This window comes from Rhyacophila brunnea, unplaced genomic scaffold, assembly GCF_057557595.1.
Source record: "Rhyacophila brunnea isolate RB1 unplaced genomic scaffold, BYU_Rbru_1.0 scaffold_5, whole genome shotgun sequence".
In the NCBI taxonomy this organism is placed as follows: Eukaryota; Metazoa; Arthropoda; class Insecta; order Trichoptera; family Rhyacophilidae; genus Rhyacophila; species Rhyacophila brunnea.
The window spans coordinates 12738554-12810642 of NW_028233170.1; the positions used below are offsets into that span (position 1 = coordinate 12738554).

The 72089-nt window shown below is 30.7% G+C and overlaps 1 protein-coding gene across 1 annotated transcript; it reads left to right on the forward strand.

Moving 5' to 3' along the window:
• The first annotated feature begins 4230 nt into the window (after nt 1-4230).
• LOC147066058 (neuroligin-4, X-linked-like) lies at nt 4231-59614 on the forward strand. The gene is made up of 11 exons (XM_085955282.1): nt 4231-4367; nt 9597-9715; nt 17293-17445; nt 20931-21128; nt 22922-23583; nt 24499-24778; nt 35057-35203; nt 35410-35611; nt 50526-50677; nt 51562-51665; nt 59508-59614. Exons 2-11 carry the CDS (start codon nt 9616-9618, stop codon nt 59580-59582), a joined length of 2073 nt encoding a protein of 690 aa, XP_085811408.1. The 5' UTR covers nt 4231-4367; nt 9597-9615; the 3' UTR covers nt 59583-59614.
• Nucleotides 59615-72089: the final 12475 nt, after the last annotated feature.

Sequence of the window (72089 nt, forward strand, 5' to 3'; positions counted from 1 at the left end):
TCTGTAGCTTCAAAAAAGTGAAAAAAGGGATGTTTAATGAATTCTGACGCTGATCAATGTTTTATTGCAGTGGTTGTGGTCGCCTGTCGTGTAATTTAACATTTTTTTGAAATTTGCAACGAAAATAAAAAAAGATGTAAAATTAAATCCTTTTGACATAATGGATTCATTTTATGGTAGCACTTAGACGTATTTTTTTGATAACTCAAAGCTTTTAAGTTACTAACTATAGAATCATTTAAAAAAAATCCATCCTAAGTACGTTTTTATTAAAACCGTTCAAGAATATAATTATTACTTCATAATGTTTTAGAACGCAGTCATTTAAATTTTACGCCCACAATCGTCGAACGGCTTACGCGTCGGGTTATAATGTCGTTGATCCCAAGTTCAAACCATGAGTCTGGAAAATACTCATATTGCTTTTCAATCTGTGTCAGAGTATCCACCTAATAGGTTGAGCAAGACAAGTGGCTAACATCCATTTCTCGTAAAAACAAAAATCTGTTAATACCAACTTCCACTCTGTAGAGACCCTCATGTTCGTTTTAGGATCAGACATGGCTTAAAAAAATTGAAATGTTTTTTCATCTGATAAAATATAATATTGTAAAACAACTTTTAATCGCGTTTAACTATATTAATTAATAATAATTCAAATAGTATGTACCTACTTATTTAGTAAAATATTTTTTTTTTTTGAAAAATAAATATAAGTAGGTAATATATTAAAAATATATAGGAAGCAACCTATTATGCAACCATAATATAATATTATAAATTTACCGATTAATTAATTTCACTGTTAATTCTTGATGGATCAACATGACATGATATTGTATATTAATTTGTGAAATAAGTACAAATAAAGTTTATAAATTGGGTAGGGTTAAGTTAAGCCTACATATCAACATAATTATGTAGATGCAATTGTCATGAGAATTAATCACTCTTTCAAAGACGATAAAGTCTAATGAAAAATATTCCTGTCTTGGAAATGCTGAAAAATGTACCCATATTGCCCATAACCATTTTTATTATGGAACAAGTCTCGTGTACGCCGATTGACACAAGGGTTTTTTGGGGCGGTCTAGTTTTATGTTTCAAGTTTATCTACTTTTTTCTAGCTTGTTCCAGAATTATTCCACAGTAAGAATTTCTACACCAAATTAAATATGATTAAACAGTGAGGTATACAAAATAAAATGTAAGCAATATAACCTTATATTTTATGCTACGATTATGTCTGATCTCTAAGTAATAACTTAATTTGAATACTTTTGCCCAATACTAATTAATGTTGATGACTGATTCTGCTGAATTTTAGCGCATTAAAGTATTAAGCGAAAGATATGAGTAGATTATTAGTGCCTCGTTGACTGTTAATAGTTTTAAGGATTATAAATAATTACTAATTAATACTCAAAACGTTTACTGCAGAAAATAATATTTCAAATGATTCACAAAATGACAGATGTTAGAAAGTATGAAAGTTATGTGTTGATAATATGTTATTAGTATTACACTTTACAAATCTTTAGCTAAAAATTCATACATTTTAATGGTTTTAAATTTTGTAATATTCCATTTTAGTCGTTTTTTGATATCTTTGAACAAAATTGTAGCATGTTAGAATATTAAATTTGTCTAAGATAACTCTTTAAAGACTGATAGGTATTATTGATATATCTTATTAGTTAACTCCATTAAATTCCATGAGTATTTAATTAATTAATATAACTTTTTAAAGACCGATAGGTATTATTGATATATCTCATTAGTTAACTTCATTAAATTAGTAGTATTGACGATTTTAGACCTCTTGAATGTAGTATTATTATTGAATATTATTAAATGATCTATTATTAGGGTTTTATGATTTATACGCCTATTGATTGTATTATTAGTGATAGGGGTTTTTCCCAAACACTTTAACTGTTCATAATTTGTTGACTTAATATATGAGTGATAAAGTTTTTACCCACTTTATTGTATTAATTTATTCTATAAGTTATAATCAACTGTATTCATTTTCAGTGTATATTTATCTTTTGATGAGTGCACATAGTGCCTGAAAATGTCAAAAGGCGAAACCTGGGTCGCAAAAAATGACACAAATGGAATAAAATTCTACTGAATTTAAGTACCTTCGGTCGATAAGATTAATATTAAAAATGCTTACGTTTATTTGCAACGCGAATCGGCGAAAATGTGAATCAATTTTCTAACCAACAGCAAAAACGTCAAAAATGTACGGCAAGCTGAGATCTAAACTCGATTTTGAAAATATATTACGTCTTCAAATTGAATTGATTCGATCGGTGACTTGTGCGTCGTATGTGCCTAATATATCACAAGTTTTTACTATTGGGCCACACGTGGCTGTCGGTGTGAATTTTCGTCACAAACTCACGCGTTTTCTTGAAAAATCTCGATTTTTATAGGAAAGGTCTTCAGATGAGACTTTGATTTATCAAATTTTCCTCATCGCCTTTACGCATATGTTCGCAAAATGCCGTAAATTTTTCGAGGAAAGCATATGAAAACTACCACTTACAGTTTTTTTTTTACAAAATACAATCTAAAAAATCAAGATTTAAAAAGAATTTAAAGGGAAATTTATACAATGTTTGCGTTTCTTATACATAGCGCGTGTAGTTTTGAATTCTGTATTTTCTTTTTATTTTTTCTATTTTCGGTTATACTTATAAACATAAGTTTAAATAATATCAATGAAAAAATATGTAGCGATATAACGCGTCGGCTTATAATTTCATGGGCCTTGAATTCGATTCCTGGGTCTGGTAAATTTAGCCAACACCCATTTCTTGTAAAAATAAAAACCTACATTGGACGCTAAAGACGCACTCAGCGCGTAACGATTAGGTGACAATTCGATATAATTAGCATGCTATTTAAATGCGGTAATTAAAATGTAATTATCTAGTCAGCATGTCGGACATGATCAAACAAAAAAAAATATTTACTATACTATTTTGTCACGTTCACATGTTCTTCAACTTCAATTTTATGTAATCATCATTATTATTAATATAAATACTTTTTTATAAAACATTTCTTTCATTCACAAGATTTGAGAATGTAAAATTCTGTATATTAAATATACATTATTTGAAAACCCGTCAGATATATACAAACTAGAAGAAATCTTTTTTGAAAAAGATACAACACCCGTCGGGACTTGAACTTATAATCACTGGATTTGTTCCAATGTTCTTTAACCAACTAAGCTACAGGTTTCATACATAAATACGACAAATTGAACTGGTATTTCATGACATGAAATGCAAAATATGTACATTTAATATACATTTATTATGTTATACTATAATTATATAATACCTAATAATCTGTACAATTTTTGAAATTTTCACTGGTTACAATTCGTTTGTTTTTGTCTATTTTTTATGTAAAATATATTTAATGTTAATATATTTCTCCAATAAAAAATACATCAAAATAAAATGATTACATTTACAGGCAAAATATTCATAACAAACCATATTAAAAAAAAATTAGCGACCTTTTGCTACCGACTTTACTAATTGGGTGCATTTTATACCTTTATAATATTGAACAAAATCTCTTTGTATGTTATATATATGAAATATGTTTCGTAGGTATTTTGTTGTGTTGTATTTGTATTAGTGTTTCAAAAGTCATCAGTTCATTCAATAATATTATCGAATGAGTAAATAATTCATTGTTATTATGATCTGTATGATATTAATTTGATCACAAGATTTAAAAATGTAACATTCTTCGTATTGAACATAGTTACATAATTATTTTCAAAACACTTTTTAAAAAATATATGGTAACAAATAATAGACACCGAAGTCAGTGTCGTGTTTTTGGCTTCAGAGAGTATTGTTAGAGCCATTAGTTAAAGTTTGTCGCAATTAATTAGATAGAATACCTATAGAATTGTGGTCAATGTGCAAGGGCGCGAAATCCCAGAGGCGCAGGTTCGATTACTGCTGGGTGTCGTATTTTTTTTTAAAAAGATTTTTTCTATTCTCAGAAGTGTTTTCAAAATTATGTATATTTTTACTTTCCCATTATAGTTTACATTGTTTTTAGGCAATAATTCAACTATAGCTAATAATTTAACTCTTATGTATTTAACTATGATTAACAATGATATCTCTTACAGGTGCGATTCGAGGCATAATCCTGGAGCCCCACTCTCGCCATCTGGAGCCGGTGGAGGCGTTCCTCGGGGTGCCTTACGGGGTGGCGGAGCGCCTCCAACCTCCTAGGGCGCCCCCTCCTTGGCGAGGAACAAGGCTGGCCGATTCATTTGGGCCTGTCTGCCCGCAACGGTATCCAGATCTATCGAACAGGTTAGATTCAATGCATGTTGGAAGATTTTTGAAAATTCATTATAATAACATTAAATTTATTAAGTCAATTAAACTGTAGAAAGATCAATAAACCAAATAAAAAAATTAGTTGGCCTAAACATCGTTGTATAATTTACATTGTCGAAGTAGTATTAATTTTACAGCTTGTGTATTTTTTTACATAATAATAATGCACATGATATTTACTTATATGTATGACTGTCACACTATGTGTATGATATAAGCTATCTCTATCTAATACACGTACATTTTCTTGAGTTTGCGTCTTTGTTGCATGATCGCATAAAGAGAACACCCACGTTGCATTCCTTTCATGCGCGCTGCATTTAGTCGCTTAGTCACTTATATCCATTTCACTCACATGCTGACTCACGTAAAATACACATGCTTTATCGAAATAGATACCTGCAAATCCAATATTGGTATTCAAATCGATACACAAGTTTTTTATCTACCCATAAATATTGTTACCCTACACTGATTTGGTTATGATATTATTATTGTTAGCTAAATAGTATAATTATTCAAGATGTTGAAGGATGGCACTGCCACCTCGATTTTTTTCAAGTCTATTGTAGAATTTTGATAATTTAATTTATTGACAATCATACTTGTCTTAACAAATAATGTCATGCAATACTATTTAAAACAATTGACTATAGGAAATTCAGTAATACCATGATCTACCGGGAATCATATTTTTTTAATTCACTTAAATTTTAAAATTATTTAAAAATATTGTTCTCTTATAATATATTCAACTCCCCGCCCATTAAAATATAATATGCGTTCAAAAGTCATATTCTATAAAATTACACAACAAAGATTATGATGAAAAAACTTTTTTCGTGCTTTGAATTGGTCTCAGGTGTAAATAAAAAGTAAATTATGATCGACAATACCTCGTGTCAAAATTCAACAATGGAATTGTATCCTAATAAAGGCGCATTTTAAATAATAAAAGAGAAATAATAATATGCGGATAGAATGGCAATTTATTAGGATGTTTTTTTTTTTAAATATTTCAATAATGTTACGTGTCAAATCTCGTTTGAAAGGAATTATAAAATTGCAACAGACCACGAGTGTACCAATAACCGTAATGAAATAATTACAAAACCACCCAGGCTTGAGGAAATCACATACTTGTAATATAATGTATTGTGACGCCACTGCGAATTGAACATGGAACCCTGGAGTGAGAAGCCAGCACCTTACGTATTTGACTACTCACTACGAGGAAATAATATAATTCCTATTAGGTACAATAAAACGAGGTGAATAGGAACGTTACATATTTAAATCTTAAATGTTTGCAATTTAGCAGTATGGTTTTGTGAATAGGCATGCTCATTATTTTCTCACTATCGATTTTTACCTAAAAGTATGGCTTGTTCTTATTTACCAGATATACGGGGTGAATAGGAACACCAAATAAATATACAGGAAAAACTGCAAATTTTAATAAATAAACATTTATTTTTATATACTACTATACATATTGGAATGGCAATTATTGTACCACTCTGAATCTTTTATTTCGAGAACCGTTCCTATTCTCTACGTTATTCATATTCCCGTCGTTTTACGGTACCCAATTAAAATATAAGACAATATATTATAATTGTTGTCTTGTTCGCATAGTTTAATAAAGATTAAAACCGGGTGCCTTTTCAATGAGTCATTGTTAATTAATCAGTTGAAAGTTTCCATATGAAAGCGTCCTAATCTTTATTAAATTACTTGCATGAAACACCTATGACTGTCTACTATACACTTTGATGTAATTGGTAGGGTATGGAGCTTAGACTATAGATACATCTAGACGCCACCCGTTGCATTGCTAAATGAAGCCGCGTGCCTTGCGTCTGGCTTGTGAGCGAGCGAACGCATTCGTCTACAAATGTTCGAGACCGTAGACCATTTTGCTAGTGCTCACCCAAAATGCTCGCACTAGACGCTCAGAATTAAAATATAATTTTCTATTTTTTTACGTTATATAGTATTTTTAAGCGGTCAAAATGCAACCATTAGATAAAGATATCCATGATTTAAGTTATTTTAAAGAAACACTAGGTCACTGATATTAAAATATATAATAAAATACAAATAAATTATCACGAACATGTATCAACTTACTTATGAAACGTAATACCATCTTCTTGCTTATCAGTACGGCTACCACATTTTAAGACAACACACAGAACCATCTTTTCTACTTAATTAACCAAACATATTTACCACTGACTTTATGTTTAACACAAAAAATATCAATTTTAGCAACACGAGCTTGCAAGTTATCGACGCTATGTGAAGCGTTTCGCCCCGATTTGATGGCGATACTTTTGGAAACTGGCTTGTAGCTAGTAGACCTTTTATCTTACTCTAGCGCGTGTCGCAGAGATTGTAAGGGTGCCGAATACTTACTCACTCGCACTCATGCATCGTTTTTGTTCAGGCCTTGGTATGGAGTATGTTTCGCCGGTCTAATACAGAATTTCGCAAAAATCTTTGTTTTTCAATGTATGTTTGATCTGGATAAAGGATTCGATAGGTTTGGCAAATGGCCAACAACAATTATTATTGTTCTTACCATGTAAAAATTCCATCTTTGTCTTGAAAATAATATGATTATGATAATTTGAAAAACATATAGGTAGTTACCAGGTATGTTGAGTTTTAAACGGTTGGTTTAAATATGATCTACTTATTATGAAGATACATGTTTTATTAATAATTAATTGAAAATGGGACATCCTAAAACATATTAAATATACTATAAAATGTAAATAATAATCTTCACAAAATCATTCATTTAAACAGTTAAATCACTTCGTTAAGAACATTTCAACAAGGATTGTAACTAATCAACCGCCAATTAAATAAGGTTTAATAAAATACTTTGATAATTTTAATATATAGATAGCAAATATATTGTGTAGGTATACATATTTTTCACCTCCTGGTTTTCGTTTAATGAGATTTACACTCCCACCCCCTTCTGCTACCCTCTTACGGGTCTTACCATCCTTGCACAGTGGCTATCCTATTTTGATTTTAAGCAATATACGTACATATTTATAGAAGAATTAAAATATTTCTAGTCTATTTTTAGTGTAAAGTTTTGCTTATGAAGTCATGGGTTTCTTGTAAATTTACATGTTATTTTTTATTGTGAGCTTTGATACAGATCATACATTTATAACATTATATTCAGCAAATAGTTAACATTCATTTCTTGTTAAAAAGTAACTAGACAACTACTGAGATCCAGATCGGAGTGTAAATGCAATGATAAATAATTAATTCTATCAAACAACATACATAATTTAAAAATACTCAGATAAATTATATAACCACAAAAAAAAATCTTTTTGAAAAAAAAAATACGACACTCGGCGCCCATGTTGTCGGCGTCCGATTAAGTTATGTGCATTTTGACAAATTTAATTGCGGCGAGAATAACTAGTAATTTTTACAATACCTACTCTGATGTGCTTTCTAAATTGCGTTAATTTTTAAGTACGAGTAATAAGTACGAGTATTAAGTAAAAAATTGAATAATACTTATCGTCTGTGGGTATTTTACTGAAATTGAATTTACATGTACTGTAATAATTGATAACAGTATTATGTTATTTTATCAGAATTAGTATTATAGGCCTTGATATCGTCTTTCGGATTAATCCAAAACTAGTTTAAATTAGAATTTCTTAATTTAATTATTGAACTATATCACCGTATAATATGTGAGGAAGTAAATAAAGTTAGTCCCACACAAGATGTCATTAGAAGTTCAAGAGTACCTGAATACATCAGTGACTAGATAGTCGTTCACAGTTGTGCGGCGTTTCTATATTTCATTTTAACAAAATATAATACAACCATACATTAATGGAACTTGAATAATAAAACAGTTTTCAAAAGAAATATCAGATATCATGATGTGGAAATAAATAGACATGGGTTAAAATGTTTTTGCCAAAAATAAATTCTTGGTATCTTGATTAATAATTTTATAAGAAACTCATTATTTAAACTGAGGAATGTTATTATAAGGCCTCATAATTAATATTGTAAGGAAATTTGTTGTTTAGTAAAAGATACGTTTACAAAAACTTTCTAGACAAAATCCTAAGAAAATTTTCAAGTGGGACTCATCATTCAGTTTCTGGATGAGTGGTCTTATCTTTAAACTATCGATTCTTTAATGATTTATGCAAAATATTTCTTATATCTACATTATAACTTATGTGTTTTAAATTCCGTCAATCAAGAGACAATCTGCTTTATGATAAATCAAGGTACTATTAACTAGCAAGTAGGAAAGGAAATTATTAATTGAATTCAGGGCTCGAAATGGACCAGAGCATACCGGAGCATCGTTCCGGTTTGTAAAATAGGAAAAACTATTGCTCTGTCTCGTGGAAAAAATAATTTGATGGTCTCAACTAGATAGTCCATATAACTAAAAATCCGACACTCTTTTTTTATAAAATACATATAAAATTAAATAACCATCATAATATTTTTGTAAAATTATCTAGCGCTCCGGTTCGTATAATTTTCCATTTCGAGCGCTGATTGATATATAACACACGTCCGGCGTGAACCAATTTTTTTTATTGTCGGCGTTGAATAATATTTTCTTTTGTTCTTGAAAACAAAAGTATCAAACATTTTTAAATCATGTATGAATTCAGTATTGAATAAAAAAAATATTGTTCAGTTTTGATTTCGCGCATACACGGCCTAGTCAAAAAACTGATTATCTACGAGTTGCGGGCTCAATCCTTTGGGTAGAAAAGAAAATATGTAGGTACCTATATTATTATTTGATCCAGTGCAAGGACCCAATTATATAGACGACTGATTAACAACTGGTCCTTGTAAAAAAATATGTTAATTTCTACTCTGTGGAAAGCATATATAATTATGCTCCACATAATTTATTATTATCTATACTTTTTCCGTTTTAGCAACTAAAATTATTTTTTATGCACACACTGTGTCACATATTAGTTATTTATTAATCATATATTGTTACTAAAATTGAAAGTAACATGATTGTCATTAAATGTAATGTTTATATATTTTTTTAAATATTACCAGGTAGTTATTATTTACAATAAATCCAATGACTATTACACAATTAATCCGTCGATTTGTAGCTTTCTATTAACACGTATGTATTATGTATGTGTACAGGACAGCCGCCCTCACCAGAATGCCAAAGGGTCGCTTCCAGCAGTTGAAGAGGATGCTGCCTCTTCTCACAAACCAAAGCGAGGACTGCCTCAACCTCAACATCTACGTTCCGGGAAGCGGTGAGTCGACAACTACACAATACCATTTAAATTCACAATTAAACAAAGCTTCCGTATTGTCCTCGCGACCATTTTGTACCTGCGAATGGGTTCCAATTTATTTCTGGACTATTTCGAGAATGTTTTTGGAATACGACTAGAGATATTATTTGATAATACATACATTAATTTCGACATAATAGTGTACGAGTTAGAAGCTCACATAATATAAAACAATAAAAATACACTTCGTCGAGTTCTTCTTTGTTGCCTATATCAACACATAATTTCAGAAGGTACAACAAACCATTGATTGGAAAAAAATATCTAGACTAGACGCTGATTTCTCGAAATACGTTTTTTTACATCAATCGATTCTCTATGAAATTTTCGACATTTCTGAATAAATCTAAATGCATAGGATTATATTGAATATAAAAAACAATTATTTTCGTGCCACTTCTTAAGATACTGAGTGACATTTTTTTTCTAATGTATTAAATTTTTCATAACATTGAAATTGGAAAAAATCCCCAAAATTAAATGTAGGTACTTAATTTGAAACACGAAAAATGTTTTTTTTTAATATTTCGATATTACAAAACTAAAATTGAATAAGTATTGTTTGGTAATTTATAAATTTCACTTTCCTGCAACTTTTCTGGTTTGGCGTTTAGGATAGCTTAGAATACTGGAATTAACGTAGTATTCAATATATATTAATCATTCAAATTTACATGATAGAAATTATTTAAAATAAAAATTTTATTGATGTCGATATAGATTTTTAGATATTTTAAAATTCGTCTAATTATAGTATACACACATATGTTCTATTATAGTATACGTTAAAGATGGGAAATAATATTTTATAACTAGGGTTACTCTCATAAAATAATATAAATCATTTTTTAATAAAAAAGTTTCTGAAATTATTTATTCTATTTTATAAAATTTAAAGATTCATATACTCAATTATTATGAAAATTTGCTTAATTAAATAATATAAATTATGTGTATAAATAATTATTGACAGTATTTTCAACAAATAAAATTAGTTTTGATAATAAATTAACGGTATACGTAAACATAGTATATTACATTTAATCAATGACAAGAGTATATAATAATTTATCATATTTCGTCACTTGTACATACATGCAGAAATATGTCCTTTTTTCAAAGAGGAAAAATAAAACAAAGTAGCGGAAGCGATAGTCAGCATTTCCTCAATCATAACCTAGATCAATAGTGTATATTATGATTTGTTTAATTGCGAAAATGTCTTTTGTGAACTACATTTATATAAATAGCAAAGACTATCCATAACTCGAGGCCGTCACTCGACACAGTCAACCGTTATTCACTGGAGTCCAGTCTCGTGGTTCTATTAATCTCTCGATAACATCAGCCTCATCAATTCATCCGTACCCGCGATTATAACATAACTCTATCATCTGTATCATAGTATTTATTTATTTATTTATTCTTGTATCGATAAATAAACTCTCTCTTTGAAACTTTAAAGCGACTACGACTATTCTGTCTCCACACATCATTTTTAGATAAATAAAGATTGATTATGTAATTCAATTAATACTTTTAAAGATATATAATTATAAATATATTGGGTATATTATATTTATGTACCTACATGTTTTGCTATTCTGGCGATATATTATTTTATCCCTAGTAGTACTACACTCGCCCTTAGTGTCTTTGAATAAGACCTACGTCAATGGTCTATCAGTTTCAACAAGTTCTCTGTTTATTATTTTAGTCTTGTTGGCTTACCTACTTATATTTTGACGGACCTAATTGGGTTCTATATTGTAATCAAAAACACTTCCCCTGTTTAATTATTAAACATAGTTACTTTTCCTGTTAAGGTTGTTTGTCTTATCCCATTATAAAACAAACATTATAATTTTCGTAAATGTATCACCTGGATATCTTCAATCTACATATCTCCTAAGCATTGTTTACGTTTAATCTCACATTAATTAGCATATCCTCTTTGCACCTTCCTCGTTCTATGACAGGTGCGACATAATAGTTGCTCTGCTAATATTGTTAGTTATAATATCAAGGTGTTCTTCAATCAAATTGAATTAAGCAGTTTCGGTGTTCAGTTAGTAACCCTACAGCAGTTGCTAAGGAATCCCATTATCCGAAACATTATTATTCAATACACCATTGTCCAAAAATCGAACAAATATTAATATTTACGTACTATGCTAATAATAAAATAAATACATTTTAACTTTTTTATAAAACTGTTTTTTTTTGCTAAAAATAACAATAAAAGTATGTTAATAATAGGTACGTACGTTAAAGTTCCCACCACCACCCGTCATATGTGCACAGCCGTGGATATGCATGGTCGCTTTCTATGACGCTTTAAACGTGTCTGAAAGAAGTGATTTTAAGTCCCGAGGCGGAGCCGCACGGTACTGATGTTGCAACCATGCACCGCAGTGCTTAAGGAAGAAAGTAAAGAAAGATTTTTTTTTTGTTTTTTAGACTGGCTTTGCTGTCCGCTGACATTAAGCGCTTTGTGTACCCGCATACTGAGTGTCACGAATTGAAATGGATGAGTCTACAGAAAAGTCGGGACTATCCCGCTCCCCATACGACGATGCAAATTTCTCGAATGCCACAAAGTTGGCCTCGGTTGCTATCAGATCTCCATGACCAATTGGGCCCGTGTGAGGACTGATTGCAATTCTGGGGTTACGGAATTACCAATTGAATTACTTACTTACTTACTTCACCCTGTGATGTTCTAGTCTTGAGGAATACGGCAAGCACAAGGTAACGCCATTTCCCTCGGTCCATCCTCACGTCTCCCACCATGTAAGATCTGTAGTGCGTAGTAGCACCGCTGTAGGGTGAGGAAAAGGCGACAGTGACAGAATCATTGAGGTTGTACCACAATGATACGGAGTGTCGTACTCTCTGTCAACCACGTAAAGTGTCTCTTCATGATTACGTCAACCATTTTGTAAAGATTCTGCGGAGACATCGATTCTTAAAGCTCAAAAGTCGAGACCTTTGAAGATTGGTAAGATACCATGTTTGGCAGACACAATATAGGAGCTCGGGTAGTACGCACGCGTTGAACAAACCTAAGTCAAGTAAAAAAATAATTAATAATAGCGTGATCGGATTCTTAATTTTCACTACATTTTTTAAATGCGATAAATACTAGTTTATAACGAGGATTACTAAGTAAACGCCAAATCTTTTACACATTTATATTTAGATATATAATGTACATATATTATCATATATTCATTATTCTTGTACAATATTTGTGTCCTTCAAAAAGATCTTAATTCGTCTTATGTAATAATTATTTAATATATTAATTATTAATAAATGTATTAACAAGACTGTCAATTCCCAAAAAACATTTTCTGTTTTCTTGGAAGGTTGAAATAATAATATGGTATACTTAATTATTAGAAGTAACCTAAGACATATAAGATATATTCCCATTTATATTAAATATTAATGAAGTTTGTATCTTAACCTCGTTTATTAAATAATAATATAAATTTAATGGAATCTCGCTGGTGTAATTACGAGTACAATATTTAGTACATAGATACTCATGCGTTACAATTTATTAGTGATCATAACAGGAGCAGGTTGAGTTTGTAATAATTCATTTAGCTCTGTTTACTCGAAGAGAAAGGCTTACACCTACTCACTTATTAAGGTTTTATAATATTATAATACCTACCTACTTAAGTTTAAGCTGGATTGTATAATAAAGTATGTATCACTTACTTGAAATCTAAGCAGATGAATTTTATTATATATGTTATTAGTTATAATATAACATGTTAGCAAACTCGGTTCTAAATATGAAGCGCCTAGTTTCAAAAGTCCCTAAAACGGTTTTTGAAAATTTTTGAGTTAGATATGTATTTAGATGGATATGTTTGTTACCTATATGATGGCCAAAGATTGAGCCGATTGAGAGATTGAAAAAACGCCAAAAACCGTCAATACGTATGATCAAAAATTAGGGTATATTTCAAAACCCGCTAAAATGGTTGGGTGTGCTTTTCAAATATCCCTAAAACGGAAAGCCAAAATACTCTATAGAATGTAACAAATTACAAAATAAATACATAAAGTTCACAAATTTAATAGAAATGATTTTTCTCATTTTTCTCAAAACTACCTTAAACCGTTTTTCTCATCTTTCTCAGAACTACCTAAAGTCGTTTTAGGGGCTTTTAAAACTAGGCGCTTTATATGTAGTTACGTATAAATAAAATGAAAATACGTTAAAACAAAATAATACAGTACAATAAACTACACTGAGTGAGTAAATAGATAAATTTTTTTGAACTATTAATTATAAATCAACGTTAACCTAAACTCATCTCACGTAAGTGAAATATATCAATCCCCGAAGGAACTTGATTGAACAGCTAGTATTGCCGACCAATGGCAGGTTAGTTATTCATCTTGGGAGAATAATATCATCAGTATAGATCTACCATCGTAAGTTGGCGGCCGGTCGAATTTGAAACTAAAATTGTCTATCGAGGATAATTTTGTCACAAACGCCATTTAATTTTACAACATGTTTCTCGAATTATGGATTGCGCTTGCGTTTATCTAACTCTCATGGCGTCAAAATATAAAAAAACATATTATATTTAGTGTTGATACATAAAATATACTTACTTAAAAAATATAAAAAAAAGATCAACAAGTAAAAAAAGCTTTATCCTTCTAAACAAGAAATGTACCTTATACATAATTTTATATTTGATATAGTATTTTATAATCAAACGTGTGTTTGTTGCTAATTTAAGTGTGCTGATTTTCTTGCTCGCAAGATTTTTATTGTTTGTACATTTGTAAATATAAAAAGAGCATTTTAGATTATTAATAAACAAATGTGACCTTATAATATTTGACATTATTCGATAGCTACTTAGCACCAATTAATTTGTAAGTATTTAAAGTAAGCTATATTTTAATATAATCAACAACCAATTATAATGTCTCCACGAAAAAATGAATGCAGACGAAGTGCAATCTAAAAATAACTCAGTAGCGTTTACTGATTGGACGTTATGACAAATTTATTCCAGACTGAGTCAAATGTTTACATTGTCAAACATCAGCGTGCAGAATTCGGGATATATTTTTTTTATTATTGAAAATACAGAAGAAATAAGTATAGTGCATAATGGCAAGTAGTTCTAAAACAGTTTGTGGGAATGCCAGAGACATCATTCTAAAAGTATTGCAGTTCTGCGATGACGAGAAAAGACAAAAGGGATTGATTATTCCTATTGATAACGCGATACAACGGGTAGCGGCCATGACAGACAGAGTTTTATTTTCAGTGTTACCAAGTTGCATTTATATTACAACGCAAGTAATTTCTTCTGTTTTTTTAGTTTTGTTCAAAGTTATGATATAAAAAAACATTAATGTCGGATAGCAATATAAATAAATACTTACTTATTATTTGTGAATGTAAACGGAGTTACAAAATTTAGTATATTAATTAAACTGACATTTACAAGTTCGAATTCCATAATAACGCCTCGTCAGAATTATCGACATGTATCCACAGGAGATTACCACGATTCCATGAATGCTGACGATTTTAAAAAATGGGTAATAGAAAGACTTTTACCCAATTTACCCAAAAACTCAATCGTAGTAGGGGATAATGCATCTTACCATTTGGTGCAGCAGGATAAATGTCCAACAATGGGTAATCGCATAGGTGAAATGAAGAATTGGCTTCTTGAACGTAGAATTCCAGTTGACGAAATGCGAAAAAGCCAACTTTATGAATTAATTTTATCCCACAAAGGTCCAAAGAGATACGTCATTGACGAACCGCTTGCCAGTCATGGTCATACGGTAGTAAGACTCCCACCATATCACTGTGACCTTAATCCGATAGAATTAATCTGGGCCACAATGAAACGGAGGGTTGCTCAAAAAAATGTAGGACAATTGAATAGCAATATATGTGGATTAACGGAAACAGCCTTTGAAAGTATTACCACAGAAGAATGGCAAAATGTGTGTAAGCATGTCATAAAATTGGAAGAGCAATATTACGCCAGAGATGCTATTATGGATACAGAAATGGATGGTTTTATTTTTACCGTAAACGGTCCTGAGAGTGACACAGAATCGGATGATAGTCTATCTGGAATTGAACCATTATAATAGTAGTTATATAATTTCTACATTGTTTGTGTAATTTATAGTTTGTTATCGTGTTTTATTTAAAATTCCATTGATTTTGATACTATTTTACTGTCTTTAGAGTGAATTTAATTTATTTTCGCCTTTTTTATTATATTTTTTCCATGACTAAAATATACACAATACTACTTTATATTTTACAATTTATGATTTTTCCAACTATGCATTTCTTCCTCATGGTTATAAAGAAAGTAACGCGTTTTTATTTTGATTGTGTTTATTTTTTATTTTAATATTTTTGTACATAAATCTACTACCAATAAAAATGTATAAATAACCATTTTTTTGTTAGTTATGGCAACATTCTCAATGTCATACTAGCGCCCTCGCTGAAACGCCAATTTATGATGGTAGATCTACAGTATTAGAACACAGTATATTTTTGTTGTGGCATTCGTCACTACTTTGGGTTTTGCGCCATATATTTGAGCAAATAGTTAACAGGTAATACGTTAAAAATACTTTAGTTATGTATCTCAGAAAATAATTATATTCGTTGATTTAGAGTTGATAGTTGATGATGCTTGATAAAATTTATTGATAGCATAGTTTAAGTAAAAAGATAGGTACTTAGATTACTTTACTAAAAAGACTTCAACTAAAAACTACGTGGTTCCGTTACCATGCCCGCCTACCCTTACCCTGCAGCGGTGATACAAAAACAATATACGCGCTCCAGGTCTAGCATGGCGGGAGGTGCGAGAGTTGGCGATGGACTGAAGGAAGTCGTGCGAACTTGTGCTCGCTCTATGCCTCAATATCATTAATTTATAATTTGTGGTAAACGGCATTTTTGTATTTCAAGCGTAGGTTAATACAAATTTAATGGTAGTTTCTATCTTTTTTAATCAATGCACATAATTACAAATATGTACATACAAACAAAATAAAATTCGTACATCGGCTTTTATTTATTTATTGAATGTATCAGTTCACGTAAATTATTAAACCATTTTTTTCATGTTATGCTTTTGACGGGTTTAAAAGTTATATACTATTACATATTGGGTAAAATTAGATATAATGTGAATGTATTTTTTGTTATTGACGATATTTTAATGAACTGTAATTTGGGCTTGGGTGGGTAAGCTGGACTGGGAAATCTTGAGCACCTTTTGTCCTTGGTGGGCAGAGGAACTCCCTCACTATTGGCGCAAATAGTTACATTTTGACAATAAGTGGTTTTTGGAAATAGATGCCTCATATTATTTGCAAACACTTTACGTTTGTGAATTTGTAACACTTACCTACATATTTTATACATTTTCACTACCCATTGTATTTATTTATACGTGGGTATACAGTTTCATTGTTCATTATTTATTTCTCTCACAAAGGAAATCGAGGCGTGGAAGCTCCGTATGCGGTTCTGGTTTGGGTTCACGGCGAGTCATACGAGTGGGGTTCAGGGAACCCGTACGACGGTTCGGTTCTGGCCTCCCACGGACACGTCATCGTACTCACGCTCAATTTCCGCCTGGGACTATTAGGTAAGAAATAGAGACATTTTCTTTTCATATAGTCTGTATCAAGCTTTTATCATTTCATAATTTCGTTTATGTTGTCAATATAATGTCGCTTCCGTTGTATTAATATTTTTTACGTCGTTATTATACATTTCCTACACCAAAATACGTTACGAAAGAAAAGGATAAAAATAATGTTGTATACTTAGCTGTCAATATTTGGTAAAAGATCACTACCTATAACATGATACAAGTCTGATTAAAAATAACCTCATACTGTTTCTTTTTGTTATAGCAAGTAATGAGAAAAAGCAAATAATCAATATAATCATAAAAGAGTCATCATCATCATCAGCCTGAATCTATCCACTGCTGGATGAAGGCCTCTTCAAGTTGCTTCCACTTCTCTCGGTCCTGTGCATTGCGTTGCCACGTACTTCCGCAGAACTTTATCATTTCATCGATCCAGCGGCCTCTAGGTCTACCTTGTGGACGTTTTGTACTTCTTGGATACCACTGGATGACTATATTTGTCCAACGATTGTCTCTTCTTCGAGCTATGTGTCCAGCCCATCTCCATTTAAGGCTTTTAATAAACTCTATTACATCGCAAACCCTTGTCTGCTTCCTTATCCACTCATTCCTCTTTTTGTCCTTTCGCGTTATGCCCAGCATGCACCTCTCCATACCACGTTGTGCTACTCTAAGTTTCTGGATCTCTCTTTTACTTAGGGTCCATGTTTCACACGCATATGTCATCACGGGAAGCACACACTGGTTGAACACTTTGCGCTTTAGGCACAGTGGAAGGTCACTTTTGAAGACATTATTTAGGCGGCCAAAAGCACTCCAGCCTAGCTTTACTCTGCGAACAATTTCATCAAATATACATCCATCTATAGATACTTGTTGTCCCAGATAGATGTAGCTTTTCACCTGTTCGAGCTGAGTGCCATTGATGAGGATCTCTTTTTGGCCTGCAAAGCAGTTGAACATGACTTTCGTCTTTGTTACATTTATTTTCAAACCTACTTTGTTGCTTACTTCAGCGAGTTCCTGCATTCTGCTTTGGAGGTCTTCTGAGTCTTGCGAGAAAATTACTATGTCATCGGCAAAGCGCAGATGACTCAGGTATTCTCCATTTATGGGGATCCCTTTGTCATTCCAGTCAAGTTGCCTGAATAAGTCTTCAAGGGTAGTTGTAAATAGTTTAGGTGAGATTGTATCACCTTGTCGGACTCCTTTGCTGATAGGAAATCTGCGCGATGGTTTATGGAGATTTACAGATGCTGTTGCGCTACTGTATATATTATTGAAAATATTTATATAGCGTCCAGGGATTCCTTGTTTTCTGAGTGCGTCGAGTATTGAACATTTCTTTATCGAATCAAACGCCTTCTCATAGTCTATAAAACCCATGCATAGTGGCAGTTTGTATTCCTGGTACCGCTCTATGATTTCTCTGACGACTTGGATATGGTCCATAGTGCTGTATCCTCCTCTAAATCCGGCTTGTTCTCTCGGTTGGTTCTCGTCTAGTACATTTTGCAGACGGTTTGAGAGAATTTTTGTGAACGTCTTGTAGAGAATAGGGAGTAGACTTATTGGACGATAATTTGCTAGGTCTTCTCTGTCACCTTTTTTGTAAAGAATGACAATGCTGGCATTTTTCCATACCTCTGGGACATCCTCTTTGCATATGCAGGCTGTGAACAATTGTGCAAGTACTTCATTTGCATCCTTTCCTGCTTTTTTGAGGATATCTATCGTTAAACCGTCTTCCCCGGGGGCTTTCCCACTTTTCATGTAATTTAAAGCATGGGTTACTTCCCAGGATGTAATTTCGGGAGTATAGTCTTCCGAATTTCCATTTCTCTGAAGATCTAAGTCTATAGTCGTATTGTCAGTGTCATCACTGTATAGATCGCTGTAGAACTCTTCAACTCGGCTTAACAAGTGTTCCCAATTTCTGACGATAGAACCATCTTTTGCTTTTAGTGCTGTGATTTGACGTTTTCCTATCGACAAGCATTGCTTGTTTTTGTTTAAACTTCTGCCTGCTTTCACAATTGCTTGTATGAGGTTTACATTGAATTTACGAAGGTCTTCTCTAATCTTCCTTCGGAGGGTTTTGCAAAGTGATGAAAACTCCATATCGTTTTGCGCCTGTCTATCGCTCTTGGTTTTCCTTCTCTGCTCCATAAGATTCAATGTTGCCTTCGAAAGCTTGGTGGAAGGTGTAACTTCTGAGCTTTTTACGCCTGTTTTTTCTGCACATTGTAGAATAATATTCGTTATATCCTCCGCGTTGGATAGGGAAACGGTTTCGTTCTCATCTAAGAAAGCCGATAGTGCATTTTTGAGTTCATTTTGGAATTCAGTATTGTTCTGCAGGTATACGCGAGCATTTGACTTCTTCTGCAGTTTGGATCTTTCTGATTTGACGTTCAATCTTATCTTACATCTCACCATCCGGTGATCACTGCCGGTGTTAAACTGATTGATCACCTTACAGTTTAAAAATGTATATTTTCTGTCAGTGAGGATGTAATCGATTTCGCTGGTCCTTCCTGTCGGGCTTCTCCACGTCCATTTACGTGTAGGTTTATGTTGAAAAAAGGAATTCATGATGTGAAGATTGTTGGTTTCAGCAAACTCCACAAGAATGTCCCCTCTACCATCCCTTGAGCCATGTCCGAAATGTCCGACCGCTACGTCATCTCTTTGGTCATCATATTAGATCATCATCATAAAAGAGTATTTTTTATAATTGATTTGTACCTACTATCAATTCTAATATTCATTTTTTTTATTTGGCATACGTGAATTTATTCAAATAAACCACTGATTAACCAATCATCAAAATATTTTATTCAACATAGGTACTTATAATTGTATGTAATTTTTACAATTTACAGAATATCTTAATTTAAAAAAAATGGCAGTGCGTACTTTCGATCGTCAAAAGAGAGGTTAATACTATGCAATGTATTGTTATTATAAACTTTAAACTATACAAAGAGTTCATACACAGAACAGATAATAAATACAATTTCGATAGACTACATACCAATACAGTAAATTTTAACGCAGGATTTTGAATGTGTGAGTGTCCTACGAAAATGAACCACGCATTATATACGTGCAATAGTGTGTGATACACCAATATTAAATGAGAATCAATGCATAAACCGAAAGTAGTTGTCAGTATTCGATGTATAACGTATTCTTGACAAGTGTTTAAATTTATCCTGTATTCTTCCTGACTCGAGATCGGTTGCTTGCTTCTTCTTACCTGTTAGGTATTTCTGTTCCCATTATTTCTGATTACCCTAGATTGACATTTTGTTATTTTTTTTATAACATCGACATATTTTTATTTAGCACTTAATTTTAATGTTTATTATGACACTTTATTTACTTTTGGTGAGTACATTAAACTAAACAAAAAATACGTATAGGTACATAGTATGTATAGTACTTTATCCAATACATTTTTTTTTCAACAGGATTTCTAAAAACCCGCACTGGAAACCGTCCTGGTGTCTCAGGAGGCAATCTTGCACTAAGGGACCTAGCTCATGCTCTTCGATGGGCTAAAAATAACTTGGCTTCCTTCGGAGGAGATCCAACTAGGCTCACATTATTGGGCCACGGAGTCGGTGCTGCGCTCGCAAATTTATTACTGCTCACGATTGAAGCCAAAGGTAATTACTATATGTTGATAGAAAATTGTTATAATCAAGCCAGATTCAGAAAAGTGTATTATTTTCACGCGTAAAAAAACAAATAGGTATATTTAAATGCTGGATGTGTTTCCATCGCATTCTGTCGCATCGATTTGTCTCAATTCGTTCCTCCTATACACTTGCACATCACCTCTTCCGTGTAAACTGGTGAACGTTTTTTGAATATTTATACTACAGATATGCGGTTATTTATCACACACTGCGTTATGTAAGTAATTTATTTATTCAACAATTTAGTTAGTTAATAATTAAACGTTAAAGATTTATGCAACAATATTGTACTTTATATTTATTTAGGAAAAAAAAATATATTGTGACATGTACTGATTGATTTCCTTAATAATCTGTACTTACCTAATTTTATAAATATTTATTATTATTAATATTAGTAAATTTTTAAGATTCATTTAATAATTTATTTAAATTTATCTGTTTTTATTTAAAAAAATATTTCACAAGATTTAAGAACGCAACATTTGTTGATGTATTGATTGACAACATACATAATTTGAAAACACCTGTGAGAAATTAATATATACTTAAACAATAGTAAAAATCTTTATGAAAAAAATACGACACCCAGCGGGATTCAAACTTGCGCCCCCCCTCAGGATTCACGCCCACGTGCATTGACCACAAAGGTATCTATGTTCTATCTAATTATGATGAAATTACCTGGCGGTTCAATATTATTAAATTATTGTTTTCCGAGGATTTTTTTTAAGATTTTTCTAGGGTGTTTCTGAATATGTATGTTTATTTTTTTATTTTTAATAATGTAATGTAATCATATAAATAGGTTTTTTAAAACGTTTTTATTCTATAAATTTACATACGTACAGACTCTTTATCTACTTGGTGATGCCATTTTAAAAATGAAGATTTAAATTACATTACAATTACATTACAATGTTACAACATTACAATGTCATATTGTATAGTGTAAAGTATCAAGGATACCAAGCCTAGAAGACGTTATGATGAAAATGGCTTATTTATGGGGTTAGATTACATCTTATAATGTGATTTACAGCGTTACAAAATACGTCGTAAAGTGTTAGTCATTGACGATCTTACATTGCCACTAGTTAGGAAGTGAAAATGTATGCAATATGTATGCAATAAAATATATTTTCTATACCTGAAAGTAATTATTGTATAAATCTTCTTAGTTTTGGAAGATATACTATTTTATACTTATCTACTTATTTATATACAAACCCAAATATAACAATTTATAATAATGAATAATTTAATTACATTACACTGAAAAATGTCAGGAGTAAGTATATCAAAAAAAAAATCCGAAAAAATGAGTTGTACTCAAATTCACATTTTTCACTTTCGTGTGGGTACATTAGGCTTTGAAAATTTCTTATAGATAAGTTTTATTTGGGATTATTTCATTTAAACCAATCGAAAGGTTATTAGCTTTGTAATAACTGACTCAAATGCGACCGATGCTAAGTTAATAATAGAGATTATAATATTCAATATTAAATACACACAATATTTAAGTATTGTATATTATTTATTATAGAAAATAAATGATTTTCAAAAACTTTAGATATACTCATTTAAAAAAAATACATTGGGTACTATATAAACATTTAACATTAATGCAAGCAAATTTTACATTTTAATAAAATTATTATTTTCGTTATCTATACTAAAAGTGTGTAGTAAAATACATTTTGCTGGTTTATTTAATCAGTGAAAAGCTTCGTATAAATATGTTTCAATTTCCTAAGGTCTCATACATCGACTTGTATTGCTGAGTGGCAGCGCACTTAGTCCCTGGGCAATGGTCCACGATCCGGATTCATTGCGCGCAGCTGTGGCCGAACAACTCGGCTGCTACAACGAGTCCCACCCATCCAGCACCCCCCCAGACGACGATGATATCACACAGTGCCTGCAGAATAAACCCCTCGAAGTCCTCCTCCACGTCAGAATATCAGACGCAAAGTTCATGCCAACCTGGGGACCTCACCATCCCATCGAGCAAGACGGCATCGAACCAACACACGCAATGGAAGTAGCAAGTGATAGTTTCATAACGTGCAATCTGATGCTCGGCGTTGCTACAACAGAGAGCTACTACGATTTTAGTGCTACTGATATCCAGTACGGTTTCGAGGAGGACTATAGAAATAGAGTATTAAGGACTTTTATTAGGAATTCTTATGTTTATCATTTAAATGAGATATACGCGGCTGTGAGAAACGAGTATACAGACTGGGATAAGCCCATTCAGCATCCGATTAATATCAGAGATTCGACTATGGAAGCTTTGAGTGACGGGCATACGGCTGCACCTATGCTAAGAGTGGCGCACTTGCACGCTAGAAGGGGTGCTCCAACGTACTTTATGCATTTTGCCTATCAGTCGAAGGATGGAGATTATCCGCAGGTAATTATTAAAATTGTATTAATATATTATTCTACTGTGTCCATTGATTGTTTTACTAATTTTGATATCATTTAATATATATTATAATGAAATTTAAATCCATTTCAGGTTTCGGTACTTCTGTTAATCTTTATTTTGCATTATCTTAAATTTTGATTACATACTCATAAAACATAAATTTCACTTGTATTTATAATCATTATTTCATAACTAAATATTTCTAAAAAATAGTATAACATATTTATAGTAAAGCATATAAATATACTATACAACCACAGTTAAATAGTATTATTAAACACAACTAGAGCTTGCGTTTTCTTAAGAATTCTCAAAATTTGTCTCGAGCTTTTCCCGGTAAAATAGAAATATAATGAAAAAATCAAGAACTCTCGAGAATCTCGTAATCTCAGAAAAAAATACTGAAAAACGAGAAATAGGATTACACATAATTCATCAAGATTCTCTATCGCAATATCTAGTTCTGTTTTACTTTTATTTTTTCATTTACTGAAATTGAAAGCTCTTATAAAACATTTGTATTATTGTGAGACATTCGTTATTATATTATAAGAAAAAAAATAATTCTATGTGATTTCGTCAAACTACATTATTTGACTCATGCATTTATATTTTTTCTCTAAAATTGATAAAACACATGTTATTGTTCCTCACTAGTCATTTATAAAATATATTCTGATAAAATTACACTATTGAGTTCTAAAGTATTTTGTCGTAACCAGCTTTTTTGGACTAATTAATTAAGATACCTAGATAATAAAAAAAAAAGTAGGTACGTAATTAGTGAGTATTAATTCATATTAATCATTTTTAGATGTTACACGTTTCTGTCTAGACAGCGAATAGAAACAAAATGTTAAATATTATTAACTAATTATTGTGTTTTTATACAAATAGCGTCTTGGTAGCGTACGCGGTGAACCGATAGGTTACGTACTAGGCTTGCCAATGGTAGACGGTCTTCCATACTTCCCCGCAAATTATTCCCGACAAGACGGAGCCGTGTCTGAAGCCCTGCTTTCGCTGGTCGTGACCTTCGCAAAGTGTGGTGACCCTAACGGAAAACCGGGTGATCCCGCCCCCCCACAATATGCCGACTATGGCCGGGAAAAAACACAGTACAAGAGTGTTCCGTGGACAACGTATGAGCCAGGGTCTCAGCGATATTTAGCGTTTGGTAAGCAGATTTTTTTTTCAATTAGTCATGGTAGTGATTTTTTGAATAAAATTTTAAGGAAGTTGTTTTTTACGGGCTAATAAAAAATATTAAGCTATTATTTTAAAAATATTGCTAAAAAATAACAGTTCTATTTCAATCCATTTTCTGCCACTGAATGTATTTAATTTTAATGTAATTAAATAAGTTGCCTTGAAGTAACAAGATTAAGTATTTTTACAATACTGACGTATTATAATTGAATATAAATAAGAAGTGAATTTTTTTATTTTTTTTTTAAATTAAAAAAAAAGAAATAGTGTTTAACACCCACAATAGCCAAGCGGCTTAGAGGTCGGATTATAATATCGTTTGGCCCCAGGTTTCAATCCTGGGTCTGGCAAATACACGTATTGTTTGTCAATTTGCGTTTGGAGTAAGAGGTCTTAATAGGTTGAGCAAGTGGTAACATACATTTCTCGTTAAAAATAAAAATAAAATATTAGGCCCAGATAATCTTATTCGGATCGGACATGGTTAAAAGAAAAAAACATTAAATGAGATTCAAATTAATAAAATTATAAAAAAAATTAACGACATGATAACCTTCATAAAACGTATACGTTATAAAAGTTATTCGAAAATTGTGTTTCTGTTTATCTTTAAATTTACTATTTTTTGATACGTATTGTTAATTAAACCTCTTTAACATATAAATTGTATTAAATTGCATGCTTTACACTAGGTTATAACTACGGTAGCACTGTACGCCGCCCTAAAATAGGTATAGTGGTAAACTAGAATTACTCAACAGTGGCACTACGTTACAGCAAATAATGCTATTCGCAGTCGAAATAGTAAGCATTGAAATATGCATTTTAGTAAACAATACACATACAATACTGTGAATCACTTTTGCCTTACCCATCATAGTGCTACTGTAGAATAATAACAGTATATTATGGATAATGAACAAGAGTAAAGAAGTAAGTATATTATATCGTAATATCTACTTGTAGTTTACTTAAGTTATGTCCCATAGTTTTAACCATATATAATTTACGATATCAATAATAGAGTTAAACTTTAATAATAACACAATAAAGTATCAATTAACTGATATAAATAGTATTTATAAAATAACTAAACGATGTATTATTAATATTATATTATAGTTTCCATGCAATTATAAAAATCAATCAAAAATTCATAAAATTTAATATATCTATCTGCGTAATACATTCAATTATAAATCGTTGCATATTTGATATGAAATACGCTGCATTCTGTTGATTTGTCAGACAACGAATGAACCCAGCCTTATTAAATTTTGAAGCGTCAGTCTGCTCGTCGGACTTCGGTTTGCAATCACTGCATGAATAATTCAACGCTTTCCTGGCGATCGACGGATCGTAGTGAAATACCCGAAATAATTGATTATTTTGTTCAAACACACCGTACTAGTTAGTATTTGCCATAATTTCTTTCATCAAATAAGAGTACCTTATTATGACCATAATTGATATACCTAAATAAAAAAGAAAATATTGGCAAAACGTAAATTCAACAATTTCCATTTACTTTTAGCAAGTTAATGCATGTTTATAATATGTGCAATGTAAATTATATATATATTTTTTTAAATTATGAGACATGTTTATTATATACGGACAATATGTAGGCATTTAAAAATACTATTTTTTAAGTGACGACTAGGTATTCAAATTCAATAATTTAAATACCAAGGTTTAAAAATGTTTATTATTATAAATTTGTTTTCAGTTTGTATATTTTTTAAAAAACGTGAAACTTAATAGATAATATTATGTAATAATTATTTAATGGATTAAATGCCATATGCAGATGAGTAACTAAGAAAAAAAATGTCAAATTAAGATATAATATTGTTAACAATCACAGCTTTTCTCAACATATCCCCCCCCCGTCAGTCATTTTCACACAAAAATATGAATGCTTCAGATATCTTTCACATGCTTAGAGCCGTTTATATAATATAAAAATCATACTGGGCTTGATTGCGTCATTTTTTTAATATATTAATTACATTCTTTTTTCGTCATTGACCAATTTATGACTAAGGATCATAATCTCTCTGGAATACTAATGAATTATTGACCAGGTTTCTCCATATACACCTACAGTAACATTATGATCAACTACATGTCTTGTAGCGGTTATTGTAGAATTTCCAGTGAATTTCTTCATCTAGTTACTCCATATTATCAGCGTTAACCCAATGCCTCTTTTGTATAGCACGCTATCCAAAAAGAATTTAAATTTTCGAGGATATTAAAGTCTCAGTAAACAATGCACTTGCAGAATCATATACGTCCTAAAGACACAGACGACAGTCTTTTATTGAGGCTCATTTTCTACCATGTCTTGTAGTCCAATGAAAGACACTGATTTCGTATCCGGGTGCTTCGTATTTGAATCCCGTTGAGGTCACAATACATATTGTGGCTTTCTCAATGCATAAATTTTTCTGTGAATACTTCACTGCTTTATAGCACACAACTGTCTCATTACTACTAAACTTGGTGCGTATCTTGGCCAGGTGTAGTTATAAAAAGAAAAAAACGCATTTGGTTCTATGTTCCATAAATGAGTTCTATCTTTAGTTATAAGCTATATCTGTGCCATTCTAATATAACTAATAGTCACACTTGAAATACTTTCATTATTTTGTTTATTAACAAAGATTTTTGTGGCATATTACACCTTTAAAAAAGTATCGGTGATCGACATTAAAACAGTATTTTCAGCTTGACGTGTTCATACTTGTTTTTAAGTATAATATAAAGTATTTAATACACTATTTTTGATTATTATTAGATTTTACTGAATCACATACCGTTTTTCAATTAAAATATACTAAAGATTTTTCTTCGGGGCGATTAGTGTCAGTATATTGTCGTACTAAGCACAGAGGCCGTAAATTACGTAATTAGGTATTTTCATGTTTTGATGAATTTGGATTTAGCATTTGAAGTTTTTGAAGATCGGTAAATAACTCCAAGCCATAACTACTATAATAGTAACAGAGAAAATCGAGGTTTTAATAGCCGTGTTTACAGAGTTTAAGAAAAAACTCGATCTATGCGATTTGGTCGTAACTATTATTTTCTAAAGGATATTAGCCGTATCTGACATAGATGCGAAAGATCGAATTACATAAGATAATTTTAATTATTGTGTTACCGTCATTATTTCCGACTGCTCTTACGTGAAGCCTATTCCACCGTTTTCTCTCAGTCCGCGTCGTTCTAACTACGTCATATTATTTTCTGATAACACTATCAAACTTCACGCTTATGTAGTATGTTTATAGTTTATAAACGCTGATAAAGTTATCAACAAATTTATATCAGTAAAACTTAGTTAGTTTTTTGCAGCAACCTCAATAAGTTGATACGCTTCTGAGAATTAGCGTAAAGTTTTGAGGGCAACTCCGATGCAGTTTGTCGTATATAAAACGAGGTTCCCAGGAAGTCGACAATGAACGCCGCCATGCTCGATCTGTGACTATGGCCTGAGCCAAATGCCGTGACTGTAACTTAGCCGTAACTGTAACTTTCTGTTAGCCAAGCTAGCAACTATAAATTCGACGTACCAAGAACATAAAGTACACCGGCGGTTTTTTTAGTAGCAATCTATTCAGTTTTCGACGTCAGGTTAAAGTGGATTACACCTGCAGGGGGCATTAGCGGCGCCACGATAATTACATTTCGGCGGATAGGTGAATCGTTACAAATTTTAACGTCTAGCCAGGACCAACGTATATTTATGTCAAATATGTGCATGAGAGATGAGCGGTTAAATTAAGAGGTGGTCACATCATCCAACTAAATTGACATTATTGATGATCATCCTAACACTATTAACAGTACGAAAATAAGTACAAAATCTGTGAACACTTTTTTGGAGAAATTTGGCTTGAGACTGACTCTTAGGTCCAAATATATTATATAAATATAAATTATTGATGATCTTAGCATGATCAAAATAAAATATCAACAAATATTTATTGTTTTTTGATTAAATAAATAATAACAAATAGTTATACAATTTCCTTATATCTATGACCTACGTAATAGCAACATTTTTTTGCATGCTATTTTCTTTATCTTTTTATGAAAAAAATATAATCCGTCTCTTTTTATGAGTTCATTATTTAAGTATTCACGAATAATTTATTTTTGTAGACGTGATTGTGGTATTATAGACAATATCTCAATAAGCAATCTGAAGAAATTCATGTTATTTAATTTATATTATCATTTTGAATTATTACTTGCGAATGCTATGGGTGGTGGGTAGATTTAAACCACGCGATGGCCCTGCTTCCAGTTATGTCGGCAAGTCAACATACACACAAACGGAATACGCAAATAAAAAGCGCGCTATAATCTGATTGTGAATTTGGTGCGTTTCCCATCGCCCAGTTCTTTTTTCCGCCCGCCGGAGCGAATTAGTGTTGCCCGTTTCGGTTTGATGATATTCCCGCTGAATTATTTTTACCGGAGTTTTTAATTATTATTAAATTTCGGGTAAATACGGATAATCTTCTTTTGCGTTCAAAGACGGCTTTGGCGACATTTTTTTTAACAGAGTTGATGAGTAATAATATGAATTCTATTGAGAGTCCTGAAATAAAAATATAAGCGAAACCTATAAAAATATTCTACCATATTATCACAACCGTATTAACTTATTAATATTATAATATAAACCGTCTGTTCTTCAAAGTCCAACTAACTCAAATTATATTTAAAAATAGCTTTAATTTAAAATCTATATTTATACCAATGATACATAGGTACTTTACTAATATTCGCATACATTATAATGGGTGTTATATGCATCATACTTATTTTTTTTATTAACATTTTATTGGCAGTATTGTAGTCAGTCAATTCAACAACGTGTTATGATTATTAAAACTTCGTTAAAAATACTGAATTCAATTTCATTTTGATGTTGATTTTGACCAGAGTGAATGTATATTTAAACAGAAAACCCATGATTTATTCATGAACGACCTGTTAGCCTTTGTAGAATAACTTTATGGAATGCAATTTAGGTCTATGTCATCATTGGACTGTTTGTCTTTAAAGATGACAACGAAAAGTATATAGACAGCGAAAATTATAAATTGAAGTGTCATAGCCGCCGTCAAGGCGCTGCGTTATATTAAGCAAGATTGCCAGTTTTAAGAGACTTTTTCCCTACTTTGGTACGGAATGTGTTACCTACAATTTACTAGATAACAACTTTTTCCAATCTTTCGGGATATTTTTAGTTATATGGTTACACTAAAATGTAAAAGAATAACTACCTGTAGTTGCAGCGACTCTAACCTTATTTATAAGCCCAGTGAGCTCATTTTTTATTTTTTCTTCTTCGTAGTAGTAGGTTATAATACGACTTATAATCCTCCAGCCTATCACTTTTCAATACTTTTTAGATTATTAACACGTTTAAACACTTTACACTAGTTCGCAGTTCGCACAAATCGTCGTGGTAAATGCAATAGGTCGTATGTCAAAAAAATCTCAAAACTGTTTTATTGCGCCATAGTGATCAGCTCAGTCATCTACACGACCTCGAATAGCTCTTATGTCGTTGAACCAATAAGAAGTCGACTATTTCAACACTTGCAAAAAGACGAATCGACACGTCATTGATATTGGTCAAGCCAAACAGTTGTATGTCAAACCTCATCATGACAGTAATGTTTTTGTTTGTTTCTATTCCTCGTTCTTGACGTTATATTCAAGAATTCATCAAATAATTTGATGTAAGTAATTTTCTAACCACTGTTTTATTTAAATCTACTTTATAATTACATTACTGTTGTTAATTTTAGTAAATTTTTCAAGATTCTTTCTAGAGATACTAACCTTACTTTTTGTCTCATTTATTTATTATTGCCAAAGTAATTATTTGTTCAAGATCGACAGTTTTAATAAGACACTGTTTATTTAGAGTAAAAATTAGTTATATAATAATGCAATTATTATTAATTAAATAGAAATTTGGTACACGAATCTTTGACATAGAACCTTTTGCATCAGGGAATTCCGAGCATCGGTTTTGACATACGATCAATTGCATCTGTTCCAGATTACCAAAAAGCTATCAAAATGATTAATGGAAGTCGTGGGCGGTACTTGGTATCTTTAGCAGTCAGCAAAATTACTTCATCTAAGAATAACGGTAAGAATAAATAAGTTTATCTCGTCATAAAACAATACGGTGTGGAGTGGAGATGACATTTTGCTGAGGAGCATGAACGATTATCAAATTTAAAAATCATTATTTTCTTCAGGACCTCAAGTAACCTGTGGAGTCGTAGGAACCACTGACGATGTGGCGTTACAAGTTGAACCTGGGAATGCGGCGGAAATTGAACTCTTAAAGCATCCATTAGAAGAAATTTTTCAAAATATTGGCTCAGAAATAGAACTCGATTTTGCTGAAGTTAATAATACTTTGACTGTTGAAACTCCAATTTTAGAACAAGCAGAATCATTGTTGAAGCAACCTTCGGACATAGAGATAGCAGAGAACACTGTATCAACACAATCAGCCCTGAGACAAAATATAAATTATGATATGACGATGGCTGAACATCTAAGTGGCCCTGAACATTCACTATCTGACAGCAGTAGTGACTCTGAAGATCTGTATCAACCTGAAGCTAATCAATCAAGCTCATCAGAAGATTTAGAGGAGTTTGCTATGCAGTCTGACACCCATGGTGATGAACCTAATGAGCAAGTCAATCAAAGAAAACGAAAAGGGCAAAGCATTAATTGTAAACTGTGGAAGAGGCAAAAAAACTCTCAACTGCGATTGCTAGGCAAGTCTTATGTGGGTTTTGAGAAGAGTGAAGAGTCCGGCAAGTATAGACAAACGTCTAAAAAAAAATCTAAGACCATAGGTCCACGTTGTGGTGGGCATAATGTGCGTCCTCAAAAGGGTGGGCCAAAAACAGCCTTTAAGTGCGATACAATTAGTGATAAACAACGCACCGTGATATTCACAAATTTTTGGAAAAAAACAAGTTGGGATTCCAAAAAAACATTTGTCACCGAAAACGTTTTGCAAACCACCCCAAAATACAGAAGAATCGCCAGTGAAAACTCAAGAAGAAAACAAAGCTTTCGCTTTTATTTTACAGCAAAAAATGAAGAAACTGAAGAAATAACTGAAAATATAATTAAAAAACAAGTTTGCAAAAAATTTTTTTTAAACACTTTAAGTATAGGGGAAAAATGCTTAAAATTATGGACCTCGAAGGTTGAAGAGCCGCAGTCATCTGAAACGAATTTAAATAAACAGAAAGATGCAACACTAACTATTTCAGAAGAGTTAGAGACCTGGTTTAACTCTCTGCCAAAAGTTGAATCGCACTATTGTCGATCCTCTTCAAGTAAGTTATACCTGGAGCCAATTTTTTACAGTTTTCGAGACATGCATCGCTTATATCTAGAAAAATGTGCTTCTGAAAATAAAAGAAAAGTATCATGGGGTACATTTCAAAATACTTATAAAAAATTGAATCTAGACATTTACACGCCAAAAAAAGATCAGTGCAATGAGTGCACTTTGCACAAAAACGGGACACTCGACGAAGAAAGTTTTCAGAAACACATTAAAAAAAAGAACGATGCTAATGCGGAAAAAGAGTCTGATAAATCCTTAGCTCTGAAAAATGAAAACATCAGATGTTACACAGTCGATTTGCAAGCTGTTCTTCTTTCGCCTCGTTTAAATGCTTCAGCAAATTATTATAAAACAAAATTAAAAGTACACAACCAAGTCTATTATAACCAAGCCACGAAGGACGTCTCGTGTTATGTATGGCATGAGGGAGCTGGGGGGCTTGAAAGTGACGTCTTTTGCACTATAGCTACTAAATTTATCTTGAAGGAAATCGGCCATCTGGTACCGCAAAAAGTTATAATATGGAGCGATGGTTGTGCGTATCAAAATAGAAATGTAAAATTATCAAACGCACTACTCGACATCAGTATGAAGAATAATCTTATCATAGAACACAAATATCTGGAAGTAGGGCATACACACATGGAGGTTGACAGCGTCCATTCAACAATCGAAACGAAGCTGAGAAATCGAAAACAAATTTTCGTCCCTGCCGACTACATGGCTATCATTGAAAGTGCAAGAGTAAAGAAACCATACAAAACACTTTATCTCAGCCATGACGATTTTCAACAATTCAGCACAGACTACTACAGCAGTATTCGGCCTGGAAAGAAAACTGGCGACCCATGTGTAAACGATGTCGTTGCATACCAGTATACTCCAGAAGGTTTAATAAACTTTAAATTGGACTTCGGCCATACATGGAAACCACTTCCAACACGAGCGCGAGTTTCAATCGCAAGCAGTGAACGATTAAAATTATACAATGGGCCTTGCCCTATTGAGGAGAGTAAATACCAACACTTGCAGGTACTAAAACTATTAATTCCAGAGGACTACAGAGATTTTTACACCAGACTACCGTTTAAATAAAAAAAATACTTTTTTATAAAAAAAATTAAGTATTCTTTTAAAACTGCTATTTTTACTTTTAAGTAGGTATTTACCTGCTCTGTTTTAATGCTTTTTTAAAAAATATTTTATGTATTGTATTTTAACTTTAATCTTTTCTTTTAAAAATTGTAATTGTTTTTAAAAGTACCTAATTAAACAGATCTCCAATTTATAATAAATCTACTTTTTCATTAGTCTAAGCTTACTTTTTAAGCGTTTATGTACAAGTGTATAACAATATGTATATTAATATAATATAATCTGTATAATATTATATTCGTTTCATTATAAATACCAAATTTTAGTGAATTAAAAATAGGTATGTATACATAAAAATTGGACTTATGTCAACAAAAGTGGCCAACATTGATGAGCAAATAGTCGTATGTCAACCTAACTTTCTAAATATTCATCTTACGTAAAAATGTTGATAACCATCTTAACAGGGAACAAATTTAACCATGAAAATAAATTTGTGAAAAAAATCGGTGAAATGGGGTTAAGATGGGATAGTTTTTTGTCTCTCCTGAAAAGTTTGGTATTTTTGACATACAACCTATTGCATTTACCACGACGAAATAACGAACGTCAAATGATTGCACAGCAAGGGGAATGGAGAGTAAAGGGCTAGGGAGGATTGTAGTTTTCGAAATCGTTTATATGTTAATATGAAAAACAAAATAATGTATGGTGACATCAATTGGTTACTTCGCTTACCTTATCAGGTTACTTTATTTGTGGTTACTTGTTGACTAAATTGACAAAAATCATTCAACTTCCTACTGAAACCCAATATTCGTGAAAATTTGTCCAAAGTACTTTATAAAATATGCCAAAATGTAAAAAAAATATCAATATTTAAATAAATAGATATTAAAATTTATACAAATCATTATAAAATCGAGTTTTCTTTACGAGTTATCTAAAAACAAAATAAATACAGGAGTAAATAAAAAATAATATTATAATTAAAAAAAATAGTTGAATACATAAAGAGGTACATACTTAATTTAGGCAGGTTTAATAACTTAATAGTTGTCAATAAAATTCTTATATCCCTTTACTGCATGATTTTTTTTTTTTGAAAAATTTTATTTTTTCTTGGTGTCAAAATGCCTTGTGAATGAAGGAAAAATAATGAAAAAAATATTTTTCGAAAATTTCATTAAATTTTGTATGTTACTGCGTGGTGTCGCAAATTTACGACATTTGGAAATCTTACATTTTAGTATGACAAAATACAAAACCAAATGAAAACAATTATAAAAAACTAATGTACACACCTTATTTAATGTGTAGATATTTTTATTCAACCAATTTCAATCGTCTGTATATTTTTTTTTGTTTATTTACAAATGCGGATTTTTGCGTACATACGAATTCGTCAACTGTCAAAGCAGAAATGCATAGACTATAATGCAGAAATGCTTTATTTCTTGAAATGTCCAAACAAAATCGGTAAAGTAGGATGTTTATGGTAAAACAGTTTTCTAGGCATCGAAAAAGGATATTATTTGATAATTTACACAGATGGCATTGGCTATATCGCAATAGTTTGAAATGTCGCAAATTTGCGACACTATGCAGTAAAAGGATATTAAAAAAATGTCTTTAATTTTCTCTCATGAAATATTAAGAAATACTAGGTACATATACAAATAAAAGTAGTTTTCATATTTTAAATCTTGTTATTTTTTGTTATTTTGAAAGGTCCAAAGTCAAAGATGAAAAGCCATTATAGGGGACATAAAATGGCTCTTTGGTTAAATTTAATTCCACAACTTCATCAACCGGGTGCTTCCGATGTTTCAATGAGGCATCATCACTTCAGAGAAAGAGACCCTCACTTCTACACAGGTAAGGTTTTCTTCAAATCGAATATAATACTTTTAGCAATGAAAACTCATTCACTCAGGATCTTGCATATAATAAAACGGAAGGTGATAACTGTAAAAAGGCGGGATGTTGTTAATATTTAGGTATTTTACTTTCAAGTATCTAAGATTGATAAAATGATGATATGTTATACTTAGTACATTTTATATTATTATTTTCTATATCAGGTCCTGTACGGCTCGAGTCGTTTACACTACTCTACGGTAGAAAGAGTAGCACACCCGAAAGACTGAACCCAACCGAGTGTCAGCCAACAATGGACGAGCTGGAAGTAGATGATGAAGATGAAAATTTGGAGACGGAGACAGCTATTCCTCCTGAACGAGAAGCTGATCTATTGCGGAAGCTAGCCAATAAACACTACTACAGGTAAGATACAGATAAACTGCTAAGATTATTCTTTTTTAATGGATATTTTTTAGATTTTTAACCAATTGTTTAATCAACATTGAAAGTTAATACGCCGGCTAGACGGCAGCGAATTGTCTGCGCGGTATAATTTGTGCAAAAAATACAGAACACTTTTCGGTTTGTACGAGCTACAGTTTTCCCGTCCATACACACGGACTTCCCGATACAAAGCAGTTTGCGCAGGTAAGCTCGTGATAAAGCATGAGCATCTAGCCGGCGCTTAAGTTTTGTCTAGCTATTATTTTAATAACTTTTGTTTTATGTCGTCATTTTTTCAATTATATTATAATGCAAGATGGTAAATGAACACAATATTTGGTATATTTGATTTTAGGTTTTTTTATTAAACTTAACTGATATTAAGAATATTTAAAAATATTTCACACTGAAAGCATTCTTAATTCAATATATGAAAAATAGTTAATCATGAAAACATTGAAGTAATTAAACATAATAAAAAATATATACACATTGTATGCATTATGTCACGGAAACGTGTGAATTTATTAAATTTATCGAACAACATATTAAACAATATAAACTAATCGCCCGTAAAAATGAAAGTAAAAATCGGTGTGTGTACTTATGTACGCAAGTTAGAAGATATACTTCTTTGGCGTAACAAAACAAAAACAAAACTTGTGATAAACTAGATTCTTTGACTAGCCTTTAATTACCTTGTTAAATTACATACTCAAGAAAAAGGACCGCTTATTGGAACGCCGTTGGTTTATTTCTATACACTTTAACTTTTATTACTAAATTAATTATATAATGGTTTCTCGTTGTTTTTATTTTTAAAGTACCAACTGTCACTGACGTTTAATCGTTTGTTTACGTAAAGAATTGCAAATGGCCGACAATAATAAATTCACTGCCTAGGCTACGGAACAATTATAAACTATAATATTATACTGTATAATCGTCACGATTGCAGTAGCGGCGTAAAAATGGTGCGTTCGGCTGATAATCGAACAATCGGCGGTTTGAATCCAATCGAGTGCGTTTTTTTTCGTGTGAAAAAATAAATTATGTGTTACATGTCACACGCCAAAAATACACTCTGATCTGATTTCCCAAACGCGCCAAAGGAAGTATAACCTCAAAAAAATACACATATAAACCATTTCTTTTATTCAATGAATAATTCACAAAATATTGAGAATGTAACATTCCATAATACATTGAACATAAATAACTTGAAAATGCTTAAGATATAATACCCACTAGAAAAAATCATATTTGAAAAAAAAATATGACACTCGACGGGATTTGAACCCGTATAACCATTGGTGTCGCGCCAATCTGTACATTAACCAATTATGCTACGAGCTATCTAATTACGACAATTTAAACTAGTAGGATATACAATATGAAATGCTTATCAAATTACGTTATTATTGACTATCGGTTGTCTGTGTATGTGTATTAGATATTGGGTTGAAATCCCGTCGAGTTTCATATTTTTTTTTCAAATATGATTTTTTCTAGTGAGTATATAGATGTTTTCAAGTTACATAATATGTTAAATACAATTAATATATCCAGTTATTGTAAATTGTAAGTAAATAGCTTCAAAGCAACTTGTTTTAAAAGAGGCAAGAGAACAAACCAGTTTTATAAACATACCACATAAGCGTGAAGTTAGTTAAATTTTACATAAAATATGACGTAGTTAGGGCGACGCCGAGCGAGATAAAACGATGCAATAGGCCTCATGTAAGAACAGTGAGTCGTAAATAATAACGCTCACAATAATTTAATTTATTCTTTGTAATTCGTGAGTAGTGAAAAAAAATTTCAATCTGTACCAATTCAATTATTTTTCAGTTAATAAAGTTTCCATAACGTGAATTTTTTGTTTTTTCGTGTAATGTTTGTGTATTTAATATCTGGCTTATAAGTAATCATATTTTGTTTGAAACGAATTATTATTATAATATGGTATTAATATCGGTGTGATATTAGCAAGGTTTAATTTAATTACACGTGTTATGGAACAGCGGGATTAACTTCATATAAACACCTTTTATATTTAAACTAGATTTATTCGAATGTAATATATATATATATATATTATACAATAGATCATATTGTAAAGGATAATTAATTGTTAACAGTCTGATTTCATACAGTGATTGAATGCAGCCGATGCGTCCTTATTTAAGGTTGAATTAATTGTATTAAAAAGCTATTTTGATTCTATATAAAACTAGCATTATTAATATTACGCATGGCATTCATGGCATTTACTTTGATAAGAACAATGGTGTGATAAAGCAAATTTATATCAAATGTATTTTCAGACATTCATTATGCTGCTTATTAATAATTGTAAGAATACAAAGATAGGCTCAAAAGTGTGGGGCTATAACACGTATTATTACAAGTATATTTTTGATATATTGTTTATTATTTGCACCCATGTGGCCATGTTTCACTTAAGTTTATTAGGTAATCTTCGGTATATTTTAACATAAAATGCATAATTAAAGTTTGCAAATAATGGTAAAACAAGAACCTCATTATAATCTTCTTACCTTTACGTTGTAAGAATACGTGAAATTGGATTATAAAATGGCGTCAAATTGCACTGATACATTTTGCTTACAAATTGCTACGTTTACACACAAAGCGCTAATTAATGTTTAGCAAAAACGTGCTGAAATTAAATTTCACTACGCTTTATAAAAAAAAAAGAAAAAACGTTTGACATACTTTTTCCCTTGCCATCTTTACAACTTGTGCATTGTAATTAAAACGAGTTTTTTTTAAAAAAGTCAAGGTAATTTATTTCTGTTAAAGCTTTGATAAAATTAGAATACCTTACTCTTTTTCTAAAATGGATAGGTTAATTAAGTTAACGATGTATGAAGATTTAAAAAAAAAACAATGACTATTGTATTCATGATATTAATTAAAATTCTCAGGTATCGTTCAATATTGTGTACACATATTATGTATACAGTATTGATCACCCACGACTAGAGTTGGGTATTTCCCGAGATAATCTCAATCTCGAGATTCGGAATTTCCAAAAAAGAATTCTTGGGAATTCTCGAGATATCGGGAAGATTAAAAAAAACCTGTAAAAATCCTAAAATCAGTGTAAAAACAGACAAATTCCAAAAAAAAGATTTTTTTTTATTTATCTAAAATGTAATGTATTTATGTAAACAAAATAGAAGTAGGAAAACAAAAATAATTAAAAAAATTACCTACTTAATAAAATGGAATTTAAAAACACAGACAGTCAATCGCTACGTCTGACAATCGCATACGATTTTTGAGATACAAAATTCCCTGATGTTGCAAAAATTGCGCTCATTTTGAGTCGACGTTGGCTAAATTGTATTAAATGCCCCGATCAGTCTTTGAATGTTTTGTTTTCTGTCCACTTTTTCATATATAAAATCGTTTTTTCAATCAATATTTGATAATAAAGAAATCCCGAATCCCGAGAAAAGATTCTCGAGATCCGGAATTTTCCGAGATGTTAAAAATTTATATTCTCAAGATTCGGGATTCAAAATTTCGATAATTTCTCGAGAATTCCGGTCGGGAAATTCCCGAAACCCAACTCTATCTACCCACGACCACACATAAATAGACTAATTTAATTCAGTTTCCAATTTTATTTATAATTTATAAGCCCACTAAATTGGAAAGTTTCTCATACATAAAAGTTATTAATAGTACGTAGGTATATAATGTAAGTATCACACAAACTCGTGACAGTCGTAACCGATAAAGATTTTTTTTAGTTAGGTAAGGTGTTAAATTAATAGCATCATTGACAACAAGTCAAATTATTTGGAAAAAGTTTTTTGTTGCGCGATAATGAGCATTAACAGAAGATGGACGTCTGCTAAATTAGTACTAATAAAACTGTCACGTTATCTGGCAATGTCCACTTTAATTATTATAATAGTAAAAGACAAAGGTCCCTTGAAAAGTTAAGAAGTCAAAAAAAACAATAACCATGTCCTAATCTTGGGATATTTTTAGCTCAGCCAAACATCAAAGCCTTTTTGTATACCTATCCAAATGTTATACAGTACCAATTATAATACCACATGGTTGAAGCTAGCATGTAATATTATGTAATCTATTAGGAATAATATGTATTTTTTTAAAATAAAATATTTAAATTAATAAATTGAATGCAACAATATTGTATAAGTGTACAACTAAAAAATAAGGCTTATACTTTGTAGCTTAATAATAAAAACTGTCTATAATAGGTTGAACAAGTGGCTAATATCCATTTATCGTAAAAATAAAATCTTTTAATACAACCTCCACTCTATGGAGGCCCATAAGATCTTCTAAGGATCGAATATGGTGAAGTAATAGTAATATAAGTAGTCGAATTATAATCAATGTTATGATCGAAAAAACGGAAACGAATATAATTTTATTACGTGTTCCTATATGTTTATATTTTTTGCCTAATATTTTATTTTAATTTATATAATTGCCTTATGTCAATAAGTACAATATTATGTATGTCAACACTACATCAGGTAACTGTAATTTTTAAAGTCATTTCGAGTTGTGAAATAAAGGTGCACATTTTTTCTCGTTTTTTGGTTTAGTTTGTAATAAAACATTCCGATGATGCCTCATGGACGAAAATAATCATCAGTAATGTCAATTTCAATTTGTAGGTAAATCAACCTAATAGAGAAATTTCTTTCAAGTTATGTACGTGGAGTTCAATTACTTGTACATACAGCATCCTTATGAAATAGTGTTGTTACATTTTACGAATTTTGCATCTAAAAATTAATATATAATAACAAAGTTATCTTTAAAAAATCTAATAAATTTAAGTTTCATTACGATTAATGCAGCATTTATATAATTTAAAACTTTAATTAACAAATATGATTACGTAACGTACATTTTCGATTCCATTTCAAAGTAAACCACACAAACTAATCACTACATTTTTTGTGTGACGAGCGTCTATATTCGACGCTGTGCCGACTCGGCGCCGTTTTTTTCTGCTATGCAAAGACGTCACCGAGTAATAAAATATACTGAGCCAAATACGAAAAATATCTTCATACATTTTTTGTCAAAAGTATTATTATGTGTACCAAACCAAGTTTTCAAAAAAACGTTTAAAAAGGTTTTATAAAAAGTACTTTCGCGCCCTAGTAAATATACTGTAATAAGCAAACAAAATGACATTTTGTAGGAGACCCATTTGTAATTAATAATCTTTCAAATATTCTCTGAAAATAGAAGGGGTGTATAGGGGGTGCCTACTGCGTTTATCATTTTCTTTAAAACACTTTATGATTTACTACAAGATATTAGGACATTATTTGATATTTTCATTTTTTATTTATAGTTATTTTTATGTATATTTTTTGGTAAATTGTGATTCGTAACTTTATGAAAGTATTGTATTATCGACTAAATAGTGTTTTTCCCTGACACTATTTGAGTTTAATCACAAGCTTACCTGGCCTAACCGGTTTGTATCGGGAAACCCGTGTATATGGACGGGAAAACTGTAGCTCGCGTGAGCCGAAAAGCGCTGTAAAAGTGTTCCGTATTTTCTACACAAACTATACAACGCAGACAAGTCGCTGCCATCTAGCCGGCACATAAGATACACATGTATTATAGCACATAAAACTCCAATCTAACTATATCCATAACTCTAAAATCACGATTGGAGACTGACAGTAGTATATTACTGGGTATGTGTTATTTAATAAATTGCATTTTAGCATCAATTAAATGTTATTTTCACGAGTACAACTGTACATCTTCTATTAAATGAACTACTTATATAATTGTCGCTAGATTTCAAAATCAGCCAAGTCCATAATAGATGAATTGAAGAAAAATAGCTTTTTGTTTTCTCAAATATACAGTCACAAGGGTGAAAGTTTATATTATTTCGAGTATATAATATTTAAAATTAATAAATTCCACATTTTGAAAATGCAGAAATGTTAGAAAGCAGTAGTTCTTCAGCAATTCAAAAAAAAATCAAAAATACCTAAAGGTGGACTTAGATGATTTTGAAATGTAGCGACACATTTTATTTTGATCTTCACTAGAGCAAATAAATGCGTACATTACACGTTTTTTTTCGTTGTCAGGCCTCTCTGACCAGAAGCCCAACTTTCCAAATTTCTTGGATCTGTTTCCATTTCGTGAACGATATAAATTTATTTTAAGGTATACTAGTATCGAATAGCATAATAATTTATTACGAATCACAAAAAAAGTAATCCTAAAAACTAATTTAATCACTAGGCAAACTTAAATTATTTTCAACTTTGCCTTCATATTTTTAACCGTTTTTCCATATTAGAAGGTTATATTCAATGTACCGATTATGGATTACAATTTCATGTAGAAAAATAATTATCAATAACCAAGTTTCTGGGAATTGTTTTCCTACTGCCGATCTCAAAATTTTCAATTTTAGTGACATTAGAATATAATATAACTTTAAATATTACATATTTTTGCTTTTTATCAATAAAACCTTTTTAAGTTGATGCAATACTTATTTTATAATATTCTTATGATTTTTTTTATGGTAACAACATAATACATACTATAACTTAGATTACGATAAAAAAGAGTGTCTACGAGTATACATATTGGGTAAGATATATTATGTAACTACCTACATTAATACAGACGCCAGCTATTAGCGTCGCGTAAATTTTCTCTTGACAGTTTTCCGAACTACTAGATGGTTGCTCCTAATTGGGAATCATATTGCGATCGTTACTGTATTGGATAGAGTAGCCGTAATTTGAGTTCATTGGCTCAAAGATCGAAAGATCATTCTATTGGTGTTAAGGTTACCAATATATATTTATAGCTGATCTTATCTACATTCTAAATTTGAAATTACTAGACATGGCAAATTCGAACAGCTTGAACTTAAACAAGAGTTAGCCTTTTGAACTTTTATAGTTATTACAGCAGTTTTTATGTTTCCATATTATGCAATAGGTCTTTTCGTATGTCATACTCTATTTTGTCTGATTGTTCATTTTCATATACATTCCAAATAATGATAGTTTAATATATTTGACAGAATATCTTTGTAAAGTATACATTGACGCAATACCTATATCATTTTATATTGTGTATAATAAAAGTATATTTGAATATTTTGGCCCCAGTAAAAATAGATCATAATAATTATAGTAATGAATAGATTATAATAAAGTAAAAAATATCAATTTTCGGGATGTATCTGCTTTAAACAATAGCCATTTTTAGCTTCAATTATATATGTTAAAACTCTATCTCGATAGATTTTCTTCATTAGTATTTTTTTTATGAGTTTTATCATCATCATCAGCCTGAATCTATCCACTGCTAGATGAAGGCCTCTTCAAGGTGCTTCCACTTCTCTCGGTCTTGTGCATTGCGTTGCCACGTACTTCCGCAGAACTTTATCATTTCATCGATCCAGCGGCCTCTAGGTCTACCTTTCGGACGTTTTATACTTCTTGGATACCACTGGATGACTAGATTTGGCCAACGATTGTCTCTTATTCGAGCTATGTGTCCAGTCCATCTCCATTTAAGGCTTTTAATAAACTCTATTATATCGCAAACCCTTGTCTGCTTCCTTATCCACTCATTCCTCTTTTTGTCCTTTCGCGTTTATGAGACAGTTATTGACCTCTGCAATCCGATACAGATCAGACGTCACTTAAATTGATTGTTTTATGAGATATAGTTGCTAGCGGTGGGATTATCTATTGGGTGGATGGTTTGATTCTAAACACACATTAATAAAATAATCATACTAATTTGCCAGAAGTAGGCATCAAACCTACGACTCTCTAAATCTAATCAAGGGATCTACCGATAATAAGTAGATACATAAATAGATGATAGTTTAAAACTAGTTGAAAAAAAACTTGTTTACAGAGATTGGATTATAGCTGTTCTGCCCTTACAAGGAAGAAGGCAGTAACTCGCAAAATTTGTGAAATTGAGTTATGAATGCCATCCATTAGGTAATGTTGAAAGCTATATATTATGTTCACTTTAAAATCAGTATTATCACTAAAATACCGTTAAAATCCTTAGTGAAAAATAGACATCTTCTAAAATAATACATTTTTTAGCAAAAAGGCAGTAATTGCACCTATTAATTTCAGTTACTGCTTGTTTATTATTACTTTGTTTATATTTTAACATCCTACTAATAAAAATTATCACCGTTTTTTATTAATTCACAGTACTGAAGTTTGAAAAAAAACACATTATGTCATTTATCTCGAAAGTGTGTGAGAGTCAGTTACTACCTTCTTCCTTAGAACGGCAGTGTTCACTTCGTCCTATTTTTGCTATTACCATGAAGTTTGGCTAAAAAAATAATTAATTTTACCAATTCCTCCATGGTAGGTAGTTTGTGTCTATAAATTGAATAAAACTTGTAAAAGGAAGAAGTAAGTATGATATATTTTTATGTTAAATTTATTACAAAAATTGCCTTCGGTTAAATTGGAATTAATTTTTAATGGTAATTAATGTAGACGACTATAAAATTACATTAGGTGCTCTTTATCGTCAGCTAATTTGGGAAACGTATATTTATATTGAAAGACTTAGTTAATTAAATTTAGACAGTTCATACGATAGTTAATTATTATTGCTGTGATAAGTTGCGGTCAATTTGGAAAGGGATAAATTGAGAAAGTTTTGAGGAAGCCAGGATCCACCCTAAGGTTACCATGCTCTTTGTGACGACAACTTTAGAAAGATTGATGGGTGTGGTAGCAAATTATCTAAATACTTACCACATATATAAACCAAAATATTGATAACTATTTAACGCAATGAATAATTTAAAGATTTAGTTTCCTCAGCATACAAAAATATCCTCATTTTCCACCATGAATTGACAGTTACCTACTTCCATGCAAATGATAACAATTATTAATATTGAACGGTGGCAAATCATATCATTTTGTGGGATATATTTTTTTCATATTTATATTATTTCAAAATGTGTTTTAAATTTAAATAATTATCTTAAAAGAATGATTATACCTTCTTAAGTGATATTTAGTCTTCAAAGAATTATAAACGTACCTACCTGCTGATTGATATTGTTAATTTAATTATTATTCGTGTATTATTTTATTTCTCTTTTTTCATGTAAAATACACTAATTCTTCAACATAATATACTTAATGTTAATCATCATTAGCCCAAATTAATATACTATTGGATAAAAATACTACCGCTGAACCTAACTATTTTGTCAAAACATCGGCCCTAGTTCTACTTTTGGGCGTTATCTACAATCTACATCATGATTCCTACAGGATGACTAAATTTATCCATAGATTCTTGTTTCTTTAAGATATATTATACCCAGTGCATATTTTTAAACCTAATTTTATATATAACATTGCGCACCTTTGTCTATTCTATTATGTAATCAGTAATCACTCATTTTTGTGCTTTCTATGTATGCAGCTCTCCATACCAAGTTATGCTACCCCAAAATTCTGGAACTCTCTTTCATTGATTGTTCAAGTTTTGAAAGAATGTGTCATTATCTCTCAATTATATTCTAAGATATATAACTACCAACGGAACATCATCTATTTGGATTTCATTAAATATTGAGAAAATTGTAGGTACTTTACTTTTTTAGATTTAATCTTTCCATAGGTATTAATATTTATATAATATATAAAAATTGAGTGGGTACCAAGATTGGGAATTGTTTTCTATATGTCTTCTCCAATAATGTATACAAAAATAATAAAACCATTAATATCAGGCCAGTTTTTATTATTAAAATAAACTTATTTATAAATTGACATATTATAATAATATGTGTACCTACATGAGACCTAATGCTGTTATCTATCTTTTCTCAGTATAATAAATCCCGTAACTGACGATTGTGATTACTCCAGAATAGGTACTGCGAAACTCCGAATTAACATTTTCCAACATTCATTATCTTCTGCAAACTTTGTGGTTTATGCAAAAACTCATAGGTTTTTTAGTGCATTTCTTTACTTTGTCACTTCACCTCATCAGTTTTTCCCTTTTACTGGGCATATTGGGAAAAACAATTAGTATTTCTAGTGAAACATAATATACGATCAGGTCAGGGGTTCACAAACTTTTTCGTCAAAGGGACAATTTTGAAATCAAAAATATTTGGCGGGCCGCCCTTTCTTTTGTAAATATTTTCTGATTTTAAAAAACATAAAGCAAAAAATTAAAAAAAATATTTCATTGTACCTATCTATAATCTAATATTTATAACTAAATCTACATTATTATTACTCTATTAGTAGACTAAAAAATAATATTTAAAATTTTTCACCATGTAATTTATGCAATCAATTATTGTTTGTTTGAAACTAAATTCTGCAATTTAGGCTCAAATTTTGTGGTGTGAGTACGCAAACTCTGATGCGATATGGTTGTCTGTTAATTTTGATCTTAATTTCGATTTATTAATGCTCATTTTAGAAAATGTTTTTTCACAAATATAGGTAGGTGTACACAAATATCAAAGTGTCTGACCATTCATTCTTGCCAGAGGGTATTTAATTTGAAATGTAATTTTTTATATTCGATAAAAATAATACAGATTTAACATACATCTCGCGGGACACATCAAAAAGTCACGCGGGACACAATTGGCCCGCGGGAAACAGTTTGTGAACCCCTGCTCAAGCTAGATAATGTGCAGCTTCTTCAATATCGAGGCAAGAGTTTTGTATTCTTCTAAGTTAACACAACTGATTCTGATCATTACAACAGTAGTCGAGTTATTACGATGTATTGTGTTTTATTTTAATGAATACCTAGATACTTAGTTTAATTACGTCCTATTAACTAGGTATGAACATATTTTAATGTCTTAAGCTTAAGAGCATGTTATCTCCCAAAAATCTAATATGGGGTTAAAGTTATTTGTTTTAAGAGCGTAGAGGGTAGAATACTGGGTTAACGTGTATATGGTGTATGCTGATGAAAACAATATAAGATAGACTTTTTATTAGAGCGTTTTTACAAAGAGAAATTTACATAAGTGCGATTCGATTGGAAACCAATTTAAATGTTACGCAAGCAAATTTGTCTCTAGTAAAAGCAAAAAAAAAAGAGTTCATTTCGCTTCTCATGGCACTCACGGCAGTTACGACTTTCTGGGAAACCAGAGCGTGTAATCACATAGAAATAAATTTTGGTAACAAGTTCGACTTTAAACCAAATGGCATTCTATTGGTCTTTGTTTTTTGTACGGCTTGATAACATTATTACTAGAACTCTGTGAACATTTTACGAACTCGCTCAGCAGCAGTCGAATACAAAAAAAGACAATTGTACTAGTATTATATAACTTTAAATGAGACAAAATTAATGTATAGTCTGTAACTGGCAGTACTATTAATGTTGATAGTTTATTAAACAAATAAATGGGGACGTATCTAACGTTAATTAGTATCGTGCTAATATTTTTGGACAATATAATTATATGCATAATTTAATATAACTATCATCATCAGCATCAGCCTGAATCTATTTACTGCTGGATGAAAAAATCGTCAAGCTGTTTCCACTTCTCTCGGTCCTGTGCGTTGCGTTGCCACGTACTTCCGCAGAACTTTATCATTTCATCGATCCAGCGACCTATGTCTACCTTGCGGAAGGTTTTGTACCTCTTGGATACCACTGGATGACTAAATTTGTCCAACGATTGTCTCACCCTTGGCAAACCCTTGTCTTCTTCCTTATCCACTCATTTCTCTTTTTGTTCTATCGCGTTATGCCCAGCATACACCTCTCCATACTATGTTGTGCTACTCTAAGTTTCTGGATCTCTCTTTTACTTAGTGTCCCATATTTCACTCGTATATGTGATTACGGGAAGCACACACTGGTTGAACACTTTGCGCTTTAGGCACAGTGGAAGGTCATTTTGAAGACATTATTCAGGCGGCCAAAAGCACTGATATAACTATACCTATGACTTATTTTTACATTATCTCATTACATAATATAAATATATATATATTATATAGTATACTAGTTCGTCGATTATTGACAAACTTCGTGTTTATTAGTGACTCTACCCTTTATATGTTTTACCAATTTAGCCACCTACAATAAACTTAATCACGTCGAAATTAACTGAGAAACTTAAATTAATAAAGTCCGATGTGTTTAGTAACTTTTTTTTGTGATTTTGAATTAACAATTAAGAGATATTTACCTAGGACAGGATATCTTTAATTTTAGTTTTAACGTAATTACACCCAGAATAATTTAGAATATTTTGTTTAGTGTCCTTAATGATGTAGTATGAAATATTAATATCCAATTTTATTAATTTAAATTTAATTGTTAATGCCATATACAATGTATTGGAAGATTATTTGTGTAACCTTTTGAATTTGTTTTGATAAATACCTGTTTTATAAAGATTATTCAATTGAAAATATCCCTCTTAGGCGGACAAAACCGGTCCAGATATATTAATTATAAGTGGAATAAGTACTAAAAGAAATTGTGTTTAAATGTTAATATTCACAAGGTTCAAAAATGCTACATTTTTTATTGAACATACATTATTCAGAAAAACCTAAAATATACATTTTTAACCTTTCCAACTAAGAAATTTTAGTTAGAAGATTGGTCTTATCCCTAGACAAAATTGCAGAGAACTTTCGAGATTATTCTTTACCAAGTTTATGACTTGTTGAGTTTTATCCGCGAAAAAAACTTTTTTGTACAACTTTGTCTATGTAGGAATGCTCATATTTTATGTCTATTATTTTTGTTGGACAACAATATTATGGGAAGCATATCCATATGTCGTCCATTTATATTGTATATTATATATTATTATATACATGTTTGTTCATAAGAAGATCACAGAGTGGAAGATGTATTATTAGATTTTTGTTTGCTTTGAACGTTGGCCACTTGCTCAACCTATTAGGTCTATAGTCTGGTTCCAAATACACATTGGAATGCAAAAGGTAGATTTTCCAGACCCCAGAACCCGAGACCCATGATATTATAAGCTAGGCGTAAATATATACTATATTGAATTATGTAAGTATCAGAAGACGTTATGTTAAGTTGAGGAGAGTAATTAAATTTATGCCTTTCTTCCAAATCTCTTTAAAAACTTTAATACACATTTTTAGTTCAATGTGTATTATACACAATGATTATATTTTATAGTTTAATTTAAATGTGAACCACTTCTGAATAATTTGGGGTTCGTTACAATAATATGCCTTGAAATGGAGGACTGAATGTAAACAAAATTAAATTTTGTGACTGTAATAAAGTTTTAATGGTAGGTATTTAGATATTATTTTAACTATTTATTTCCTTTCAAATAGGCCTTAGCGGTGATGAGCTTTCGATGTTGTTGCAGCAAGGATATTGCGCAGCAAAAGCACAAGCTTTTCAGATTACTTTAATAACGGGGTTGCACTTACTTTGAGTAAACGACTCACCATGTCAATATTTTGTGCTTTTGCCGAGCTTTTGTCGTAAATTTGCATACATTCAAAGTTACGAGCGCACATGTAGGTTCACTAAATCGTTTTATATTGAGTTTCAAATTGTTCTGTTGGTAGTTTTAGAGATTATATATGAAACCGCTAGAAGAGGTTGAGGTTATTTTTTTCTATTTATAATACCAAATAACGACGATATCGATAGTGTAATATCCTACTTTTATCGAAATTACTTATAAGCTAGAAACGTATATAATATTATTATATCTATATAATATATCATTTTTATCATGTCATCGTATCATTTTAATATATCATTTTTATCTATATCTATATAATAGATCATTTTTGACTAGTTTAGTAAAATAATAAGTAAATACACTTTACTTAATTACCTACACATAGAAGTAAAAAACAAGTAAAGTATGATAACTCTTGCGATAAATAAGTACCTATATATATTTGTAATATAAAATTCATTTTGTAAAGATAAATTAGTATATTTGAGATTTCAGATAATTTAAGTATTATTAATATTCAAATTTATCATCATTATAAACATAGATTTATCCACTTCTAATGAAAACCTCTCCAAGTGAAGTAAATTTCTCTCAACCTCGCGGATTATGTTGCTACGTAATTTTACAGAACTAAACTATTTTATCGATCCGGTGGTATGTAGGTACACCTTTAGGATACTCCAAATGAATTATCAATAATTATGGACATTTTTCGGACAGAATTTTATATTGAAATGTAAAATTTATGCATATGCAGACATGTTTATGTGTCTATAGAAAACCGATACACAATTATTAATCTCATCAGCAGAGAATCATAGAATTACCATAAGCAAAGAAAATATTTACAGTTGTAGTATTTATAAAATTAATAAAATTCAGTCAGTTAAAGGTGGAAATGATAAAATATACTCGTATAGTCTTCCAGTGACTATAAACTGACGTAATATTTGACAGTATTTAAATAGCGACTATTAAAGTGAAGCCAAATCTTAATTTAATGGGTAATACAATTGATTTATTAACCACATATTAAATTTAATTATATGAAAAAAATATCATTATATTAAAATATTTTTTGCGGGTATGGCGAGGGGTTGCAGGTAACTTGTATAATATTATAAAAATGGGTCGCGACTCGAAAAAAGTTATGAATTCGTAATTTATACTCTTGATGTTTCAGATAGATATGTTATATTATTATCTCTCCAACTGTTATTATTAATTAAATGATTTTGATACGGATTTCTTCACATGCAGCACTGAAATTCCAATTATTACAATAATTAATATTAATAATAGTAAATTTTGATCGATATTTTCCATTTCTTCATACAGTTACACAGCTGCCTTAGGAGTGACAGTAGGTATTGGCTGCTTCTTACTGGTGCTGAACATGATCATATTTGCTGGAATCTACTACCAGAGAGGCAGAAGGAGGGACGATCCCCCAAGTAGACGAAGCTCTTCCGTCCAGTCGACATCTGAAAGTAAGTTATAATATGTATTATGGAATATTCTAAATATATATCGACCTGTACTAAAGTATTTTATAATAAGTAAATAAATTTTATAAAAAAATATTTCTTAAAATATATTTTATAATTCAAATATTATATCCAATTTATTACATGTAATTAATCCAGTTTGAAGTTTAAGTCTAATTTTATAATGTACCGTTATTAGATTTATCATTGCTCTAACAATTGATACCAACCCCATATTTACATCGGAATGATTTTTAAGTTATTATAAAATTTGAATATTTTTTGAGAATTAAATGGATGTGGATGATATAAATATATAGAAAATGTAATGTTTATGGATATTTACGGGTCCTAACCTTAAAAATTGTGAAATCCGCACAAAGCAATTTGTATTCCCTCGTTTTATGATTTATCCAAACAATAGTCATACAAAATAATGCTCATTTATTCAATCGTAGGTCTTATTTTAATTTTATAAGATAAGTATATAATTATTTTTATGTTACGTTAAAATTATTATTTTTGAGCCCCTAGTAAATTTTATTCTGTAAAATGTATTCAATATTCTTTTTACTAGAGTTTGTAAATGTATTGTATAATTTTGAAAAAAATTCAAATAAAAAAATAGTATATTTGAACTTCTGGAACACAAGAGTCTTAAAAACGATAGAGCAACGAAATTTTACCAATATTTTCCTACATAGCTTATAGTAAACATCCAGTTGATAAGATTCTATATTATTGACATATTTTTTAGGGTATGTAGGTACTTTCCTCGTTAAGCAAAATGTATTCATTCGAATTAACGATCTCGACATTATTATAATTAGCTAAACACCTTTTTTGAATATAAGTATAATTTTAATATACCTACGTTTATATTGTAGCAAGTATACAACTGCGCGATAGGTCAGTTGAAAGTACACAACTTCCCCCGACAATCCACGAGCCTCCGCCGTCATACCGCCCCAAGGTTCCAAGTCAAATGCAGGTAATATAATATTTTAACTGAATTGTTATTATCGTTTTATGGTAGTTATTTCAATACAAATCGTGCTTTCTCATTATTTTGTAATATGTTTTATAAAAAAAATAATTACATACATTATAATATTTTGTTAATTTTTCTGTTATGACTATATTGTATAAAATTTTATCTATTTTATCGGTCGAAATAGAAATTATATTACTTAATAATTTAAAACCATAAGTAAATTTATTTAAGTACCTACGTATCATAATATATTAGTTTGCTTAAGTAGTATTTTATGTGAATACAAATATATCGACTTGGGAAAGGAAAAAGGGTATAATTCACACAAATCATATTTTACAGGAGGCACAAAAACGTTTTTGTTATCGTTTTCAGTCAAAGTTAAAATACAAAATAGACACAACACACAATACTGTGAAGTGTATAATAAATAATAATTTGGTGTTTATATCCTAATGTGATAATATTTATGGAGTTAATTTTAAAAACCACCAACAAAAATGATGGTTAAGTCGTTTTTCCCACATTATTTTTTTTTTTTTAATGATAGCAAATTTGGATAATTAATTGACATTTGCAGCATAAATTCTTTGGGCACAACGTGTATTCTTCATGTATAACGTTATTTTGCAATAAAAATCTATTTTAAAAAACTGTGGGTTATGAGCTTTTCCTTTCTACAGTCGACATGCTACTAATTGTTTACTTTCGTGTATATGTCCATATGAATATGTATATGGGAAAGGTGAAAATTTTATATAAATTAATAAAAAAACAATTTAATTTGATATTAATATCGTTTTTCATATTTTTTTTTCAATATAATTATTTCCTTATTTATTTATCAAAATAAGGCGACAAGATTTAATAAGAAGAAATTAAAAACAACTTTTTAACGATCTCACATAAAATAAATACGTGAAAGAAATGTAAAAGTTTGGTATGATAATATATTGAAAAGCATGTTAATGAAAAGTGGTCGCATCATGATATAATTCCTTATAAATTTCTTCACCCTCAGTGTTCAGGGGCGATAGTATGCGCGAAAACTGCCGAGGAAGTTGTGGAACTTTTTCGAGTTTTCCAGCTTCGCGCAGAATCAAACATACCACGGACGAGTGTTGAGTGATAATTACATTGTTTTTTTCGAAATCAAAAAGAATTAAAATTATCCGGAAGTAATCCGGATGTTGTTCTTTCGCATCTTTTGGTCAGTAAAGGAATGACTTTGGTCCCATAAATAAAGCAGACAGATAAATTTTGGTTCACTTTTGTGGTATCCGGTGTCTTGCAAGGTTTTCAGAGTTGGGTTGCAAGCGTTATTTTTAAATTAATGTATTTTTATTTTGTATCTTTATAATATAAAAGAATATTAGTGATAAACTCATTATCTTATTTTGAGTATCTACTACAGTTTATAGTTCTGTTTTTTTTATTATAAATAATTGATATTATAGAACTTATCAAATTCGACAAAATATAATATTACAACGCACCAATTAAAATACGATACAATATGTTATACTTTTACCGAATGGTTAAACAAATAATCATCAGGATTTTTCAGTCGCTTCAATGGGATATTTAATTTAACATCTTATAAAATAATATACAAACTAACATTTAGTACAGTTTCATTTGATGCTGCTTAAAGTATATAAACTATTACACTATACAATTATTAAACTAATGTTTTCTGAAAAGTTTGGCAAATCTAATTGGCTTATTTTCCAAAAGAGAAGTTCGTAAAAGCTTTTTTACAATGTTCGATACTAAAAAGATCAATGGGAATAGTCACTTTTCTCAACCTATTAAATCCATGTGCTGGTCTGAACACACACTGAAAAACAACATTTGAATTTTCCAGACCTGGGATTTGAACCCGGGACCCACGAGATTATAAACCGATGCAGTAACCGATCGGCCATCGTGAGATAATTAAACACAATGTTATATTCGAAGAAAAGCTTTGTATTTAAAATGTATGAGTATAATTAATAACTGAAAGATTGTAATATATTATGTGAAAATGTTCCATTGAAGCAGATGAAACCGTCTTCATGATAAATAAACTACGTCGAATGAATACTACGTTTTGTGTTACATTTTAATTATTAAAATGTCATTCAACGCAAAATTGATATTTGATTTTTTATTTAATGATATTTTGATTTAATTGAAACCTCGAAAGATAGTATAAGATATTCAATTTTAAAGCGGATCTATAAAAAGTTTGCAAAGCTTTTGTGGAACCTGTTTATGTTGTCGTATAAACAATATTGACTGCTTAATATCCAAACCAGCGAACTGCGCTTTTGACCAAAACTGAGATTTTGATGGCATTTTGTTATAAAGCATGTTTTCTATGCTCACACAAAATTTCAAACGCGTTATCGTTATTCAAACAAAACAGCCAACTGAAGGTGCCAAATTTCCAATATCGTTAATGAAACAACTTCACTCTTTATATAAATTTTCTTTATATATCAAAAGGAAGCTAAAATAGTATATTAATTAATTCATAGTGCAGGTTATTTGTTAAATTTGTGACTTAAATTTCCGCTTGATAGTAAAATTATTATGTTCTTCTCCTTCCTGAAGAATTTTCCCAAATTGAGTTAGCTGGTTCGCAGATTAAGCAGTCGATAGATTTTTTCATTTACTCATATGCATACAGTCTGTAGATGAATAATATAGAGACAAAATCGATTATATTGGATAATCGAAATATTTGATTCACGTTGCACTAGAGAACGTCGAAACATATTGTTGTATAATAATATTGTGGTGTGTCGATAAAATTCAATGAGAGGCTTCAAAATAATAATGATAATTAATTGACACTCAAATAAAGTGTCCACTAATGGAATTTAAAATAATTCAAATCTCCCAGATTTAGCAGATCTAATACAAATAATATGACAAATATTAATAAATAATAATATAAACTATCGATCTACGTGTAGGTACTACGGCAAAACTAAGCAATTATGTTATTAATATGATTTAGAACAGTGACAATTTTACTCTTAATGTACTTCATTCTTGAAAATAGTTACTTACAAATAAGTCTTATAACTATTCTGACGGTGCTGCTTTACGGTAGCGAATTATGGCACCTTACAAAGAGGAACCGTATACTGAGCTTCGAAAACAGATGTTTGCGACGAATACTGGGTGTGCGGTGGTATGACTTTAGGAGCAACGACGAGATAAAAGAACGCACCAAGCAGCCTCTCATCACGCTGAAAGTGAAGAGCCGACGTTGGACCTGGCTCGGCCACGTGCTGCGGATTCCAGAAGAGAACTTCAACCTGGCTTGCCTGTTTTTCAAGCCGACCGGATTCCGGCGTCCTGGAAGGCCGCTAAATACAATCTATAGAGTGTATACGGCGGAGTTACGGGATGCTGGTTTGACCTGAAAGAAGCAAGAAGACTGGCGAACGACAGGGATTCTTGGAGGCGCCGCGTGGTGTCCATATGCTCCAGTTAAGGGGCGAACATGGCCAAAGAAGAAGAAGAAGAAGTTTTATAAAAGTCAATTACGGTCAATTACGCCAATTAATTATTATACAATTATGTGTAACATAGTTATGTTGAATTTTTATAGTATGTTACTACTGCTTTTATAATCGTATTATTATAGTTTTTGTAATTATATTCTAAATAATACGTGACCAATGTATCATACAACAATGAAGTATGAATTCAATTTTGTTGCGGTGTCGTAATTCAAGTAGTTCATCTTCGACAAATCATCTTTAATATTAACCCAACGGATGTTTTGCGATCTACCAAAGTTCACGTGATAAATTACGTACATGCAAGGAGGCGGTAGGTTACGTGTGTTCAAGTTTTCATCGCAACACCATACACCCAATGGAACTCTCGCCTCGTTAGCAGCGTTCCACAAAACGCTAAGAGAAATTCTCTTTGGAATTAATCTCGTGAGTGCCCCATCGATAATAACCGGTACACAATATACGAGTGTTTCTCAAGTTTTTTTTTTAAATTATATGAGATATCCTTTAAATAATTTATGAATTTCGGGAAACTTACCTGGGTGACACGATAAATTAAATTAAATAACGGTAAACAATATAAAAAGTTTTCACTTTACGAATTTCAGATTTCATGTTAATATTGATTTTTATTAAATAGTTTAATTGATGATAAATGATTCATCACCAGGCATTTTTACTCAGTTACAAACAAGTTTAAAAAATCATGTTTTTTTTTTAAATACATAAGATTTAAGAATTAACAATAGGTACACCAGAAATATGCCAACAATTGTGAACAAATAGAAAAATTATTAACATTGGTGGTAAAGCCTTCGTCTATGGCGACCGGCTTGGTATTTCTTTCTTATTAATATGTTCTTGTGACCTTTATAATCATTTATTATGCAAATATTTCTTGACAATATGTAACTGAGATATTATTTAAAATTCCGTTCATATTGGTGACCATCTTTTATACTTTTAATAATGGTATTAACAGCAGGTCCCTTGAAGTTTCATATAAGGCATTAAACTTTCTTGAAATTGCTTTTTAATTTTTTAAATTTCAAATTTAAAAACACAACATTTATAATTTGCATACATGTACGATTTAAGAATGTAGGTAGTTAGTGTATGAGAATTTGTACCTGCTTTCATAAGACTTTGCAAATTCATACGAAACCCTAATTGAGAATGCCATAATATAATAGATGTTTACCCAACGGGAAATTTTCAAAGTTTGAGAGTCAACAAATATTTACATACGTAATTTATATTGTATGTAGTTTCTCATCAGTGCGGTTTTAACGTAAATACACGCATTAGTTTTAGAGTGCAAAGAATTTACATTAAAATTAATAACTCGGAGAAACTTAGCACACCTGCATATCAAGAAAATCTTAGGAAATATCATTTCGTATCATATCGTTTTAGGGCATTTTTAAGATTTTGTTTAGTATACCATGAGTAAGGTTCCCTAAAGGGTGGGGGGGCGGTGTGACGGGTCGATCTGATAAGCGAGATAAATACACATCACAAATTTGCCCTGAAGGGAAAAAAGTTGCCTGCGGCGCTATTTTCTTTATGAAGTCTTAACATTTTAAAATATCTAGTTGTGTGATGCAATTTTTGATTACTGTGTGGCAATATTCGAAAACTCCATAATTCAAGTGGATTTATTCAACAATACAAAAAAAAATCACTTAAAATACACAAAATATACAAAAACACCCTTAGTTTTACTTGAACCAACATTTTGAAAACGATACTTTAAAGCGTCCCACTGCCTTTAACCCTAGCGATGGGTAAGGGGGCCTGACAAAGATGGAGGCTTGGAGGCCCACTTCAAGATGTGGGGGCTATGATTATGAGAGTTTTTAATTGACAATGCTTCGCATTCTGATAATGTCGTATATATTATAATATTGTGTATTAGGACTTGAATAGTAATAAAATAAAACTTTTAGCAAGTATAAAGTTTCATAAAACTTAGGTATCGAGTATTCAAAAGATATGCATTCGAATCCAACTAAACCCACAGCTTTTTCTAAGACTGTTTCTCATGTGTATCTATCGGAGGGTCTTTCAAATTAAGTATTTTTCATTAAATTGAATCTCACTTAGTTAAAATTTATGAAATTACTAAAACTGCAGGTTGTAATATTTTAAATTATTATTTTTAAAGTTCCAACCGTTAAAATGGTTTTAATGTTTTTCTTAATGTAGATTTTTTTTACATGCCGTGAATGATGTTTAATTATAGGCGGATCATTGTATATTTGCCACAGTACTAGAAATATGTACAGTTTTATTTATAAAACCGTTAGTAGTACGGTTTAATAAAGCTTATTTTTTTATATTCTATTATGTATGAAACAAAAAATAGGGCAAAGGTTTTTCTCCAATAAAGATTTTTTAGTCATATTGACAAAGATACTTGTGTTTATTGGAGAAAGGGGGATAAAGAAATCTAGGATTCCCAAAAAACAAACATTTAAAAAAGTAACAATATTTAAATGGTGTTTTACCAATGTAAATGATGTTTCACTAGTATTTGTCATTTAATGTGTTTTTAGTGGTGATTTGTCAATGACGAATATCATACTAACAATATGTAGTTTTTTTTTTTATTCAAATTAAATTTTTAATGTTTTTGATTGATTTGTGTGCTAATAAAATATTAAGTATCTTAAAAAGTGTGATTTTCTGAAAAATATTAATAGTATATTTTCTATCATTGATTTGTAGTATTTAATTATATACCTACCGTATATACTAAAAATACTTATATTAGTACCTATATTTTGATGAAACAATTTTATTCACAACTCACCCTTTGCAAATATTTCCTTATCTGTATTGTTCAAAGCTCTGTCACTGAAAGGAGGTGCTTTGTGATGATTGGGTGGGGAAGAGGGGGAGGGAGGCGTTAGAGGGAAAATGTCACGACATCAGGTGTCTGCGAGTTTTATCTCATTATTTCTCAATTAATGCGTTATTCGAGTTGACGTTGCAATGTCAATTATTCGAGGAACGTTTAGCGTCGACATTTATATTATGGAAAATATATTTTTGGCTACCTATTGATTTGTAGTAGTAGGTATAGCGTTTGTGTAATATCGTTATAACTAGAGAATTTCATAAAACTGTTTTAAATGTAGATATGTTATGTCCTTTTCAGTGATATAGAGCTACGCAGTGATATGCGTCAATCGATTCAGTTAATTACTGATAAAATAATAATATTATTATGATATTATTATAAAGTATATTGCGCAGTTTAAATACTTGAATTTTAATAATTATCGGGAAATCTTAATTAAAAAATATCGGTAATTACGGTGTAAAAACGCGATGTGGCGTCAATAATTGGGATTTTTCAGCTGTCATTCTATTTATTATAATTCAATGATTGAAGCGCCTAGTTTCAAAAGCCCCTAAACGATTTTAGGTAGTTCTGAGAAAAATAATAAAAACTATTTTAGGCAGTTTTGAGAAAAAATGAGAAAAACTCATATCTATTGAATTTGTGAACTTTATGTATTTATTTTTTAATTCGGTAAATTCTAAAGAGTATTTTGGCTTTGCATTAAAGGGGTATTTGAAAAGCACACCCAACCATTTTAGCGGGTTTTGAAATTTTACCTAATTTTTGATCATACGTATTGACGGTTTTTGGCGTTTTTAAAGTTAAATCTTTGGCCATTATATAGGTAACAAAAATATCTATCTAAATACATATCTAACTCAAAAATTTTCAAAAACCGGTTTAGAGTGCCCCATCGATAATAACCGGTACACAATATACCAGTGTTTCTCAAGTTTTTTTTTAACATAATATGAGATATCCTTTAAATAATTTATGAATTTTGGGAAACTTACTTGGGTTTTTGACGTTTTTAAAGTTAAATCTTTGGCTATTATATAGGTAACAAAAATATCTATCTAAATAAATATCTAGCTCAAAAATTTTCAAAAACTGGTTTAGGGGGATTTGAAACTAGGCGCTACATAATATTATATCGTTTTGACTATATTGCAATTAAGCATAGCTCAAATTCTGTGCATCTTAGACTTAGATAGGTACTGGGCCGGGATAATTAATGCATGCTAAAGGAGGCCACCAAAATACACCGGAACCCTTATAATATCAATAGAGATGGCGCTACACTTCAAAATATTTATTCACATAATTAACGGATATCGGTAATTGATATTTTGAGAACGTGCCTCTTAGCACAAGAAAACGGTATTGATTACGCACCTACCTTATAAAGTTTGGCTCTATTTTATTTTTGTAATACTATACTAAATAATGATGTCTTTTTTCTTTAAGGCGATAAATGCAGAAGGTGGTGGAACTCTACGACCCCAAAAGAAACGGGTGCAAATTCAAGAAATATCAGTTTGAAAATCACAGCTAATAATTTAAATATATCAAACTATGAATAATTGAGAATATATTAATAAACCAATTTTACATATTATTATAATTATACCAGTGAACATAAACTATTTACAACTGTACAGATTTTTTCAAAAGTATACTAAATATAATACTTATATAATTTATTTATTTTTTTGTAATAGGTATAATCATAAAATATTCATACATCTTTTTTTAAACTATTACAAAAAATAGATGTCCATGTATAATACCGATATTTTTTTTAATTATTTATAATTTTCATAGAAAATTAAATATTAACATATACCTACAAGAATTCCAAACGTTATTTATTGTAAATTATTAATTTGCTGCATTTATACTTAATAACATTTATGTAAGTAATTTTAAAACAACATTTTAATGAAATAGTATAATATAATAAAGTTTCAAAATATTACAATTGATGATAGTGAAAATTAAACGGCTACTAACTAATAATAATTTCATGAATTGAATAAGTTGTAAAAAAAATAATAAAATTCGTACTTTTTATACTTAACGTGCTTAAAATGTGATCTATTTATTTTAAGTAGACAAAGAATAATACAATATCGTATAATTGCAAATAATAATATTCGGTGTTATAAAGTTATATAAATATAATATATAAACAATATAATATATTACACATTACTGTACTGAATAGTTAAGTTTCTATATAAACTAAGCAAATGAAATCGAAATGTTATTACATTTTTTGTTGAATATTAGTCATTGAGTGTACTGATAACTAATCAAATAGGTTGTTTTTATATATGAAAATATTGTTTATAATGATTATGGAATAAAGGATCTTTTTTATAAAAACTTGAATTTATTACTATTTCTTTTAATGACAATCATTTTTTATATTGTAAATAATTTGTTCTCTACTATCCCAATATTAATTGCATACAATAAGAAATAATTGTATCATTTTTAATTTTATTTTTACAATGTTCTTTGACATTCTTAATATTATTAATACGTTAATTTAAATATTATTTTCATGTTTTTTTTAACCCGGGTATACATTTGGGAGTCGTAACTTTAATCGTTCCAGATACTGTAACCAACTCTAGATGCGAACTAATTATTTGGCGTTCATATTAGTTACTGAATCTGCAGTGGTCATAGTTACGGCTCGCTAATGAGTACCCGGCATTAGGTTACCAGTTTTACATATTACATTGGTTAGGTACTGAAGCATAATACTAGTACATCTTATATAAACCTTCATCACAAAATAAGAATATTTATTTTATTTGTAAAGCTGATAGGTAATTAAAACATTAGTTTTTAAACATGGTAGGAACATAAATATTTTTTGTAAACTCTATAATTTGGGTAAATTATGTTGATAGATAGACTGACATCCACTTAAAAGAAGATGTGTATATTTTCTACGATAGGTATGCAACTTATACAGTAGTCTATACAGATTAGACACGCAAAACTTTTACTACCAGATATAAATAACATAATATTCATTTATAGAGAATTAGTCAAAAAAAGTAAAAAGAAAAATTCTCAATTTTCCAGGAATATTATAGAGCAGTGGTGCCCAACCTTTAGTCTATCTCAATCTACTCTGATGTGGACTGGCTCGAATAGAATATACAATTTTTAGAACAACTTACATGACATGTTCATAATTGTAAAAGTGTGAAGTGGTGAAGAGAGATGTGAATAAAAGAGATTAGAGAAGTTGATAGTTAAGAGTAGAGCATGATTAAGATGTAAGAGTAAAGAATAAAATATGATGAATAAATAGTTCAGGGCATGTGATCGCGCTGACAAATGGATGTGACTATCGGTGAACTTGTATCTATGGAATATAATAAAAAAGGAATTTAAGTAGAGACTAAGAAAAATGTGTATACAAGACTTGTAAGTGTATGATAAAATTGATTAATAATTAGGGCGCCAAGTGCTTTCTAAGTGTGTACATAGTGGTTTATTGTAGAATTGAAGAAAACACTGTAATTTAGAGGTAACAATTGTTTATTATAAGCGAAAAAACATTGAATTTATTTAAATAAGTAAGAAGATAGAGACCTGAAATTCAAGAGACTCGTAATCTTTGCTATGCGAACATATATAGTTTTACAAGAAAATTATACTTAATACAAAAATAGGAGTACTCATCTGTTCATTTTTTGAAGACACTGATTTTACAAATGGTAATGAAAGTGCAAATGAAGCGAAAGCAATACTGAGAATTTATGTGACTGACGTCCGATAAAAAGTGAAAGAAATAGAGGTCCATCCCCCATTGCAGCCAAAGTAAAAAAAAGTGGGCTCTCGTCCTCCCGCAGGGTGGGGGTTGGTGTGAAAGACACAACCTATCTTGCATCTTATTCTCTTGGTCAGCATTTACCTACTTTGAATTTGGGTATAGGTATCCACAACGTGACATAATACAACACTTTTGTACATAATGCCTGTTGATGAATGATGCAGTGATAATGAAGAAAATTTGTGCAATCTTAAATGAAGCAATTGTAGCAGCTCTTGATTTAGTTATGGACTTAGTAAATATAGATTTTCGAGCAACTAATGTGGCTTTCAATTCTTTCACTTTAGATTTCATAAACTGCTGTTTTAATAGGATATTCAGTACCATATTTTTGAACCGTTATAAAACGTCGTTCCAAGTCACACTTTTTTCCAATAGCCACTGTTGCACCGCAAATCAAACAAATACATTTGTTCTTAAAATAAATAAAAAATATATTTCTCTTCCCAATCTTCTTGAAAATTGTAAGCGTATGTCCGTTTTTTCTTTTTCTCTGGATCATATTCAGACATAATTATTAGGGTAACTATTTGATAAATATAATTGTCAAACTGATGCGGTTATAGAAATCTAATTCAAAGTGTTATATAAGATGTAGTTTTGTGCCTAAGGCGCTGGCCTTACATCCGGATCTCCGGGTTTGATCCTTGGTAAGGTCACATTATATTTACGTGATTTTCTCAAAACCTTATCAGTGTTTGTTTCATTTCTATTACTACACTACTGTTATTGGGCCTCATGGCTTATTGTAGTGCTAAATATGAATACATATATTTAACTGTTTGTTTATAAGGCAAGAGCCATCGATTTGACCTTCATAAATAATTAAATACATTGTAAAAAAACCTATATAAACCTATTTAATAGCCCTCCCTTAAAACTGGTTTAATACTCAAATATATGTTATGTCAGTAGAAGTAACTTGTTTTACTGTTATAATCATAATATATTATAAATAAAATATAAAATGCATACATAAATAAATTTAATGAAAATAAATATACGCCAGTGTTGCGTGCAAGGGGCGAAGGCAGATATGACAGATCACATCCTCTCTTTACGACATGATTTTCGGATCTTCAACTTCTATTGTTTGTAATTAACTGTTTCTTTTATTCGACGAATAATTGACAAGATTTAAGAATATATCATTCTGATTATTGAACATATATAATTTTGAAAAACACTTTCTGAGAGAGTATAATATTATAACCAATACAAAAAATCTTTTTTTTTTTTTAAGTAAGCCACCCCGACGGGGAATCGAACCCCGTATCTCCCGGGTTTATGCCCCATCCGTCGCATTTAACCAATATGCTACGGCGTGACATACCAATAGCGACAAATTTTAACTATTGGTCAATTTTAATACCTACTCATCAGCGTTCTTCCAAATCAAGCTATTTTGGCAATCGATTTTTGTTTCTTAAATCAAAGTAGGTAACTGTTACTATTACTTCGATTAATAACCGACGTCGTGGAATTTCTCCAATATGTTTTAGATGTAACTACTTGCACTTGCTAATAATTTATAATTAACTATTTCTTTTATTCAACGAATAATTCACAAGATTTAAGAATATATCATTCTGATAATTGAACATATATAATTTTGAAAAACACTTTCAGAGTGAGTATATTAGTATGTCACGCCGTAGCATATTGGTTAAATTCGACGGATGGGGCCTAAGCCCGGGAGATACGGGGTTCGATTCCTCGTCGAAGTGGCTTACTTTTTTCAAAAAAAAGATTTTTTCTATTGGTTATAATATACTCTCTCAGAAAGTGTTTTTCAAAATTATGTAATATATAATTGTTTGAATTTTAGGATTTGCTATCTTGCAGTTTATATTCCGCAACAACGAAATTATCAACTTACATATTATTCAAATATCATATAATTAAGAGACTGTTTAATTTAACACGATTATAATGGATTTCTACCATGTAAAACCCAGTTAAAATTATAACACTATTAATCTAAATAGTTTAAAAGTAGCATACCTGCTAAATCAATGAACATTTTTTTGTTATTTCATCAGTTATAGTGAACCTAAGTTAAAACTTTTTTTTAATAAGTATATAAATTATAATAAGTATATTGATAATACGAGTATATTATACTAAGGGTTTTTAATACCGGTATTTCAAAACCGGTATCCCAATATTTTTTGATACCGCAATACCGGTTTTGAAATCAGACAATACCGATATATTCGGTATTGAAAATGGAAACAAAATTTATTAATAAACATAAATTGATGTTTAACAAGATTGTACAGTTTTGTCGGATTACGTGATGTCTGGTTTACTTCCATTGCCATTCGATGTCCTTGGTAACTGGCAATGACACATGCAGATTTACGAAATAAATTATTATTGTTGGTACTAACCTAAATTTAAATATATCCAATTTTTTTTGCCGGTCGCTTGCAGGTTTTAGAAGTTATCAAGTGTGTTTTTAGATGTATCAGAGATTTATATATATATATATCGACTATATAAAGGAAAAGGGGCGTAACCCTCAGTTTTTTCAAAATAGGTTTTATTGCATAATAACGTTGTACACGACTAAACATACATTGTGTCCAAAGAATGTAAGCTGAAAATGCTGATTTATTATATAAATTTAGCTAGCAATTTTTAAAAAGAAAGAAGGACGTGACTTGGGAAAAACGACTTAACCATCATTTTTGTTGGTTTTTTTTAATTAACTCAATAATTAATATCAGATAAGGGATATAAAAACCATATTATCAATTATCATGTACTTCAAGGGTATGTCTATTTTGTATTTTAACTTTGACTGAAAACCATAAGAAAAATGTTTTTATGCCTCCTGTAAAATTTGATTTGTGTGGATTACGCCCTTCTTCTTTTCCACAGTCGATATATATATATATATATATTTACAGATACTTCTATTTTTTTCTCCACATATTTCGGTAGATACCGAATACCGATACAAGTATTCAATAAGAAATACCGGTATTGGTATTTTCATTTGGTATTGCAATCGCTAATTATTATACTTAATGTGTTTATTTTTACTAAAATAGACAAATAATGATTGCACTAAATATTTTCGGAGTATTCATTTTATGAAAATCTGTTTTTAAAATATTTAAAGTAAATTAATCAAAACGATATAAAGGGTTACTGCAGCTCATAATAATATACTCCATATTAATATATACTACATTACTATTTACTTAGCCTTTCAGAAGGAAAGCTTACCTAAATCAAATTACAGTTAAAGCTGTAATAACATATTGATTTATGAAACTTCCGAGAAATCCAATTAAGATAAAGTTAATTTCATATCTCTAAAGGGTTTATATTTATACATACGGGAATAGCTTAACTAAATACATTTATACCCGAGAGAGTAGATCGTAGGTATTTGGTTATTAATATATGCGAATATTTAATAATTTGAAATTATTGTTAATACTCTTACTTGGTGGATAGGTGTATAAAATTTAATTTAACGCTACTAAGGGTAATTATTTTTGACATTTATGAATCAGGTTTTAAATGATTAGGTAAGTATATAATAATATTCTATACTTGATAACGGAGGATATATTATGCATCAATATTTAAACAACCCTTTTTAATCAGTATTGATACCTAGTCAAATTGATTGCAAAATATGGCGTGTAGATTTTTCTCAACTACAGTAGTTTATTCTGCTATTAGCCCACAACTACTTCGACATAATTTCTTCTATACTTATTAATGTCGAATATTATAATTTATTTGTTATTATTTTTTATTTATTAATATTATTATTTCAAACATAAACGTCTGCCTTAGACAAGCGGCGAAGTATCCGCTTATGAAGTGTTCTTTATATTTCATTTACTTTTATTTTTATTAATACTACTACAGACCATGAGACCTCACCACAGAAGACTAGTTGCAGTGAAACAGTAGTGTAGTAGTTTCAGTGAATATTTTGTTTAGACATTTAGAGGAAGATCAAACGGATCAAATAATTCAAATTACATGCGTTGCTATGAAAATATTATTTATTTTATTACAGGATTCATATAAATATGTTCATGAAATGCAATCATTAGGAATAAAATCCTTACACTACTTCAGCAGTTTCACGGTTACATCCTTTTCATACTTCTGTAGGCAATTGTTAGAAAACGATAAAAAATATTTAACTGAAATACATGTATTCTAAACTCAGAAGTTCTATATTAAGACCATTAAAATTTATTAAATTTCAATATATTATATTATTGTTCACAATGGCCGAGCGGTAACTTGGAGGCTAACAATGTCGCTGGTCTCTGAATGAAATCCTGGGTTCCACGTACATATGTTATTTTTCAATGTGTGTTTGGATTCAGCGCTTGGAATTAATTAGTTGAGCATGCTTTGAAGTACTCCATCTTCATCCACCATATATATGCCGTCGCAATTTGTGGACGGCCGCCTTCCACGACGATAAAGTATCAGAATGAAAATATTTTTGTACCACACTTCCTTGTCCCAAAACAAAGCTACACGGGACTGATGTAGCAACCATGTACCTTGGTGCTTAAATGAAGAGTTCAGAGCAAGGAGATAACACCCATTCCTCGTAAAAATCTATAAGGAAACCTCATCGTTGGGTAGCCAAGATCCAGATCGGATTGAAGAGCCAATTTAAAAATAATTCTATGATGGAGTACACGTGACATAAATTATTAATGATCCATAATAATTGCTTTATTATATTATTATTTCACATGGTATATATCAGGGGTGTCAATAAAGTCGATCGCAAAATGATTTTTTGCCGATCGCCAAAAATATTTAATTTATTTATTCATAATTTGGAAGTATAATGAGATTGTATTTATTATAAATATTTATATAATTATCTAGTAGGCATCTATTTTTATATTTAATATACCATTACTTAGGGCAGTGATTCATTTAGTAGAAGTGGTTTCTAAAAGGATATCACTACAAATTGTCAATATATCAAACAAAATTGACATATTATTATTTGTTAAGCCGTTAGCTATTATTTGTAAGAAATTGTTGATTTGTAATAATTTTTGTTATTTCCTTTGCTACGCGAGTTAATCGAATTTTAAATGAATAGTCCAAAAGATATATCTATTATATTATACTTATACCTCATAATATGTCCTTAATTTCAGAAAAAGTAGATCGCGGAGGATTTTTCTTCTCCAAAGTAGATCTTATGTAAAAATTAGTTGACAACCCTAGTACATAATATACTACTCCCCATTTTTATCTAACAATGTAAAGGATTTTATCAACTTTACAAACTCACAGTCCTGTTTTTGTATCGCTTACGTGGTATTTTCAATCAATTGATCGAAACATACCCATGTGTTCTATCACGAAATTACCCTTTAGAAAATTTTACGGGAAATCCTGAAGCTCGAGTTGGGAAATTGCACGAATCCAAATAGAAAGCTGCAATACAAAGCTGGAAGCAAACAATTGGAATATACTTGCAAACATTCTAATGCGATGGCCGCCACAGGCGCCTGCCTGAAAAAACTCCTCATTCCGTGAGGCCGATCGCTTTATTTAAATTGCAATGTTGATTTGAGACTCACAACTGAATGAGCTTTTTGTTCACTTCAGAGCTTTGCTGTTTTCCTGACATCGCTTAGTTTTAAGTACGCTTTTATTCATGCTTATTTGTTATTTCCTTTATTACATATAAATATAGGAAGCAAATATACATATCACTACTAGCTTTAAACAATGTAAAACTAAAACACCACACTTCATCAGACAAACTTTCTTTAAATAACCAAAACCATAACCAATAAAATAATGTTGAATACAAAACATAACACTAATTGTTTTGGTTCATCTTGAAATCATCATTTATGAAACTTTTCGTATCACAATAAATAATATTGGTTGATCATTTCGCAAGTGGATTGTATTATTGGAAGGATAATGAAGAGTCCTGATCTAGGGGTGGGGGCGATTGAACAAAATGCCAGACACTGACCTGTATGATGATTTATAATGGCTCCGTGGTTTGGTTCACTGTCACTCGCACGGTATTGTATGTTTTGGGTCACCCGGTTCGCGGCACTTGTGTTACATAGTTTATGTATAATAATGAGGTTGATGAATTGATTGATTGATTGATTTGATTGATTGGGTTGATGAATTGATTGATTATTGATGAATTGATTATATGATTGAAAAGGATTCGAGCCGGTATCACGGCTTATTCAAAAGTATCTGACGGTCCCACTATATCAAGCTGCCGAACTACTTTTGAATGAGTCTGTATTTATTGAGTCAATCACTAAGCGACGGAAAGCTAATAGAAACCCGCACGCGTTCGCTATGTCGATCGAATTGATTTTCTCTAGCATTTACGCTCGAATTATGACCGTAACTCTGCACTTTCCTGGTCTTGTGATAATACCAAGGAATTTTGAGGTGAGTGGGGAAATAAGGATGACAATCGCTCACAATCGGCGCAACCAAATATAAAAATGATTATTTTATATTTTTTTCAAAATTCCTTCGAAGAAAATTCTGGTTGCCCCACACCTCAAAAGGTTTTGGTCTCAGTCAATTCGGGACAAATGGTAACATTACACTTCAAGTGATATGGGAGCGCCGCTTTCCCGCTGTGCACCGCAACATACGTATTTCCAAGGAGTTTTATAGTTCCGTTCCGGAGTAGGATGCCAAAATACATATTACAAAAATCAACAGAAATGCAACGTTATTGCCGTTTTTGTAACTCAGCTTATTGTGGGAAAAGCCACCGTATTATATTATCTGGTTGACCATTGGATATCCATCTAAACATGTTATATTGTACTCATTTATATTGTAGGTATTGGATAAACTATAATGTATATAATGACATTTATTTATTTTACTGTGGCATTATGTTTGGCCAGTGCATTGCATACAATGCATTATAAAAAATTATTATAAAATAGATATTTTACCTATTTCAATTATAAAAAAGACAACAAATAAAACTATTACTTTTCACAATGTAGTACGAAGTATAACATGCAGGTAATAAAAAAATATAATAATAGGTGAATAATATAGAAGAGATATATTAAATTATAATAAATTATTAACCTATAAAACATAATCTATTATGTTTGTATTTGGTTATCTATCTATAGAAATCTTAAAAAAAAAACAATTATTTTATCAATATCAATGAAGCTATAAAAAATGGTTTAACCAGTCGATATACAGAATCAATACAACATCACATCTTTTCTGCTATAATGGGTATTATTAATATGAAAGTAGAAGATTTGTAATAATTAATATGAAATTTTGATATCGCAATGTTGATATCAAAGTAGAATCTCAATACATCTAATGTGAAGATACGATATTGGATCTGACTCAGACACTTGTTGCAAATATCTTAAGAGAACAGTCCTAAAAGACCGCTAAACTCTATCAACAGGATATAAACAACAGATCTACGTGATGATATTATGGAAAGATGCAACAAAAGTGACAAGGACTCTTGTAGGTACCTAGTAGTGTTTATATTCTCTGATTTATGATCGAATATATAGAAAAATATAGAAAAAGAATTTTGATGATAAAAAGTTGCCAATAAAAAGTAATCAATAAATAATTTACTTTATAAAAATTAATTGGTTTATAAGCCGATAATTATTTTGGTAACATTATCAAGTGAATTTTAATATGACTATAATAAATCATACCCTTAAGCCTCAATTACATTGAGCTTCTTTACGAGCTGTTTATTGGCGAATTTAAAAGCGGGCGATTCAGCTACTGCGATTTGATGATTACACACAAAACTTTCCATTCACTGAGAAGCCACAAGCCAGTGACTATTTTGACAGAACGTAGTTCGTTTTTTTACCGGGAGGTTGGTACTGCGCTCTACTGCGCAGACGCAGTGGGCCCACACGCCGGCGTGTAGCGTATAAAGTTGACCGGCTTTCAACTTTTCTCGGTAGAGTGTTAACAACCTGCTTGTTAGCTTATTCGATGATTACACTGGGCGACTTTACAGGCAGATTGTAAATTCGCCAATAAACAGCTCGTAAAGAAGCACAATGTAATTGAGGCTTTACAGAATAAGAAATAATCAAATATTATGTTTGAACCTAGCTTACTCAAAAATACTCAGAATGGACTTGGTTTACTCTACCTGTGAAACACTCAATGTAGAACAGAAGTGAATAAGATTAAAAAAAAAAATATATATATTTCAATCATAAATCGGCATTGAGTATGTTACGTTTTTAATATGTTTTATACCGAATAGATATTCTTTATGAATTCGTACCTAAGGTAAGTTTTCCGTACACTCCCAATAAATTATTGTATTCAGAAATCACCAGCCTGATTAATAATAGTTTTAATAATGGAGTTACGTGTAAATTGTACGTAAAACATTTCACCGTGGTACAGTTCGCCGTGAGCTTACTATCGGAAAAAGATGACCGTATGCTATGCGCTCTCCAATTTTATTAGATTCAATATGAACATTAATTCAATTTTCATAACTGATTTTGACAAAATTCATGAATTCAAGACTGAAAACCTAACCTAACAAATAATCCGGTATACCGACTATTTTCAAAATTTGTTTGCTGCTAACTTCCTGTAACGTGTAAACCGACAAGAACCGTGTTTTATTTAGACATGAATTTTATGTCAGTACTGTACTACACAAAGAGATTGGACGGTCTTTAATATACGGCCATATCTTTCCGATACAATATTTCCCGGTGAAGTATGATAAAGCGATCTGCATACGTACAAGTGTCCGGACACTAATAATAGAATGACAACTGAAAAATGGCTATTGACTAATAAACCAATATGTAGAATTTAATATTATTTATATACTAAATGACAAATATTATTCTACCAAGTGGTTAGTCAATTAATGAAAAATAAGCTAAATTTCTTGCGATATAGATGTTTATTTATCGTATTGAAAAAGGTAGGATGTGTTTCTTCTATTATGATATTGACCCATAACAGAAAGAATAAGCTCAATAACGAACGAACAATTCGTAATGCCCATATGTTACAAGCTACTTACAGAAGGTCGCCCTGTCAAAATTCCGTGATTTATCAAGCGCCTTACAATAGGGAACGAATACGTTATCCGGAATAAATCATTATTCTAGTACATAATAGAAATGGCCACATAATAGAATGATATCAAAGTGATTGCGATATTGTAACGCTTAATGAAAAGTAAGTAGTTTGATCCTGTTATAGAATGAACAGACAAAATATTATATCGCGATTATTATCACAAGGTTTTATAGAATTACTATCACTATTACAGTCACTCTTAGCTAGGACACAATATTGCGTATCAATAAATTAATAACAGAATAATTTTATATTGAATTACTCTTTTTAAGTGCCTAAATATTTTTTAACGAAGTGTCATATTTTAATTTACATTTTTTTTCAAATATATTTGTTTAAAAATATAATACTATCGACCGAGGTTACATATTTGATGAAATTTATATTAAAATTCTAATTGTTTTGAATTTTGTAATATTCCATTTGAATCATTTTTCCAACCTGGTTTTCGACTTTCGGCATCTTTAGACACTGTGCGGACTCACCAATGACAAAAAATATAGACTAACTGCGGCTCTCGTGGTGCAGTGCGTAATGCGCTGGTCTTTCATCCGGGAATTGCCGGTGAGGGCACAATATATTTATGTGATTTTACCAAAGTCTGGGTGTTAAAATATTGCATAGATCTGCAATATCACTTACAAACGATTAATGCTATTGTATTAACATAATTAAATATTAAGGGTTCGATGACGGAGATGTGATGATGCGATAAAGGTAGCAGTGGTGTAGATGCATGTAGTGTTTATTATTTTGATGTAGAGTACAGAGAGTTACAATAGTCGGAGTAAGACAACTGTGCAGAATACCGAAGTAAGCTTAGGTGCTCAGACCGAGCCGCGATCCGGTTGTGATGATGATCGCGTGACGTGATCGGGAGTCCGTGCTCGAGAGATGAATATCGAATGAGAGCAAGAGACTGTGAGAAAGTGACTGTCGAGTGACTGGACTCGATTGGAGTAGTAACGAGTTATGGATCGTTATCGATATTTATACAAATGAAATCAATATATTACAAGAGTCATTATCGCAATTGAATAAATCATAAT

Excerpts from the sequence above, each read along its gene's own strand:
- LOC147066058 (XM_085955282.1), top strand. The coding sequence starts at position 9,616 with ATGCCAAAGGGTCGCTTCCAGCAGTTGAAGAGGATGCTGCCTCTTCTC. Across the intron at positions 17,446-20,930 it reads TTTCCGCCTGGGACTATTAG|GATTTCTAAAAACCCGCACT; the intron begins GTAAGAAATAGA and ends TTTTTTCAACAG. Across the intron at positions 35,612-50,525 it reads GCCAATAAACACTACTACAG|TTACACAGCTGCCTTAGGAG; the intron begins GTAAGATACAGA and ends TTCTTCATACAG.